Below are 60,948 nucleotides of genomic sequence, written 5' to 3' on the forward strand. Positions count from 1 at the left end.
TGAAAGTGAAAGTTAATTAGATATGATGACTGAACTCCCGGGATCGTAATTAGCTGAACTGCGTGACTGCTCTCCTGTAATTAAATGTCATTTTCTCTCAGTTCACTGAGCCTGAAAAAAGAAGAAGAGGAGGAACGAGAAGAAGAAGAAGGCTACTGCAGAAAATGTCAGTTACAACAAAATCACCTATGCCCTGTGGCCCGATCCCGGACATTTCTGGAACACGGGCAAGTCAGGATGACAAAAAGTGCTTTTAAGCTTGTTGTCAGTACCTCACAGTAAACCAATAAAAAATGAGCCTCTGCTTGGTGGTCTCTCTCGCTCTCGCCTAGTTTCATGGCTCACTTTGACATTTGAATTGTGTTTTGAGGGGTAGACTGCAGGTACTCAGAGGTCCCAAATGAGTGTAAACACTCAAGGTTAAAGTGTGAAGGTGAGAAGAGAGAAGAGGTCGCATCTGCAGGTGAGAATGAAATGCCAGATTCCTATTACGGTGCCGCCCTGGCAGGTGTCATGCGGATAAACCCCGGACGAGAAAAGAGGGTGCAGAGAGGGAGGCGAGCGAAGAAGGGAATGGGGCCGATCCTACAGAGTACACGGCAGGTCCCTCGTTGTGTGTTAGAGGAGAGGAGTCACATCCGCAGGTACCAAACTATTGACTGACATCAGAGGACACACTGTAAGGACAATCACAACAACAGCAAGCGCGACCTAAACAACAGGGCTCGTCTACATCATATGCAAGTACAGTGCCTCACACTGTTTTTGTACCCCATGCACTCAGAAGCGTAATTTTGTCTTTTTTAGATGCTCTGAAGACAAAACACATTTTATTGCGTGACCTCCTAACCTTCCTTTTAGAAACAAGTTATTTCGCCAAATAAATTGTATATGGTTTGAACGTGAAGTAATAATGTCATTTTTCTGTATATCTGTTTCCAAGTGCATTTGGGTGCATCTCCGAGGACACATTCATGAACACACATGAATGCATGGCTGGTGGCTGTCATTGGCAGGAACACCCACAGGCTATATTTTCTATAATAATCCCTCATTTTACTGTCTATATAGTGTGCTCTCTTTGATGAGATATCATCGACACTGAACGAGACAGTGTGAGTAGGGAACCTAATTACCTCTGCCCGATGGACAGAAAATGATCACTGTGAATGTAATAAGGCTGTTTGCCTGAGAAAACGACTTGGGACTCCCTGTCGCGTTTCGAATTAGAAAAACGACAGGTTAAAAACCCACCTGTGTCTTCAACTCAGACACTAATGTGGAGTCAGTGCACTTCTCATCTTTGCTCTGTTGCTATCTGTAAAATTGTCTGTATCGGTCACGGGCCTGGACCCGCCACGACACTGTTTTGCTTTGAGGAAGTTTTGTCCCCTTAAACTTTTTTTTCCCCCAACTTCTCGTCTACTTGAGCAGTGATATCATTGACATTCTAATAAGCCCATAAAACAACTATTACTGACTCGGACTGGGTTGGTGGCGGACTGCCTGTTGGGACCACTGGTCTGTTTCCCAGAAGCTAGGTCATTTTGGACACTATGAACAATCACCTTGAATAAAGATGATATGGTAATGACAAGCAGGGTTGAGTTGATAGAGCCCTTATTAAGCATGAGTCTCCTGCTCTCACCACCATGCTGATCATACTTGTGCAAACACCGCAAAGCATGAAACATCTGCCCACTATTCCACCACTAACATTTAAAATGACAGAAGAAAAGAGGAAGATCCAAATATGGTCAAAGGTCAAAAACACTGGTAAAAACACAGTGTTTTTGCTTATTCTCATTTTCAGTGAAAGTGATTGTGTGAGGGTTTTTTTTTTTTTAAATGTATTTGCTTAATAGCTTAGTAACACTAGGGTAGGACAGCGACTTCCTTGCAATTTGGATGGGCGATTACCAAATAATTCCATTAGTTTTTTATTTTTTATTTATTTTTTTGCTGTCAGAGGCTAATTGCAAGTAGTTGCAGTGACCAGCTAGTTGTCTAACGGTTGGGGATGCAACACCCTAAAAACTCTGGGTGAACTCCTCAAATCACAAGGCGATTGGACAAGTTTACCTGAGGTTACAATTACGGTCTAACTGCAATCACTCTGCTAGATTGACAAAGGTTTGCAAATAATTGCCGTCTAATTTATAAAATCAGACAGATTGACAATATGTTGCAATCAATAGGAGTCAGTCAGTGCTGATGACTGCAATTTGTCTGCGATGTATCTCTTTGCAGTAGGGGACTTGTTAGCTGGTTGTATTCTGCTTCTACTACTATATAAAAGCAAGGCTGCCGAGCCCGTTTCTCATTTTTTAGTTAAATTGCATGTGTGTCGCTATTTCTGGAGGAATTGCTGGTCAATAATCTGTGAATGTAAGTACTTAAAGTGAATTTCTGCTTAATGCAAATTTCTCTGCACATAACAATGCATCATCGATTGGCAGTTTTCAGTTAATGGCCCTATTATCACAAACAAATTGCGCGTAAATGCCAACATGACTCCATACACTTGCAACTGATAGCAGACTGACTCTATTTTACTGCCATTTTATTGTTGTCTTGATGCACCAAAGTTGCTTTTGAAGATGGCAACAGACTGTGAGTGGCTGCTGACTGGCTGACTCGTCTTTGAGGCAACCATTTCAAAGGCAACAAGATCCCATGATGACTGCAGACGGTTGCAATCATTTTGGTCATGCCATGGTCTCCATCCCACTGTTCTGTGAGTCACCAGCAGATATTCGGGACACATCATCAGTTGTGTTGCTCAGTATCATCCAGTGTTTTGTTTTTTTACTCACAAAACAAGTATGGCTTGTATTGAAGAGCTCTTCTCTCTGATATCAAACGATAGGACAAGATGGTAATAATCATGAACTCTGAAGGTCCTCTCCACAAGATTACTGTTCTATGAGTTGCCAGCACATGCTTAGAACATCTCAATATTACACTACATGCTAAGATTAATGTTAATATTAGTGAATTTTTGCATGCAGACCAACAAATATTTTAGGCTATATATTGTAAACTCAGTATTTATGCGTTCCAGTCATAAATAATCTGTGTATGGTACAGATGAGAGTTGTGATATTTAAAAATGTATTACTTATGTCATAATTGGGACTGCCACCATGTCTCCATCCTCTCCTACCCCCGTCAGATAGTTAAATGTTTAAGAAAAAGATAAACACATAAAAAACCAACACATGGGTTAATCTAATTATTAATTTTCATTGTTTCAGTCCACTCCTGGACTGGGCATTATGAACCAAATTCATGTCTCCGTATTTTTAGGCAATATAAGCTGGTGTGACATGTTCAGTTCAGTGTTGTGTGCAATGATCATGTTAAATTAATGGGAGATATTTTACACGCAGGCCTGGAAATATTCTGACAGTGACACACTTTTCATAGTTTTGGCTCCGCACGGCGTGTCATTAGATTTGAAACGAAATAATTAAGATGCAATGCCTTTCAAGCAGCATGTTTGTAATGCCTTTACCACCAAAGCTTGACAAGTGTGCTGTGGCAATTTGGCAAAATCGTGTCCATACTGATGCACACCAATGTCCATCACATTCCGATTTAGCCACCCAAGCTGGACGGGATCCAGTGATGCTGCATGATACGAGCCAGTGTGTGAGCGTGTATGTGTAGGTGAGTGTTATTGATCAACTGTCTATGACACCTTTTAATTATTGTCAGTTACTTTCCAATCTTACATATCTTCAATACAAACACACCAACATGTGATTTGTGTGTTAATACAAATGCCCTCGCACACTGTCCTCACAAAAATTGAGATTTAATGCAATCAAGTTGTTCTCATTTTCATTTTTTCTGATAATTGAATCAAAATGTGTTTTAAAGACAGCAGCAGTTCTGTAAAGATCAGCTACACTCAAATTAAAAGTGACTGCAGAGAGTAGATCACATCGTCCATTGCCCAACCTTTGTTAAAACCCTCACTAACTATAATCGTACCAATAAAACTGTCAGATTAATTGTTTGGTTCTTGAAGCTTGAGTGCATTTAATTGATTTATACTTAGACACCACAAGTATTACAAAATAAAACATTATCTATTAGCTAATTGCATAACTCCACATGATTATATTTGGAATTATGCCATTTATAATTTGCTTGCTGACCCATTATCCACATGAAACAAAGCCCACCCTCCGCTCTTCTATAAACACACCCAGACTCAGGCCTCCAAATTCAAACCAATGTTTTTATAACTTTTAGTTGTCATCAATAAAAATCTCTTTTCCCTCATCTCTGTTCAACAATTTCCTTCCCCTCCCACAATCACCATTATCTCAAATCATCTCACCATTTCTTATTCCATCTTTATTTTGTCCTCATCTTCTCCTCCATCACCATCTGTTACAGGGGTGGAGGTTCCTGCATGCTGTCCGTGTGGGGGTAAAAAAAAAAAAAATCACTTCGCTGAGGCAAGTCAACCATCAATCTTCCTCTCTGCCATTTCTTCACTATCACCTCCTCAGTGTCTGCTCTCTATCTTTGTCTGTCCATCTCCCCCCTTCTCCCTTTAATACCAAGCAGTCAAGGCTGGACATGTGTGATGGCCCTTCTTCCTCCTGCGTGTCATCCAGCCAGACCAATAACCCTCCTCTTAGCCCTCTCCTTATTACTCTTCTGTCTAGATATGATCTCCAGGACGCTTCAAGCCATTGTACGTCTCTCACTCTCTGTCCTTCGATGACCGTCTTTATAAAAAGGATCCGGATAGGAGGTGGCTTAGCTAAAGCCACAGTAGAAATCCTCAAATGATGGTTTCATAAGGGGGAGAAAGGCTATCCTAGCTTAGCTGCCACTTCATGCCTAATGTCCCTAAACCCATTTTGCAGACAAGACTTTCACTGTAGCCCAGATGTTGTTGGTTTAACTGTAAGCCAATCAATAATTATGCTGCTTTTCAACTCGTTCAACAGAAACCGATTCAAGATCCATAACGATAAAATTGTGGATTAGGTATAAACCTTGTTAAACACTCAGGGGTCTGAAGGAGGGAGACTGAGGTTATGGCCTCCCATTCAGTGGCTAATGTCCATGTATAGAGCCTGGGGATCACAGAGGGGTTTTAACCTACCCTGTCAGTCTAAATTAATGAGGTAATTAAGGGCTCAGGTGGAATTAGTAGTAGACACCTTAAGTGCCCTCAGGCAGCCAGATAGGCTGGCAGGATATAAAGCTGCAGTGTACATGTAGCTAGAGGACAGGCAGCATCACAAAAGACTGCGGTGACAAAAGAGGGGTCAACAGATAACCATTGTTTAGTAGGATGTGGGGTAGTCTGCATCGAGTTCTTTTAATTACAGTTAGTTTGGTCATCACAGTTTCATTCCCACTTCAGATCTGTGGTAATCAGGTGAGCATAAGGGGAATTTAGGAGGTTCTGTTAGGAGGTTTAATGTGATTATATTACATGGACTGCTGCAGTCATAAAATCACCCAATTTAAAGCATCCATAAAAGACTCCCCATGGAATAATATTTAGATGATAGAGCCTTAATACCTCCGCGGCTCTGCTGCTCTTCTGTCCTGCTTGGGTGTATTTCTCTCACACATTCAAAAATAGAAAATATGCAGTCAAAGCCAAAGTCTTTGAGAAGAAATGTTGAGATTTCACTCCTAAAAATAAGCGCCTGTGGATACAGACATTACCTTTGTTTGATATTTGGCCAGCACTTTTTCACGTTCCACAACAGATGAGCCACCGGACCATATTTACAGCACAGCCAGTCTAATTCTCATTGGTTAGTCGAGGATGCCATGTTATATGCAGAATGTGGAGTTTTCCACACAAAGAATTCCCTTGGTGTGAAGCAGCTCTTCCATCAGAAACTTCTCAGTGTGTGCTTCTCCTTCTTTCATTAGTCATAAATTAATCCACTAAATAATGCAAATGTTGGGTTTTTTTTAATTGTTTTGATAAACTAGCGCTAACTGCAGTGGCAAATGCTGCACATTGCATCTCCTGTGACTGTTTCACAATAAAAGTCTGTCAGTGATTTGCCAACTACGTGTATGGCATCAGTGCAAATAGGCATATGCAAAGTGTTAGCTACGGTGGTGTTAAGGTTCAAATATTGAGGAGGAATCCAAAAATAACCACTGACCCGGCCTGGTGCAATTAGACGGAGATTTTAATGTACACACGTGCGGAGTCCAACAGTTCAATGTTGAACTAACTTACAATAGTCAGAACAAAGACTTTATAGGGTTGGCAGTCTCAATACAGCATACGTCACCCCAAAACCACAAACGTTCAGTTAACTTTGAACACAGTTTTAAAAAAGAACATTGTCTTCGGCTCGAACCCATGGGCTTCCTGTCACCATCCTGCCCAGGCTTATCTTCTGGAACATCAGGTCCACGTTCTGCACAAACCGTCACTCATGCAGGCACAACTTTGCAGTCGCAAGCAAAGCATAATTAACCTCTTACCTATATAAATGAGTCTATCTAATATATGTGTGTGTGTGTATGTGTGTGCTGTCCTTTATTTCACTCTTGACTTCATCGGCTAAACCTTGTAACCTTTCCACCAGACAGAAGGCCAGCATGTACACAACTGAAACTGTGTGTGTGTATGTGTATATGTCTGTACATGTGTGATCCTCACGCTGCACCTTAATTGACCTCAGCTTAAGCCACCAGGCTAAGGCCATCCTGTGTGTACTGATCTTGACTTATATGTAAAATATATAAAACAAATGTTTCAATCTAATACAACTACTTAAAGCATAATCAAAGCTTAATCAAAGATTAAAATAACCTGCTCAAAATACTTGCACTCAGACTCTGCTTTCAGTTTCACTTCTGCAAAGCATGCAACTTCAAAAACATGTAACTTCCTGTCTTATTTTGGCACAGAGTATATTTCCTGTCCCTGCAGCTCCGTCTCTCCCCCGCTGAAGACTTCAGTGCAAAAATATAAAAACATTCAAAAGCCTTTAAAATTATAGATTCAACTCAACAGTTTAAAGTGGTTCTTCTTGGACCTGTAATAAAAGCTTAATTGAGTGCCAATATGTTTAAACATTTGAATGCAATATCAATATTAATAATTAATGGAATAATAATAATGATCATAAAAATAGCAGCAAATAACAGCAGTAAAATAGTCCTACTCTTTACAGTGGCCATGAAAGGTCAATTGTAATTTAAGAAAACACCAGCAAATACAAAAAAGCTGCAAAAGCAATAGTTAGCATAGTTCTACATATCTACAATAGTTAGGATTCTACATGCCAGTGGTGTAAAAGTATAAACCTGAATGAGTGTAGATCGCATGTATAGACCTCGTGTTTCTTGGCTTTTCAACCTTTTCCTTTGAAAATTCGCACTCATAATGAGCTAGATGTGGAAAAAAATGGTCATTCCTGAGCCATGTGTGTACAGGAAAGGGGTAAAATTGTAATAGATGCTTTACTTTAGCCATGCCATAAATGCAATAGAATTGAAATGTACAAAACCATAAATAGTATTTCTTTTTTTAAGTTGGGTCATACTCCTCTGTAAACACGGAGAAGCTCTGTGATCATCTGTTTACAACCACATGCTAATAGCGGATGCTGTTTTGTAAAAGCAAAGACAAATGCATTTAATTCCTTTTTTGGGGAATAATTTGATCTTTATTTCTGACTTTATAAGAGACTAAAGAGACCTCTATTCTAGACTTCGGTGTTTCAGCCACATTTGCTGGGAAATTTTTGAGTTATGAGAAAATCTGTCTAAGTCCTCTTCCCTATGATATGTCTACCTTAATACAAGAATATTGCTTTCATCTTGGTTCACCCTGGACTATTTCATGGAGAAAATGGATGGTCCTAAAATTGTGGCCAACTTTTGTGTGGATACATTTTATGAGTTTATACCTGTTTGAGTTTTGGGCACTCCCAGGGTCCTCGAGGGTGTTTCAGTATTCAAACTCTCAGTTGAACTCTCACTAGTAAAACTGGGCACTCTGGTGTTTCCAAGAAATGAGATATGGGGTGAGGCATTACTGTTTGTACTGATATAGGTTAATGTCACATTAAATAGTAAAGACACATTATTTATTCTGTAATTGCTGTGCCAGTTTTTGATTTTCTCTCACTACACTATCCTTTGTGCTAGAGTGTGGAGTGATGAGAGACACTCTCCCTCTACAGTAGCTCCAAGTCGGCTGACTCTCCTGCAGCATGCAGACACACAAACGCATCAATACTCCAGCAGTATTTTGAAATTATACTTTATGTTACAATTTCATATTTGGTCAGACTGTATGTCAGATATGTGAATCTTACAGTACCTCACTGAACATGGGAGCCGGTCTACAGCAGAGTGATTGATGTTTGAAGCGAGCTAATTAGTTAAGAATGTACTGCAAGGTAACACAACAGTTTCTGTTAATAGATTCTTAAAAGGGAACAATGTAACTGTTACAGTTAGGTACAGAGAAGTTTAAGAAGTGAAACGAATTTCATGAATTTGTTTCTTCCCATAATCCAAAGACATGCAGTTAGTGGGGTTAGGTTAATTGGTGAATCTAAATTGCCCATAGGTGTGAATGTGAGTGAGAGTGCTTGTCTGTCATAACATAAAGTGTACTTTAAAGTGTATCAGCCCTGTGACAGATTGGAGCCTATCCCAGCTACCACAGGTCACCAATGTGTCATGTATTTTATGACTGAGTACAAAAGAAAAGATAAAAGAAAGAGAGTAGATATCCTTGTGGTCCTCTCTGGCTCACAGTTCTGGCTCTAAACACTGCAGCTTCCACCCAGCTGCTCTTCAAAACTTCAGGAACAAATAAACCAATCAGGAAAAAGAAGCTGGATCAAAGAGAGGACAGTCCTAAAGAAAAATAAAGCAGCTTCTTTCAAACAGAGCTGGACTTGAGGGGTTGTACCTAGTCGTGGTGTGAGGAAAAAGCAGTGTTATTCTGAAACAGGAATCATGCTACGATACTGGTGGGGTCCAAAAATAAAAATGTGGAGTTGGAAATCGGTATAACAGATCATTTGTGCTTAAATGTTTTAAACACATTCACTGTAGACTTTCACTAATCTATGAATTGAATCATAGATTCAAAACAAGAAAACTAAAGGATGAAAATAAGTTTGATCATTGTCAGGAAATGCAGTTCTATGGTGTGCTGCTGACCGGTGTACATAATAATGCTGTGCTTTAAACAGCTGTTAATATAAGAAGGTTCTTCCTCTTTTTTTCTTCATTACAAAATATGTTTTGTAACACTGATAGTTTGAAAATTTTAACATTTAAGGAAAACAACAACATTTGAGCTTCGTCATGTTTATTTTCTGTGGAAAGTGTAAGATGGCGAGGTGGAGAACTCCTGTCAGTGAGAGGAAGCTTGTCCTGCCGACCACAAAACACAATGGCCAATAATGTCAGTGTCCCCACTGATAACTGCTTATATTGCCAGTGGGCATAGTAAGGAGCATGGGATATCATGTTACAGGGACAGATGGATCAAATTTGGAGACAGTCATTTCACAACCAGGTTTGTTGTGCTCAGAAAAAATGTCTTATATGTGTGTGCTGTAGTGTCCGTCATGTGATAAACCCAGAAGATGTAGTGTACCAGTCCATCCTTTAGCAGGTTTCTGTGTGTTGACTCAACTAAAGTGTTACAACGAATTTGTTTATTCTATCCGACACTCACTCGTTTTCTCCTGAAACCCCCAAAATGACTTTTTACAGTCCTAAAGTACTTGCATAATGAAACCATTTTTGTAATTTTGCTCATGTACACCACCTCAGGAGATATTAAATCAAACAATCGAGATGTGGCTGGAAAAACAGACTTTGATCTTTTATTCAAGGGGTTTGTATTCTATTATATGCTTAGGCATTTCTGTCATTTTAATACATTGCCTTTACATCCTTGTCGACCTAAATGTATTATCATAAGCAAAGGTTATTTATTTATTTATTGTACAGGGTGGGCCATTTATATGGATACACCGTAATAAAATGGGAATGGTTGGTGATATTAAAGTCCTGTTTGTGGCACATTAGTATATGTGAGGGGGCAAACTCCTCAAGATGGGTGGTGACCATGGTGGCCATTTAGAAGTCGGCCATCTTGGATACAACTTTTGTTTTTTCAATTGGAAGAGGGCCATGTGACACATCAAACTTATTGGTAATGTCACAAGAAAAACAATGGTGTGCTTGGTTTCAACGTAACTTTATTCTTTCATGAGTTATTTACAAGTTTCTCTTTGTTCACAGCCATTGACATGTCGAAGAGGTTAACACGTGAGGAGTTGATCGAAATTGTGTTGATATCTGGTGAACGCAGTAACCGTGTCATTGCAGCAGATTTCAATGCAAGACACCCTACGAGACCACCCATCTCCCATGCTACAGTCAGCAAACTGCTTGCTAAGTTTCGTGAAACTGGTTCAGTGTTGGATTTGCCAAAATGTGGACGCAAGAAAACTGTCACTAATGAAGAAACATCAGTGGTTGTCCTAGCTTCATTCAGCAAGAGCCCACAGCGTAGCACTCGCCGCATGTCACTGGAGAGTGGCATGAGTCGAACACCCCTTCAGCTGATATTAGCTACTCACAAATGGCACCCTTACAAACTCCAGCTACTGCAGCATCTCAACGAGGATGACCCAGATCGGCGCACAGAATTTGCAGAATGGGCAAAACAAAAATTGGAACAGGACCCTCAGTTCACGCAGAAGATTTTGTTCAGTGATGAGGCAAACTTTTATGTGAATGGTGAAGTTAACAAACAAAACCAGTGCTATTGGTCTGACACTAACCCACATTGGATAGATCCCTCCAAGACTGTTGGAACAACAAAAGTGATGGTTTGGTGTGGTATATGGGGTACAACGATAGTGGGTCCATTCTTCATCAATGGAAACCTCAAGGCCACTGGATATTTGAAATTGCTACATGATGATGTGTTTCCCTCTTTATGCACTGAAGCTGGCACATTCCCTGAGTTTTTCCAGCAAGATGGTGCACCACCACGTTATGGTGCCAGGTCCGAGCATTCCTAGATGAACAGTTTCCTGGAAAGTGGATTGGTCATCGTGGGCCAGTTGAATGGCCCCCAAGGTCTCCCGATCTGACCCCCTTAGACTTTTATCTTTGGGGTCATCTGAAGGCAATTGTCTATGGTGTGAAGATACGAGATGTGCAGCACCTGAAACTACGGATACTGGATGCCTGTGCTGGCATTTCTCCTGCGGTGTTGCTATCAGTGTGTGAAGAGTGGGAGAAGAGGGTTGCATTGACAATCCAACACAATGGGCAGCACATTGAACACATTTTATAAGTGGTCACAAACTTGTAAATAACTCATGAAAGAATAAAGTTACGTTGAAACCAAGCACACCATTGTTTTTCTTGTGACATTACCAATAAGTTTGATGTGTCACATGGCCCTCTTCCTATTGAAAAAACAAAAGTTGTATCCAAGATGGCCGACTTCTAAATGGCCACCATGGTCACCACCCATCATGAGAAGTTTGCCCCCTCACATATACTAATGTGCCACAAACAGGACTTTAATATCACCAACCATTCCCATTTTATTACGGTGTATCCATATAAATGGCCCACCCTGTACTATTCGTGTATGGGGCAGTCTGCAGCATGCAATTCTGTTGGTCATTCGGGCAGCTAGCATGACTGAAAAGGACACTGACCGAGCACAGAGTTAATACAGACAGGCAACACTCAGGCTTAGCCATAGTCTGGACAGTTGCTGTGCAGCTCCAAGCCACTTTGCAACCATGCTCCTCCTTTTAGGCTGTATCTGACCTAATGAGAATAATCTTTACAATCTGTTGTGTTTTACTCCAACGGCTAGCTTTATTAAGTTACTGGCAATTGCATGATCAAAATAATACATTAATCATTGTTACTGAGTGACATTAACATTACCTAACAAAGGAAACAAAGACATTGGTCGTGTCCAAATTCATGGGCTGCATCCTCCTGAGGACGCATTTGTAGGCTGTCCCGAATTCAAAAATATTGAGGATGAGAACAAAACAACAATGGTCCAGAAGAGTTTGGTCAAACGATGATTTTATTGAACACACGCGCGGGGAGATAATTACTGCACACAATCAGCATGGATCTCCGCCCAAAGATACACAAACAATTGCTTTTATGATGTCAGGGTTGACGCCCCTTCTCGCGTTATAAGAACATTATTTGCATCTTTTACAGTCAATAATCAATTTTAAGAGCTAAATGCAGGCACCAAAGTTCCTCTTTCTAGCATCTTCTTCCAAATATGACGATGATTTCAGGCCCTGAAGGTCCCCGTGGACTTGTCCTCCTCTTTTGCATATCTTCTGTCACCTGTTACTAAGCAAACTCAAATGCAACAAGAAGCTGAATACATTCAGACGGCCAAGTTTATTAAACTCCACCGAGACAGCGGCGACGCTAATCAGAAGGCTAGACCGTCCAGTTTCACAGCCGTTTACTTCCGGCCTACCCGACCTTCTGAGGACCCGGCCCACGTAGACCGCGAAGGCCAGGTCCTCAGGAGGATGCAGCCCATGAATTTGGACACGACAATTATTTCTTAGAAGAAGGAAGCAGTGTACTAAACTGCTACAGTCTGGTCTGCCAAAAAGACAAAGTAAGGAGCATTTGTGAAGGTTCTTTTTCTTTTTTCAACAATAAGGTAAGTTATTAACCTGGTAATAAATATGCATTTAAATTTGTTAGCACAGCTGATATTTTTTTAATGTTTGTTAAAGTTAGCTTACTAACGCTAATTTATTTAGCTAATATTTGCTACACAGCTAGACTCTTAATGAATAACATTTGACTGAATTAATGTGTTTACCACTGTCTGTCTAGTGTCCATAATTGTCTTCTATACCTCCAAAATGTTGGTAAGTGTTGTTAAATACATACTTGTGTTATTTTCAGAGAAGTTTAAACCAAAACAAGAAGATCTACTCTACTCCATCCCAAAGGAGCTCTACTGGATTCAGATCTGGTGACTGTGAACTCCTTGTCACGTTCAAGAAACCAGTTTGAGATGATCTGAGCTTTGTGACATGGTGCGTTACCCTGTCGGAAGTCAATGAGTGCACTGTGATAAAAAAGGGGTGTCCATGGTCAGCAACAAAGCTTACACACAGATAGGTTGTGGGATTTTACGAATAGTCTTAAGAACATGAAAAAACAAAGGCCACTGCACTTGTTTAAGTTTGTGAAGACATTTCACCTCTCATCCGAGAGACTTCTTCAGTACTTTAGTGGATATCTGGATATAAGAACTTTAATGTAATTGTTTCTGCAATGAAAAATGCCCATGGTGCATAATGCTACATAAAGTCAGTATTTAAATATGGATAGCTCTAAGCAGAATCTCTTGTGAGAGCTTCAAATGCAGTGCAATATGTTTATCATCAAACATTACCATAACCTCAGGCTACAAAGGCTACGGTCTGGATCAGCAAAGTCAACGGATCATAAACCATCTAAGATGCATTATGAAAGTTCTCTAATTTATTTTTTCTTTAAGCAAGTGTGTACTTTAAAATATGTTTTAAATACTTTTTAAATAAAATGCATCTCTAGCACAAGCACTGGATATAGATCCCACTCTCTCCAGTAATGTCAGGTCATTTGATTTTTGAGTTCAATGATTTTGCCACTTGAGTGAATCTGTCAATTCATTTTATTGTGCATACTGTAGTTTAGAAAATGTTAATTAATGAAGATAAAGCACAGAGAGCCCTTTAAAAAAAAAAAAAGTTATGACGAAATGTGAATAACAATAAAATGCAATGATTTGCAAATAAGTTGCATGGCCTCTCTACTGTTTAGTCCAGAGGATGCAACATGCATGTTTTCCAAAGAATTTCACATTTTGATTCTTTTGACCTCAGAAAAGTTCCATTTTGCCTCGGTTCATTTTAAATGAGCTTTTGCCCAGGAAAGGCAGCGTCATGTTTACATATGGCTTCTTTTTAACCTGCAGTTTTAAATGGCACAGCAAACTGTGTTCACATTCAGCCGTGATTACTGTAATCTTTTGACTCTTTTGAAGGTGTTATGTACTGGAGACGATGAGAAATTCAGTCTTCACAATATTACACTGACTAACATAATTATACAGTAATTATACAAAGTTTTTTTAGATTGCTGACCTCTGTGCATCTTTATTTCTGAGAAACTCTGCCTCTCTAAGATGCTCTTTTCATACTCAGTTGTGTTACTGACCTGTTGCCAGTGAACCTAATTAGATTTTCCTTCAGCTGTTTCTTTCTGGTTTTTTACTTTTCCAGCCTTTTGTTGTCATTTTTGCTTCGAGTTTTTAAATGTTCTGTTGTGAATCAAATGCCCCAACTACACAGTGTCCCAACTGTTTTCAAATTAGGCTGATATTTCATTGCAAAAACACAGTTCCGTATTATAAATATCATTATGGAAATAGAAATGATGTATTCTGCATTTGATATGTTCAATGAAAACAAAACATCAACCTCCTGTTACCAAACTCTATATTAGTTTCAATTCTACAATGACCTGTGTAAACGTGACCCTAAAAAAATTTTGTTTTAGAAACACTCTGAACAGAAAACACCCCAAGGCGACAGCAAATGCAATAAATACAAAAAGGTGATAAGAGTTATGAAAACTTTTCCCATACCACCTTTGCTAAACTGGGCCAAAACTAACACCAAGCAATAAATCACAGCAATTGCCAACAAATAATTTGATGTTTGAGTCAATGTTACTGTATGAAAGAGGCGATGAAGCCCTGCATGTCCTTCCCACACCTGTAGGCTCACTTCCCATCCTTTAAAAAGCTTTGAATAAACTATACTGGCAGCTTACAGGTCCATTAAATCAACTGAGATTGTGGCGGACAGCAGAGGGGAGAGGTATTACATTTGTATTATTGGTCAAATATTGCTGGCCTGTGAAGGAAAAAGGTGATATCCAGTATGGGTCGGGCAAATGGAGAAATGGATGGGGGGGGGGCGGGGGTCACAGCTATGTCCTTTCTGATAAGTGAGTTTTCACTTGCCTTCAGCCCCCTCCCCACTATAATAAGAGCTGACACCGATTTGTGACATATGACTGTATCTCTGATTGCCTGAGGTGTGATAGCATTCTGATGGCCCGCTCAGCTTGTGATGGAGGGATACCAGAGCGAGCGATGGAAAAATGGAGGTGTTTGCAGCTCAGATGTAACAGTCTCGGTGATACTATATCTGTGACAGATTCGGAGGCTGCGTGTGTCTGCTGGAGGGGTTTGGATTGGGGAATGTGTGCTGCTCATGTGCTGCTGGCTTGTAGACATGTTGGATAACATATGGGAGAAAATGGATGGGAAAGTGTCCATGTTTTTACACCTCCATTTGCTGGCTGCTGGTACTATTTAGTCTATGCAGGGCAACTTTCACCAACTGTGTTACCCCCCCAACTCCAGGTACTCCCCCTAAAGAAACCCCTGATTTCTTTATATTTTGGTTCCAAGGATCCACACTTTCTCATCACTATTAGTGAAAAACTTCGCACATCTTGGCAGAGTTTGCAGTGTGTCCTTAAAAAATTTGATCTGAAAATGTCTAAAGCAGCTGAACAGCATCTAAAAGCCATGTCCTATAATAAATAACATAGACCTGACACAAAACTTGCTGCCCTTTAGTCCATCTAGTGTTTTTGAAGCTGCACCAGAAATGACCTCAGTGGTAGGGTTGCTAGCAAGAAGCCATTCTTAAGAAAGGGAAACAGGGAGAAAAGGCTGAGGAATCCTAATGTCAATACAGTGGCTTGCAAAAGTATTCGCCCCCCTGAACTTTCCCACATTTTGTCACATTACAGCCACAAATATGAATTAATTTTATTAGAATTCCACGTGAAAGACCAACACAAAGTGGTGTACACGTGAGAAGTGGAACAAAAATCATACATGATTCCAAACATTTTTTACAAATAAATAACTGAAAAGTGGGGTGTGCGTAATTATTCAGCCCCCTTTGGTCTGAGTGCAGTCAGTTGCCCATAGACATTGCCTGATGAGTGCTAATGACTAAATAGAGTGCACCTGTGTGTAATCTAATGTCAGTACAAATACAGCTGCTCTGTGACGGCCTCAGAGGTTGTCTAAGAGAATATTGGGAGCAACAACACGATGAAGTCCAAAGAACACAGCAGACAGGTCAGGGATAAAGTTATTGAGAAATTTAAAGCAGGCTTAGGCTACAAAAAGATTTCCCAAGCCTTGAACATCCCACGGAGCACTGTTCAAGCCATCATTCAGAAATGGAAGGAGTATGGCACAACTGTAAACCTACCAAGACAAGGCCGTCCACCTAAACTCACAGGCCGAACAAGGAGAGCGCTGATCAGAAATGCAGCCAAGAGGCCCATGGTGACTCTGGACGAGCTGCTACAGCTCAGGTGGGGGAATCTGTCCATAGGACAAATATTAGTCGTGCGCTGCACAAAGTTGGCCTTTATGGAAGAGTGGCAAGAAGAAAGCCATTGTTAACAGAAAACCATAAGAAGTCCCGTTTGCAGTTTGCCACAAGCCATGTGGGGGACACAGCAAACATGTGGAAGAAGGTGCTCTGGTCAGATGAGACCAAAATGGAACTTTTTGGCCAAAATGCAAATATGTGTGGCGGAAAACTCGGCAGCACGGTGGCACGGTGGTTAGCACTGTTGCCGCACAGCAAGAAGGTCCTGAGTTCAATTCCACCATCAGGCCGGGGCCTTTCTGTGTGGAGTTTGCATGTTCTCCCCGTGTTTGCGTGGGTTCCCTCCGGGTACTCCGGCTTCCTCCCACCGTCCAAAGACATGCAGTTTGAGGGGATAGGTTAATTGGATAATCCAAATTGTCACTAGGTGTGAATGTGTGAGTGAATGTGAGCGTGAATGGTTGTCTGTCCCTGTGTGTTGGCCCTGCGACAGACTGGCGACCTGTCCAGGGTGTACCCCGCCTCTCGCCCTATGACAGCTGGGATAGGCTCCAGCGCCCCCCGCGACCCTGGAAAGGATAAGCGGAAGTGAATGGATGGATGGAAAACTAACACTGCACATCACTCTGAACACACCATCCCCACTGTCAAATATGGTGGTGGCAGCATCATGCTCTGGGGGTGCTTCTCTTCAGCAGGGACAGGGAAGCTGGTCAGAGTTGATGGGAAGATGGATGGAGCCAAATACAGGGCAATCTTGGAAGAAAACCTCTTGGAGTCTGCAAAAGACTTGAGACTGGGGCGGAGGTTCACCTTCCAGCAGGACAACGACCCTAAACATAAAGCCAGGGCAACAATGGAATGGTTTAAAACAAAACATATCCATGTGTTAGAATGGCCCAGTCAAAGTCCAGATCTAAATCCAATCGAGAATCTGTGGCAAGATCTGAAAACTGCTGTTCACAAACGCTGTCCATCTAATCTGACTGAGCTGGAGCTGTTTTGCAAAGAAGAATGGGCAAGGATTTCAGTCTCTAGATGTGCAAAGCTGGTAGAGACATACCCTAAAAGACTGGCAGCTGTAATTGCAGCAAAAGGTGGTTCTACAAAGTATTGACTCAGGGGACTGAATAATTACGCACACCCCACTTTGCAGTTATTTATTTGTAAAAAATGTTTGGAATCATGTATGATTTTCGTTCCTCTTCTCACTTGTACACCACTTTGTGTTGGTCTTTCACGTGGAATTCCAATAAAATTGATTCATGTTTGTGGCTGTAATGTGACAAAATGTGGAAAAGTTCAAGGGGGCCGAATACTTTTGCAAGCCACTGTATAAATGGGTGAGTTCAGGCGGAAGGTACAACAGTGGGTGTCGAAAGCCATCTGTAATACACGGTGGAGGCTGTCATGGTTTGAGTCTGCAGTTCAACCTCTGGTATTGGGGGTCGTCACAAAATTGATGGAATTATGAATGCAGAAAATTATACTGCCAATGCAAAAAAAACATACCTGGATTTAAAACACACACACACACACACACACACACACACACACACACACACACACACACACACAGGGACTCTATAAGTCATGGATTGGCCTCCCCAGAGCCCAGACCTCAACATTATTGAAAAAGTATGGGATCATCTTAACAGAAACCAGGACAAAAGGCAGCCAGCATCCAAAGAAGAGCTTGACCTGTCCTTCTCGAAGCCAGAAGAACTATTCCTGAAGACTAATTGTGGCATTGACTATGAGAGTTCAGGCTATGCGGAGGAGTAAAGATCGAATAAAGAATAAAGATAGAATAAAGATCAGAAGACCCGTATGAAAAGAACATCGAGGGAACAGTTTACCCTGCCCGGGATAGGGTTACCGGGGCCCCGCCCTGGAGCCAGGCCTGGGGAGGGTGCCCGAGGGCGAGCGTCTGGTGGCCGGGCCTTAGTCCATGGGGCCCGGCCGGGCACAGCCCGAAGAGGAGACATGGGCCATCCTCCCGCAGGCCCACCACCCGCAGGAGGCGCCATAGGGTCGGGTGCAATGTGTGTCGGGCGGCGGCCAGGAGCGGAGGCCCTGGCGGACCGATCCCCGGCTGCCAAGACTGGCAATAGGGACATGGAATGTCACCTCTCTGGTGGGGAAGGAGCCTGAGTTAGTGCGTGAGGTTGAGAAGTACCGGCTAGATATAGTCGGGCTCACCTCTACGCATGGCTTGGGCTCTGGAACTAGTCTCCTGGAGAGGGGCTGGACTCTGTCTCAGTCTGGAGTTGCCCCTGGTGAGAGGCGGCGGGCTGGGGCGGGTATTCTAATATCCCCCCGGCTTGCTGCTGGTACGTTGGGGTTTTTCCCGGTGGATGAGAGGGTTTGTTCCCTGCGCCTCAGGGTCGGGGAACGGGTCCTGACTGTCATCTGCGCTTATGCGCCGAGTGGCAGTTCAGAGTACCCAGCCTTCTTAGAGTCCCTGGGGGGGTGCTGGAAGGTGCCCCACCTGGAGACTCTGTTGTCCTACTGGGAGACTTCAATGCTCACGTGGGTAACGACAGCGAGACCTGGAGGGGCGTGATTGGGAGGAACGGCCTCCCTGATCTGAACCCGAGTGGTGTTTTGTTATTGGACTTCTGTGCAAACCACAGTTTGGCCATAACGAACACCTTGTTCGAACATAAGAGTGTCCATAAGTGCACGTGGCACCAGGATGCTCTAGGCCGCAGGTCGATGATCGATTTTGTAATCGTATCACCAGACCTGCGACCATATGTTCTGGACACTCGGGTAAAGAGAGGGGCTGAGCTGTCAACTGATCACCACCTGGTGGTGAGTTGGATCAGGTGGCGGGGGAGGACGCTGGACAGACCCGGTGCACCTAAACGCGTAGTGAGGGTGTGCTGGGAACGTCTAGCAGAGGCCCCAGTCCGCGAGATCTTCAACGCACACCTCCGGCAGAGCTTCAACAACATTCCGAGGGAGACTGGGGACATTGAGTCCGAATGGACCATGTTCAGCGTCTCCATTGCCGAAGCTGCTGCATTGAGCTGCGGCCGCAAGGTGGTTGGTGCCTGCCGTGGTGGTAATCCCCGAACCAAATGGTGGACACCAGAGGTGAAGGGAGCCACCAGGCTGAAGAAGGAGTCCTATCGGGCTTGGTTAGCCTGTGGGACTCCAGAGGCAGCTGACAGGTATCGACAGGCCAAGCGGAATGCGGCTCGGGCAGTGGCTGAAGCAAAAACTCGGGTGTGGGAGGAGTTCGGAGAGGCCATGGAAAAAGACTTTCGGACTGCCTCGAAGAGATTCTGGCAAACCGTCAGGCGTCTCAGGAGGGGAAAGCGGTGCTCTACCTGCACTGTGTATAGTGCTGGCGGTGCGCTGCTGACGTCGACTGAGAAAATTGTCAGACGGTGGAAGGAATACTTCGAGGACCTCCTTAATCCCACTGACACGTCTTCCGAGGAGGAAGCAGAGTCTGGGGATGAGGGGAATGACCCGCCAATTTCTGGGGTCGAGGTCACTGAGGCAGTTAAACAACTCCTCGGTGGCAGAGCCCCTGGTGTTGATGAGGTCCGCCCCGAGTTCCTGAAGGCTCTGGACGTTGTAGGGCTGTCCTGGTTGACACGCCTCTACAATGTTGCGTGGAGATCAGGGGCAGTACCCCTGGACTGGCAGACCGGGGTGGTGGTCCCCATCTTTAAGAAGGGAGACCGGAGGGTGTGTTCCAACTACAGGGGGATCACACTCCTCAGCCTCCCTGGGAAAGTCTATGCCAGGGTGCTGGAAAGGAGAGTTCGTCCGTTAGTCGAACCTCGGATACAGGAGGAACAATGCGGTTTTCGTCCTGGTCGCGGAACACTGGACCAGCTCTTTATCCTCTCGAGGATACTTGAGGGTGCATGGGAGTTTGCCCAACCAGTCTACATGTGTTTTGTGGACTTGGAGAAGGCATTCGACCATGTCCCTCGGGGTGTCCTGTGGGAGGTGTTGCGGGAGTATGGGGTGTCTGGCCCACTGCTACGGGCCATTCGATCCCTATACAACCGTTGTAAGAGTTTGGTTCGCATTGCCGGCAATAAGTCGGACTCGTTTCCGGTGGGTGATGGGCTCCGCCAGGGCTGCCCTTTATCACCGATTCTGTTCATAATTTTTATGGACAGGATTTCTAGGCGCAGCCGAGTGGCGGAGGGCTTTCACTTCGGTGGCCTCAGAATCTCATCTCTGCTTTTTGCGGATGATGTGGTTCTGATGGCTTCATCGGGTGGGGGCCTCCAGCTCGCACTGGAACGGTTCGCAGCCGAGTGTGAAGCAGCGGGAATGAGGATCAGCACCTCCAAATCTGAGGCCATGGTTCTCAGCCGGAAAAGGGTGGAATGCCCACTCCGGGTCGGGGATGAGTTCCTGCCCCAAGTGGAGGAGTTTAAGTATCTCGGGGTCTTGTTCACGAGTGATGGGAGAAGGGAGCCGGAGATCGACAGACGGATTGGTGCTGCGGCTGCAGTGATGCGGACGCTGCACCGGTCCGTCGTGGTGAAGAGGGAGCTGAGTGTAAAAGCGAAGCTCTCAATTTACCGGTCGATCTACGTCCCGACCCTCACCTATGGCCACGAGCTGTGGGTAGTGACCGAAAGAACGAGATCGCGGATACAAGCGGCAGAAATGAGCTTCCTCCGAAGGGTGGCTGGCCTCTCCCTTAGAGATAGGGTGAGAGGTTCGGCCATCCGGGAGGGGCTCAGAGTAGAGCCGCTGCTCCTCCACATCGAAAGGAGCCAGTTGAGGTGGTTCGGGCATCTGATAAGGATGCCCCCTGGGCGCCTCCTGGGTGAGGTGTTCCGGGCATGTCCCACCGGGAGGAGGCCCCGGGGCAGACCCAGGACGCGCTGGAGAGATTATATCTCTCGGCTGGCCTGGGAACGCCTTGGTGTTCCCCCGGATGAGCTGGAGGAGGTGGCTGGGGAGAGGGAGGTCTGGGCTTCTCTGCTTAGGCTGCTGCCCCCGCGACCCGACTTCGGATAAAGCGGATGAGGATGGATGGATGGATGGATGGATCTTCATACCAAATTTTGACTTTAAAGCTCTTGATTGAGAACTACTGATTTTGGTTACTTTGTGATGCAGTAAATATCGTTGTAAATTGCAGGCTTTTGTTGTTTGCCCTGTTGAAACCATGTGTAATATACGTAACACAAATTCAGCTACTAAATTTATTTAGTAAATTCATTTAAATGTTTAGGAATAAATATCAAGTGAAAAAATGTTTTTGATAACAAGTTTATTTTGTTTAAAAATTGTACTTAATCAGGATTAAGTATACTTAATCAACATTGTATTACAATGTACATAACAATGTCATGATAAAATACTGTGCCATTTAGAATTCCTATATATTATTCCCAATATTTAATACTAAAATAACATACTAACAAGAACATCATTATCACCTTGGCCTTTCATCTGAATCTTTTGATATTGAAGGTGAGATCAGAGATCAACTGTGACATGATATTTCAAATCCTTATGGTACTTTCTATAAGTTGACAACAAATTAGAAGCTTTTTTTAGGCTTTTTTGTTTTTCAACCAATAAATCATTAAGTTGACCTTTAAGACCTTTATGGATGCAAACCAAATTTTTATGAATTGTCAACATGACTCACTCCAGACAAACTTTTGTGATGACATAATGATGTCACAAATCCTACCAAAAACAACTTCCGTGGCAGAGTTAATAAATCACTACATCTACTTCACATTTTTCTATCAAAACACCAAGAAAAACACTACTGTTTTAATTTATCCTTCTTTTGGTCCTGTGTGATTTGTCACTGTGAGGTGAGCAAATAGCATCCTCACTGCTAATACTCCAATCTGTTGTGTCCTGTAGTGGGACAGCTCTGTATTCAGTGTTGTGAAATAAGTCCCACTTGGCACACAACAGGAAGATCACTATGTTAAGTATTGCATTTTTAGCGCTTTTTCATGGCAGCAAAATTTGATGTAGATGTTGCTTTTCTCCTAACATCTCTGTGGACTGCAGCCAGAGTCATGGTTTGCCAAAGGTCAACAGTCATGGCCAGAGATGGTGACACTATGCATGCATTGAATGCTGATTGGCTTAAAGTTTGTCAAGAACAGGGATAGAGCATCGAGAGCAGAGTTCACAACAAAGAGGAGGCAGTTCAAGAAAAGGGCACAGACAATGCGTACAGTGGACAGCTTTGTTTTTACCAGTCTCTTTCAACTCCATACAAAGTCTCTGTGTATAATTACTTCTGTCTCCTCCACTGCTGGGACTAAACTAAAGGACAACAACAGCACCAATGGGAACAAAGGAAGTCCATGTTATAAATTCTTGAGACTGCTCAAAGGTGACAACGGACAGCTACAACAAACAGACTTCTTGTCGTTGCAGGGAACTTAAACTGTGCTCTCATGTTACCAGCCCACTGAAAGGGGGTTAAGTGGCATTTCCACTACATACCAATATCTCAGTTGTTCTCAAACCTTTTCGTGACATGATTCACTTCAGAAGTCAAAAACAGCTTGCACTTCCTTAGACAATGTTTTAATTTATTTTAATCAGTTAGAAAAATTCAGGATGAATTGTGTGAAAATGAAAATCAGTATAGTAGTTTCACTTTATATTTTTCCACCTTGATATCCACACCCCACCTTCAGTTGTTCAGTATCCCACATTTTCAGAAACACTGCAGTAGGCAGTGATCACCTCATTTAGCCGTGGTCGTTCTGCCCTGCTGAACACAAGATTACAGAGTTTAGATCAGCCACAAAAGTCCGCATTAGGAGATTGGATGGCTTGCAGAGACACAAGCCATCCTATTTTCAACTGTGACACATGAGTTTGAAACCCCATCTTTTGGACTTCAGTCTCTACTGCTTTTGCTCACTGTTTACTCTTGTTTTCACATGCTGCGTTGTTAAGATTATGCACCAAAATCTCTTGGTCATGCTTTCACATCATAAAGCACTTGGAAAGCTCTGTTTGCTAACTTAGAACATTTGCCACTGGTGATTTTTCACATGGCCACTAGCAATCTCCTACATAATCTGGATTAATGCTGTTGTATCACTAAGTACAATGAATGATAATGGTCTTTTGGGCTTGCTGATAAGTGCAGAAGGTGACCTACTGGCAATGCAATTGATAACAACTGAAAGGACGCTCGCTGATGTTTGTTAGGCCCTGTTGCTACTGCTTTCAATCTCTTTCCCTCCCAGCCTTTCCTCATTTGATGGCTATACAACAAACCTTTTCTTCCCGTAACTCTAACTTTCCTTTATATTTGTAGAAATACATTTGCAACTGTGACTTTTAAGTGTACTTTAAAAGCTACAGGCTGGTCAGAAAACATATGAGTTGTAAGTAAGGAAGCTATCTGCAAGCCAAATATTCTCCAGGTCATGCCCACAAAAATCAGAAACAGGCCTGGAGAGAGTGGAAAAGCCAGTGAAAATCATGGTTATTTCATAAACACAGATTAATAGGGACTGAGAACTAACACTATGGGCCTTTTTACATTTCATCAAGCTCCACGCGCTGGCACAAGGGTGACAGGGTGAAAAAATTAAAACCACATTGGGCGCACTGCAAACAGGAGGGTTTGCCCAGTCCTTTTTGTTCATAGCAGAGCATATAGAAAGAAAGTGCAAGTTGTAAGTGTATAAGTTATTCAAACCTTTAGGATAAAAAAGTTTCCATTTCCTTTCAGACTTGCAGTCAGCGCACACTGCTCAAAAAGCAGAGCAGAAGTTTCACGTTGTGGTTTCACAGATCAATGGCTTCTCCTTTGCCAGTGTCTCCGGCATGATAAAACAGCCCTCTCTCTGTATGCGCTCCGAGTCTGAGCTACATCTAATGTGCCTGGCTAAAAAGGTCACCAAGTTTAAATAACAAACAAAAAATGTGTTCCCCATTTGTTGTTGTTTTTTAAATTCTCAATCAATAAATTCAGGGTTCAAGAACATACAAATGCAAGAGTGATATAGAAGACTGACATCTAATTCATGTATTTATGAAGAGGGGAAAATGGGGCAGGTGTATTTTTTTCCTCAACCTTAGATCCTCAGCTGGGGGCCTGGGAGTTTTACAGGCTCTGCACAGTATCTTTCCTGATCCCTCCTGGGACCACTTTGGACTTCACTTTCCTCATCTGCTCCAGTTGTTCCCTCAGCCCCTGGTACTTCACAGTCTTCTCATACTCCTTCTTTCTGATGTGACTGTCAGCTGGGATTGTCACACCTATCATAACTGCTGCCTTCTGCTCCTTGTCAACCACCACCATGAATGGTTGGTTGGCCAGCAGCTGCTTATCTGTCTGGAACTTAAAGTCCCACAGGAGCCTAGCTGTACTTTTCCCAACCCCTTATGGAGGTGTCTCACATCAGGACTTGGGGAGTTTTAATCCATACCTTGGCTATGGCTTTCACTGAACACTGTCCCAGCTTCCATTTTACAACCAGTTACAATTTGCTGAATTTTCTCCGGAGCATTTTTACTGCAACTAGGGTATTTTTTGCTGTGGTAGATTTCTGCCTCTGTGAATCTGATGCTTAGGGCCCGTTCTTGCACCTCTGTGCCTGAGGCACTATTGCAGCAGTTCATCTCAGGGGGCCATCTTCCTGATGTATTTGTGGATGCTCCTTGTTTCATCCTGGATCATGGCTCTGAGACGCAGTATATTCTTTATTATTGGGGAGAAAGGAAAGAAAAGGTACTGGTCCTATTGGGCCACAGGTGCTGCCAGACGTGTCAGACAGGAGCGATTCTTTGCTATATCTAGGACTCTTTACTTTATCAACATGAGACGGTGTTGCATCTGTTTTTGATGTGTTGTTTATTTCCCCAAAGGGTCTAACTTGTCAGTTTGAAAATAAAATTTATAAAAAACCTCTTACAGGAAATGTAAATTAATGTTTAAGATGGTCCAATACCATTTCTCAGATCATGGAGATAAACTTTTGATGGCGCTAATTCTTCAGGACACAGTGCAGTTCAGAGTATTTACAATAGTGTGTTTATTGTGAGATAAAAGACCTTACAATATGGACATGCACTTGGCTTCAGTGGGGAGGGGAAAACCCTTTTAGAGGAAGAGATCTCTTATAAAACAGCAAGGAATGTGCACCATGTTACAGCCTTATTCTAAAATGAATTAAGTTTATTTTCACCTCAAAATTCGACACACACTACCCCATGATGACAAAGTGAAAAAAGTTTGCTTAAAATTCTTGCAAAATTATTAAAAATGAAAAACAACATTATAACATGTACATAAGTATTTGCTGCCTTTTCCATGACTCAGGTACATCCTGTTTCCACCAATCATCTGAGAGATGTTTTACAACTTGATTGGACTCCACCTGTGCTGAAGTTGGTTAGACATGATTTGGAAAGGCACAAACCAGTCTATTAAAGGTCCCATAGTTGACAGTGCATGTCAGAGCACAAACAAAGCCTTTAAATCCAAGGAATTGTAGACCCCTGGCTGTAGAGTGTATCAAGGCAGAGATCTGTGGAAGGTCCCAATTAGCACAGCAGTCTCCATCATCAGTAAATGGAAAAAGTCTGGAACCACCAGGACTCTTCATTGAATTGGCCACCTGGCCAATCTGATTTTATTTTTCTTTCAAATCTTTCTTCATATCAACTTTGATTTACATTTCAAAATATTCAGCATCCCCTGTTATTTTAGCCCCAGTTGTCACCATGTTCTGGCTTCCTCCTTGGACCTCAGAGACTCTTAATCAAGTTTCTCCATTTGGACTGTCCTTTTTTGCCTTACCATTACAGCCTTCTCTCTTACAACATTGTCACTGATCTCTGCACTTCAACTCCAGGTAAAAGTATTTCCTTATATAGAAAAAAAAAATGGGGGTATTTCTATATGCAGATAGTATGCAGTTTGCAGACAGCGGACACAAATCCCTTGATTTACACTAAGTCAGATTTACTAACATATGCACGCCAATAAGAACAAAATTGTAAATCTGAAATGATTTTATGGGCAAACTCATTTTTTGTTCAGGAGGAAAACATTTCCGAGCACATATTAGTAAAATAGGCTGATTGATAAGAAGCCTTGGGGTTTGTTGAGATGTGACGTTGCAAACCTAAGCCATGCTGCCATGTTCTTTTTAGAAGAGGCTTTCTCCTGGTAACTCCTTTGAACAAGCCATACTTGTTCAGTCTTTTTGGAATTGTACTGTGATGGACTTTACCATTTAACATGCTAACTGAGGTCTGTAGAATCTAAGACGTAGCTCTTGGGTTTTTTACAGTTTCTCTTAGTATTGCACAATCTGACTTTTCTGACTTGGCCAGAACATCCACTTCTGTGGAGACTGTAGCATTATCTTAACATACACCTGAATCTTCCAGTCCTACTGCCAAAGCCTCAGACATGCTGTTGATCACTTAATTATGTGGATTTAATTAGCAGCACCTGGCTGCTACTTACCATCTTATTCCTGTGGAAGCAGTTAGGGTGGACTTGCAGTGTACTTAGTTTTTGCCTTGAGGTCATTTGTGTTGTGATTTGATGCTATGTAAGTGAAATTGAAAAATGCACACTTTTTTCCCTTTGATAAACAAACTTAAAAAAAAAAAAAAAAAAAAAAGAAAAAGATGTTAAATTCCAAGTCCTCAAAGAGAAGCACCACTCATCAGCCTGCTATTTGGTTTTTAAGCCAAGATCAAGTTCTTGATTTAGGCTGGGGAAGTGTGCTTCAGTCCATTCTGAGCCATAGTTAATTAATGACCATTTGCAGAGACATATTAAAACCTCTGTGGCAACTTTTTAAAATTATAGGTTACTGTAATATGTCTCAAGACTGTTGAAATTGTCACAGTTCTGATCGAGATTCATCAAAAGCTTCTCAATTAGGAGACATCTCAGTTGACACCAGAGAGCTTTTCTATCTAATGAAGTACCTCACATTATGGCCCTGCTAGTAAATTATTCAACTAAACTCCTAACGGGGGGTGGATCGGAAGACAGACAGAGAAAAAAAAAAAAAATGAAAATGAAAGAAGTCTCCTCATCATTTTCAATTCATCACCTTTCTTCCATATTGCCCTGCAGATCACAGAGAATATTCACCTAATCAGATTTATGATTTATCCCATTTAAATTCAGTCGACTTTCTCAAACGCTGAGAGATGGTGGGTGGAGAAGAGGCTGAGAAAGAAAGGTGCAATTTATAATCTACAAAAGAAAGACAATATGTGGGTGACCTCTATTTGAATGAATAAAGATTGGCTTTTTAAAATGTTTCACTATTGCACTATTTCTAATGAGCTTAAATTATCAACAGATAAGTGTCTCAGACTCAGAAATCACAAGGCAGTTTCTTCTGATATGTACTATTAAAGGAAGACTATGGGATTTCAAAATCAGCAATCTTGGTACAAAAAGTAAAGCTATCATGCCATTACGTTATCACTGCTATCTTATACCACTGAGAATTTTATCATAGTGTAAATTCATGTTATCTCACAAAATGACTCAAGGACAACCTTCTACTTATTTTAGATTTACTTCCTTCTAAATGACTGATTATGTTACAAAACTGTAACCCAGACAAGTGTCTGGGTTACACAATCCTTTCGCCAAATTCAAATAGAAACAACAATACATGAATGTGTATTGTTGCATGGTGTTTTTCCAAGTCACTTTTATTAAATGTCAAATAATACAAACTTGACACAGAAGAAAAATGAGTGTAATTTGACAAACTGAATGCACATCCATTACTTTGTGTACACGGCAGCACTTAATGTCTCGCGCACGTGCATGTTTTTATTGATTTCTAAATATCTGAACCATTTATTCAGCATGTGCATGAAATTCTAAAAAGAATATGTAATCTCAGCCGCCCGCTGTAATTAATTTGTTTTGGACAAATTACTTCATCATGTTTGTGTGAAAGTGAAAAAGGAATGAATGTCAAAAACTTTACTCCATAGTACCGCAAGTGGTTGAAAACTTCCCAAGGTAACTTTAAAAGCAGAATTCACCCAAAAAGGTTTATTTAATCATCAAGATTAATGTGGTCCGAGGAGCTTTCTTAGGCCCCAGTCATGGCAACCACATGGCTACCACTGGCCACTAGGGAATATTTGGGCAAGTTGTTGCTGGAAGTCACTGTGAAGTTAAAGACCAGTCAGTCGCCCCCTGGTAACCAACTGTTGCTAGGTAAAAAATTATGTACTGTTGGTGAGTGGCTGTTGGTTGTTGCAGGACATGCAGTGGGTTTAAAAAAAAAAAAAAAGAAGATGTATATGATGCTGCAAAAAACAACAACAACAAAAAAAGCTCTTTGGCTGCTAGCAAGTTGCACCAGTCTCCCATAGTTTGCATGGAAGATGCCAACTTGTCTGCAAACATTAGCAAACTGCTCACCAAGCAGTAGCGAAACTGCAAAAAGCATGACATAAATGTGAACTGGGGATTGTTCGACTTTAAAGTAAAAATTGTACATCACCACTGAAACAGACATGTTAGAAAAGCCACGACTTTTACTTCAAAGTTGACCGTTTTCTGTTTCCATTTGGCATCTCACTTTTTACAAGTGTCACTGCCTCTTGGTGGTTAGTTTGCTAGTGTTTGGCGACAAATCTGGATCTTCCATGCAAACTACAGTTGATCATGCCAACCTGATAGCAACCGAAGCAATCACAAGCAGGTTTGTGATGCAGCAACCGTTTTGCAACCGGTTTCACGCAGCAACAGCCTCATGCATCATGTTACCTTTAACTGCTCAAACTGAGGAATTGAAGAACTAGCACAAAACTTTACAGGCACAGGCTTCCCAAATCTTTCTAAAAAGAATCAGCTCTTTATATGAATTCTTTTAAGAGCTGGTTTTTGAGCCTGATCGACAGCAAACACAAATTAACCAACTGGAACAGCTTTTTGTCTGCATTTGGGATCTACATCTGTGGATATCTGCCAGCTCATCACTGGCCTACCATCCACACACAATGGTTTGTTTGCATGTGTGAGACAGAATACCTGGATAATCAGCAGTAAAACACAGTGGAGGATTACCCCATGGATCATCATGGTGCAAGTCACCAATTTGTTAATTTGTTATTCATTGTAACTTGAGTACACAGACAAAAAAAAGCATAGGCAGAAATACAACAAGAGCATCCAAAGGACAACACACCTCTGGGACACTGGTGCTGTTGCTGCATTCACGGCTCAATTTTTTAAATAGGTGGCACAGAGAGGGAATCACAATATTTAATCAGAAATAAGATGAGTGCAGAAAATTGGAGTAGAAAACGTTTGGGCACGATTTTCAAACAGGCATTGCAGCATAGCATAATATAGTGTAATATTGAGTTTGGTAATTACAGAAAATCGGAAAAAAGTATTTCAACTGTATGCAAGTAAAAGTTGCAATTCTACTCAAGTATTAATAGTGCATGGGTTGTATAATCAATATATATTTAAAGTACCTGAAGTAACCGTATTCATTATGTAGAATGACAGTTTTCATTATTGTATAAATGATATTACTGGCTCATAATAACCGATTCATTAATCTGTATAGGACTTTAATGTTGCAGCTGTTAATGATTTAGTGGTAGCTTGAGCTATAATACTGCAATTTACCAATAAAATGATGAGTAACTAAAAATTTAAAATAAATGACATGGAGCAGAAACGTCAAAATTTGCATCCAAATAATAATATAATAGAGTATAGGCTGAAAGTAATCTAACACAAAGTGACTTAAATACATTTAAATATATATATTTATACGTATTTATAAATCTAAAATACCTATTTTCGATATATTAGTCTGTACTTCAGTACTTGGATAAATGTTAGAGGTGGGCAAACTGATTAAAGTATGGATACTATCAATACTAACACTGGTTCAGTATGTAACTCATTAAATTATGTTACATAAATAATTTTTTGTAAATAACAAAATATACTTATAACATGCACAATTTAAAAAAAAATGACTGAACCTTTTTGTGTAGCTGGATAGTGTAGTGGTAAGACTACACACCTCTGTAGCTGGAGTTGCAAGTTCGACTCCTGGCTTAGACACCCCATGCTAAAAACCAAGCCCTGGAATGGCGTGGCTACGTCTGCAGCCTGTCTTCAGCTCGGACACAAGCATTTCACTACATCTTGTACTGTGTATGTGACAAATTAAATTGAAAACTGTCACATATTTGTATAGCCGTAGGTCACATTTAAACAGAATTTGCTCCACAGTGCTTTAGAGGTAGGCACATTTACATTCCTGGTCTCCAGAAATCCCAGTCTCAAATTACATGAAAAACTGGAAGATGTGAATTGATGTATTAACTAATTATTATGGAAAGTAGAGCACTCAGTGATTTAGTGTTTTTCTAAATTTGGCAAATTGATGATGATTCCTATAAATCACAACACACTGCCCTCCGCTACATATACTGCCTTTACCAGTCAAAATATTCATATCTGCATTGATATTAGCAATACTGGCCCTGTATTTACTTCGTGTTGAATCTATACCCAAATTTCTAATATTGCACAGCACTAGTAAATATACCAAGTTGCTTTCCTGCTGGAAGGCAACAAATCCATGCCCTTATTCAATGTTGTTGAACATTGTAAGCTTAACAGTATTACTGTCCAATGCTATTGGTCATGGGGCACCAGGGGAGCCAATCATTTTTCAGGGTTAGCCATCCTCTGCCCTTTGGACTTGCCCATGCTACTGAATGTGGAGTAAATGAGTGGGAACAAAAATAGTGTAAAAGTATCTTCAAACATGAAAAAAGCCAATAAATGAACCAAACCACACAGCAGCAAAAACATCCTGTTTCACTTTGAGAGAAATGATAGATTATGTATCAGAGATATGTGACACGTCACCATCAGATTCTCTTTTTTTATGGACTAGTGATATCATTGAAGAGTGTAACTGAGACACTGTGCTTATGTATGTGCATATATTCCCTTTTTAATGATACAAAACTACCCTCTGAGCTTTATGATTATAAAAGACGCACTATAGAAAGACCGTGTTTCTTCAGTGGCACTGCATGACAGAAATCTGTTTTCCTAGTTCTAAATTGGATTAGTGAGACGTTCTCCCACCGAGTGTGGAGAGAGAAGCAGGCATGTGGAAAACACTCCTCACTAAGAGGAATCGTCTGTGCGACACAAATCATGCTGAAAGGCATAGCTGCTTTTATTGTGGGCCACCGTGCGAGGATGACAAAACTAAACCCAGACACAAATTCATATACAAAAAGGAATACATGGGGACATGTGCGCTCTCCACGCAAGGAAAAAGGCAAACGGATACGGGGAGAGAAAAAAGAGTGAGCGTCTACAAACTCAATCACACAGAAATATCCCAAACTTAAATGTACACAAGCGCAGCTGGGCTCCTTCACAATAGAAAGGGTGTGAAATTAGTCCAGGGCGTGTTGCACTGTGGGAAGGCTTTTAACACATGCCTGGACACCGGCGAGAGGTCACAACCCCTTCCTGTGAGCTGGTCATCGCTGCTCAAAAGGCCAGTTGAAAACAATTAGCTTGGTCATCTCTCGCTCAGAACCACATCCCACAGGAGCTTCAGTTCTGCTGGCAGAATCTTTGAGCCCAGGGGGGAGCCGAACTTGGGTTCAGTTGAGTTAACGTTCACGTCAAGCACCAGAACGGGGGAAGAATGTGTATCGGTGTTGGCGCCAGATGGGCCTATGTGAGTATTTCTGAAACTGCTGGAATTTTCAAGCACCACAGTCAGAAGCCACCTTGCTGATAAGAGGTCAGAAAGACTACAGGAACTCAGACGGTGGTAGTGGTGATGGTGTGAAGGTGTTGGGAATGGTTTCTTGGCACTGTTTGGGTTTCACAAGTTGTCATCTCCAGATGGCTACTTCCAGTTTGACAACACACCGTGTCACACATCTCAAAGGGGTTTTATGACAATGACAGTGAAGCAGACTTCAGTGGTCTTTACAATCACTACAACTGAATCTGTTCCATGTGGCAGAATGGGAGATTGGCAGAATTCCTCAGAGATTTTGATCCATATTGACATGATAATATTTCATAGTTTTTTCAGCTGTCCTAGATATGCTCTAATGGAGTGAGATCTGGTGTATGTTGAGGCCATTTCAGTAAAGCAAACCCGTTGTCATGTTGAAGAAGCCAGTTAAAGATGATTTGAGCTTTGTTGCATGGCACACACTCCAGCTGGAAGCAGCCATCATTGGATGGTACACTGTGGCCATGAAGGGACATGGTTAGCAGCAATACTCAGGTAGGCTGTAGAGTTTAATTTATGCTCGTTTTGTACTGAGGAGATTAAAGTGTGCCAACAAAATCTCTCTCACACTATCATGTGAAAGCTGCATCACACTCATCAGACCAGGCAACAGTTTTCCTGCCTTCTATTGTAGCTTCAGTTCCCTGTTCTTAACTGACAGGAGTGGTACTCAAGTGACGTGTGGTCTTCTGCAGCTGTAGCCCATCTGCTTCAAGGTTTGACATGTTGTCCATTCTGAGAAGCTCTTCTGCATACCTCGGCTATAACAACTGATTATTTCAGTTATTGTCATTTTCCTATGAGCTTGTAGCATTCTGACTTGACATTTCCTCATTTTGAATCATTCTCTGTAAACCCTAGAAATATCTGTGTGGGAGAATCATACTAGATCACCAGTTTGTGGTGACCCCTACTACATTCAAAGTGACTTAAATCACCTTTCTTCCCCATTTTGATGCTTAATTTGAACTTCAACACATCATCTTGACCTCTACATGGCCTTAATGCATTGAGTTGATGCCCCAGTTGAGTGAACATAGCAGTTAAACAAGTATACCTAATAAAGTGGCCCTTGAGAGTATTTGCACAATATATGCATTGTTTGCATACACTGTGAATTTTTAACATATTGCAGATACAGTCTGTCGCTTATGAATAATTGGAAATATTATTTGATATATAAACTATTATAATGGTTATAAACAAATGATGTAATGGTAATGTAAGACAATGTAATTCACTGCCACTGAAGATTCTGAGCATGATATGAACATCATGTCATTTTTGTTCTGCTCCTCTCCTGTTAGCCATTGTAATTTGTAAAATGCCACAACAAAGCAATGACAGCCATCAGCCCCTCTAGCTACACAAATTTTATTAAAATCTAATCACTGGCGTCCAAGTTATTGTGGGTGACATTTGGGTGAAAAGACAAGGGTCGATCCGTAGCGTCTCTCCTGATTTCATTGTGGGGGACAATTATGAAGTTGATCTAATCCCATTTCGTGTCTCGCCTAGATGCATGACTGCTAGATTTAGCAAATGCTAGGTGTCCTTGAGGAAGGTTTTGAGCATCTACTTTAGGAATTCTCCAGAAGCTAAAACCCCAGTATAGACAAAATAAAGTCACATGGTTTCCTCTTGACCCAAAAAACACCTGCTACATGTTTGAAACCAAATACTCAGCACACACCTTTGAAGCTTAGACAATTCCAAATCACCTTCATTGAGTGAAGGTTATCTACTCAATCTCAAAGCGTAGAGTAGGGTTTTTTTCTGCACGAAAAAAAAACGTCCTGTCCTATTATGCATTTAGCAGAGGTTTTGGCTTGTAACTGCTGAACTGCTACAAAGGAGCAGATTTAAGGTTCAGATAAAAAACAGCAAAGGTGAACTTTGAAAACTAAAGTGCATAAAGAGAATATTTCATGCAAAGCTATCAAAGAGTTGCCTTCTTACAGTTCATTTGTGAGGTTTAAAAGAGTTACAGTGAGAAGTCACAAAGTTCTATAAACATTTGGTTTTGGCTCAATAGCTTTTCCATTAGATTTAACACAAAGACTTAACATGATATGAGGCACTGTCAGCTGCAATACCAATCATGTAGTCTTAGTATTGTGTTTGGTACACCGTTTACAGGGAGTTAATGAAACTTTTGAAAAGGGGCATTGAGGTGCATTCCTTTTTTGGGGGTAAATAGTGTTTCAGCATAAATGTGGCTTTTTAATATTGATAATTTAGTTTTAGTTGCTTTTATTTTTGGAGTTTAAAGTTTTAATACTGGCTGTTGTTTAGAAGAGTAAATTCTCCTGCTTCTAGGTTAAATCTGAAGCTTCAGCCAGCCACCAGGTTAATGCAAAGACATTACAGTGCCTGGCATAGGACACCCTGCTTTAAGACTAATTGCTGTTGTTACATTTCAGGTTATGTATGGCTCAAACAAACCAGCTATAATGTGGTCATTTGTGTTGTTTAACAAATGGATTTTGTTTTTACCACTGGGCATAGCCAGGGTATTTTCTGCTTTTACCATCTCTAGAGCTAACCAAGCAATTCTAACCACATACCACCTGCAGCTTCATGTTTAATATTTTATGATTTTATGGAAAAGCAGATTTTCTAAAGTACCATGCTATTTCTTTACATTCATAAAAGGTTAAATGCTTGGCGCTGCGATACTATAAATGCAGCAGATAAGTAATAGTAATGCCTGCAGTTCACAAGCAGTATCAGACTCCCCCAGTGTTACCCACAATTGCCTGTTTGAAGTATGTATCTGCCAGCTATAAAGAATATAGTGCACATTTTGGGATTAAGAAGACAAGTCAAGTAAAAGTCTTGAGTTGATAGTCAAATCTCATTCAGCACATTGCATCAGACTTGGCATGAAACAACTTTCACTATTTTTCTATATCTCAGAAATGGAGATGTGTCTTTAAAATGGGATATCTTAAGATAACTTATTGTTCAAAAGCTTAAAGTTCAACACTAAAGCTGCTTGAGCCTCTGTAGAAGCCATGCCTCTTATATTTCAACACAATTGAAGAGAGACATAAGCTACAGATATCTTAAACTAAGGCTATAAGATTGCATGAGACAGGAAACGTCTCATCGTCACGCTCGCAGGAGATCGCGATTAGAAACTATTGATGGGACTGATAACTTTAACAACAATATTCTCATTCACAATTGTGCAGAAATATATACACAATGTCTTGCATTGCTAAACAAATGCATTTAGTCTAAAGCCTACAGTTCAGTTTTAATTTGAAAACACTTATAATAAAATGCACCAGGACACATTTGGACATTGACAAAAAAAAAATAAAAAATAAAAATAAATCATAAAAACAACAAAAACATGCAACGTGAGCAGAATAAGAAATGTAAACCAGTCTAGCATTGACAAAAGCTGGATGGATAGTGGTTTGAATGGGAGGAGCATTGCACATGAGATGCTGGTGCAATTATGCTTTGTTTTTGACATAATTGCTTTGAAGACAGAAACCAGGTCTGCAGCCGCTCGCTGTCAGTTGCTGTCCTCAAACTGACTTTGTTGACTATCTGCCATCACCTATTCAAAAGATATTTTGTTTTACCCAAATCTACACTTGTATTTTTTTATTTGTCTGGTATTTTCTTTACTGTTAAATGTCTTCCACAATAAGAGTCTTCAAATCCTATTTATTATTTGAGAGAATTACCAATACTTGCACTTGAATATCTTAAAAGATATTCTCTTCCATTCCAAGAGCTGTCTGCCTGAGTCTATTAAACTCCAGACTTAGCAGGGCCTGTCTGACAGTGGAGGGCAGGTGGATTTTAAACCTCTCTATAACCCTGTCAATGAAGGAACTTCACTTTCCCTGTGTGTGTGCATGCGTGCATGTGTGTGTGAGGTTGTGTAGGCATAGGTGGTGTGTGCGCATTAGTTCCCATGTGCCAAGCGTGTGAGTGAATGACTCACCTCCAGTGACGGTCTGGGATTGCAGAAAAAGAAAGACAGGGCTGGAGGTTAATCTGAGGTTGGTACAGTTCATCAGATTCCTGAAGTGATGTGTGGCAGCTGCGGGAGCAGCAAGCGGAGCCTGGAGAGGTGAATACAGAACTGCAGAATCAACAACACTGACTAATAATAGCCATCCTCACTTTGCACAGAGGTAAACAACAAACCTAAGACATATCTGACAACTGGAGACACCGTTAACGGTGCACTAACTACTCTGTTTCTATTTAAAAGGCAGAGAAAGCACACAGGTTATCCACGTTTTCTCTGCCACGTCAGCCTTTTGCAGGCAAGTACATGACAGGGAATACAGTGATTACAACAGTAATTTGACAGTTTCTGCCCAAACATTAATGCCATCAGTGACACTCAGCAATATACTGGCTATGGTATGCAGCAGCTTTTTTCTTTTGGCAGTGTGTTTCCCTGAGGATCTTCAGGAAACAAAAGCAAGCAAAAGTTGAATTGCTTTTTAAATCCATGAAATATTTTACAATTCAAAATCTACTTACATTTCTTGTAGGAGGTTCCAGTTTTTCATTATAAGCTAATGACTTGTACATCCATTTGGCTTGCACAGTTTTCATTGAAATAATGCAATATGCATTACATTACATTTATCATATATTATATAATAGCACTAATAAACCTAATGTTATTAGATTTTTTTTAAAAAAAGTGTATATATTATTTTTTGTCTCTTTTACAGTATGTGATTGACAGATACACACTTTAAAATTATTACTATGTTTATAAAAAAAAAATAGATGGAACATTTCTGTGCAATTAAAACTGAAATAATCATGCAGCTCCCTGGGTAAGATGGCTCATTCCTTAAAATCTTTGTTGGAATTATTTTTAAAAAGTAAATCATATTGCTATTAAAAACATAGTCCTGTAAACACTTTTTAAATATACAGCTTTCTGTTCTCTTTCTCTTTATATAGTGAAATCAATTTTACTCTCTACTTACCCACCTCGAGAGAGGGGAGGTAAGGAAAGCAAGAAGAGGCATTGAACTAGCTGTTTCTAAAAGAGGAGACAAAAAGGGAAAGACCTAGCCTTTATGGGGGCTGTGCTGGAGAGGCTAGCTGTGTCAGAGAGAAGTAGAAGGAGGCAGAAAAAAGTGTTTGCCCCAGAGTCAGAGCAGCAGCAGATAAACAACCTGCAAGCATAAAAGTCGGGAAAACAGGAGATCTCCAGCATCACTGACATAGATCTTGTAAGCAGGGTGGGAGCTTGTCCTCACTTGTACTTTGTGTTTAATGCTAATTATCAATGCTGGCATGTAACCCCACTAAATACAGCACGTAATGTGATAAACAGTATACAGTACCTTTTTTTAACTAGCCTTTAGCTCAGAGTGAATCTGTTTTTAAGTGCTCACAGAGCTGTTAGCGCTGTTGTTCCTAATCTTATTAACTGAATACTTACCAGCTAAACAACAAAAGTAAAAATCAATTATTAAGCTGTAATATCAGGAGCGCTCTTTAAGCCGAAAACCTCTTTTCACCATTAACCTGTAACTACAAAAAAAAAAAAAAAAGCAGGAATGCTGTTTGAACACTGTGAGCTTTTTGTTAAGCGTGTGTGCAGCACTGATGGCAACAGCAGAAAATGAGCAAATGCAAAAAGCCATTCACAATAAGACTACTAAGCCTCCAGAGGCACAGCCTCTTTAGCCTCAATATGAAAAGACCCACAGACAGACCTGGTATGTGCTCTTTGGATTACAGAAAAATCCTAGGAAAAGAAAAAAAAAAAAAGATTACTGCACCTCTTAGCCAACGTACATGCAATGAGGAAGCTGAATGAATGAATAATTATGGCAAGGAGGGCCTGAAGGAAGGTGAAGAGAATAATGGAGGGAGAAAGGGGGAGGTTGAAGGGGTGGTAGGAGTGCAAAATTGGAATTTAAAGTGCAAACAACAGAGCATTTGTGAACTGTATGGTGAGATATGAGTTTGTCTCGCTGATGCATGCAGCTATCGAAACATTTCCCTTTCATATTTACTCAAAAGAGCCTTTGAAAAATCTGAAGAGGGAAGCTCAGTAAATAAGTTTTACAAGAACAGCACTTGTGAGTGGGGAAAAAAAACCCTCTCTTTATGACAAAGAATGAACACGCTGAAGTCTGTTTACAGTGAGATCAATGGAGCGTTCAAATAATTGACTAAAAGTTTGTGAAATAAATAGATGAACAAGGCTCATATTGAATTAAGATTTTTCTTCATTTTAATGCTTTGTTTACTTTTGGGCAGAAATGCTGCAGTGAAATCCTCGAGTTACAGTGCAATTCAGATTCCGCAGGGAGCTCAATTATATTGATTTTACTGTGAGCAAAATGAAGAGTACTCCAAACACATGGTGGCATTCATGTTCTGTGTATTCCAAAAGTAAATGTGGGAATAATACATAAGAGCATTTGTTTGTTTTTTTTCTGTCATATGTGTACTGTGACAGTGGTCAGTGCTCACATTAAACATGGCTAGCCCCGCCCACCTGATTTTAAACCTTCTGTTTACTGGGACCAGCCAATTAGAAGAAAGTTGGCTTAACAGGAGGGGGAAGGGCGCTAAAGTGGGTCGTCTCAGACAATGGATGAACTGAATGGTTGCACAAAGGCTCTGTACAAGATTGTTTTGAACTGCAAAGAGCCACACTAGTGAAGTCTAAGAATAAAAATAATGAGGAGCTGGGAAAGAGCATAATAACTCCCCTTCAGCAGCAGCTGTGACTGTCCAATTCAGCTGCCATTGCATATAAGTCATGAGAAGCAAGAATTTGGTATATCACTTCTACACCTTGTTTTGCAGACTTTATTACTTTTTTCATTTTGATCAGATGTTTTCACTGATTTTATAAAATTAGCTTTTTTTCCGACCATAAAATGATCTCCCTTATGAAAACTTCAGAGCTGAGCTGTCAATCAAAGTTATCTCAACAGGTGAAAAACAATGAGTGCACATTCCAACAGGAAATGTTCAGACTTGGCTCTGTAATTACAAGCTTGTGAAAAATATACAGTCATGTGCAAAACTCTTAAGCCATCCCTTATTCCTTAATATTTCGCTTCCAACTACCCAGACTTGATGTGTTGTCTAAGCTCACAGAAGGTCTTTCAAAGTTTCTTGGCTGTTTGTTCATTCATTTGCAGTTCAGTCTTTGTTAAGTGTCTTAACACTGACCTATGAATCATCCAGGCATACAAAAGACGCTTAACTCCAGGGATAAATCAGTATTGTGTGTACACATAGCACACAAGGTAGCAAAAGCATATCAGTTTGTTCTTCAGTTTGATCCAAGTAAGACACAGTTTTGCAAGAATACATTAATATTATTACTCCAGCAAGATTGTCAAAGTGCTATTAGTAAAAAAAAAAAAAAAAAAAAAAAAAAAAAGGCATGATGTGCAGTATAAATGGTCTCAGTGGCTGTTAAGAAGCCTATTTTAAAGAAGGTAAACTGAGAGAAAAGGCTGAGGTATCCCACCTGAATGCAAAACACGCTCACAAAATGAGTGGCAACAGGTCTTATGAATCTAAATTTGAAATTTGGTTGAAATCAATATGTACAGATGAGGTAGAGAGAGAGGCGAAACAGCGAGTGTCTACAGCCATTTGTAAAATAGGGTGGAGACTTTCAGCCAGTGGCAGAGGAGATCTTGTCAAAGTTGATAGAATTATGAACACAGAAAAGTACCTTCAGATTTTTACCCACCATGCAATACCACATGTGAAGCATCTGATTGGGCAGCATCTTCATTTTTCATGACAATGATCCCAAACAGTAAAAGCATACCTGAATAGAAAAACACACAATGGAACGCTTTCAGTCATGGATCGTTCTCCCAGGAGCCCAAATTTCAACATTATTCAAGCAGAGAGCAAGTGGAACAAAAGGCAGCCAATATTTAAAGAAGAGCTTTGAATGTCTTTCAAGAAGCCTGGAGGACTATTCCTGAAGACTACTTAAAGAAATGACGATAAAGGTTGGCTAAAAGAGTTCATGGCTTGTTAAAGAATAAAGGTGGTCACCCCAGGTCTTTGCTTTCAAGCTTGTTAAAATTGTACAAACTCTGTTTTTGCCTTTTATACTGTGGTTTTATGTATGATTGCACATTTCTATCAATCTTTGCACCCGTTTCCTATCTAACCAAATATAAAGAAAGATGGGTGGCTCAAGACTTTTGCAGCCCTGTATACTATATGAATAAGGGTATATATGGATGTAAATATTTGTTACCTATGCAGAGTTTGTACAGTGTTGGCTCAATTCAAATGATCACTTCTAACACAATAGCTATCAGTGCACTTCCTGCAATATCAGCACAGCACGCTGGATAATCTACTAAATGTGCAAAGTGCATCTTAAATGACAGGAAGTGTGCTTCCAGGCAGCCATGACTAACAAATAACGTGCACAGTGCCAGACTCAGAAAGCGTGTCACATTATATTCCAAATGCTCAGTAAATCTGGCTCTGCGAGCTTACGTCAAGCAATTGTAGATTTTTAACAGCAGCGTTATAAATCAATGACAGGGGCAGATCAGAGTGTTACCTTGAAGACAAAGGTCAAAATTAAAAACTGTTGAATGAATGAATCTATAGTGCCAAATGGCAAACAATACAAGCGCCCAGTGCCAACCTCTCTATTTGGTTTGCCATAAGTGAGAGCATAAATGAGTAATTGAGTTAGTTCAAGAGCTTTCGGTGCACTTCATATATAAACAAAAAAAAACTTTTTGAAGAGTCCACCCTTCACAGCTGGTAGCCTTATCTTCAAAAGAGTGCCAGCACTGGGGCGCCACTCTGCGGGGCAAGAAAACACCAGAACATCTTACACCCTCCACATCAAAATGCAACAAATGAAAGGCATGAAATTCTCTCTGAGAGTCCCAACCCTCACAGACCACACCATCAGGTGAGGGTGCAGCCAGGCTGTCTGGTAAATACAGCTCTGCTTCTCCTAGCGATCCCAGTCTTTCTGCCAAGAATCTTGTTCTTCGTTATTTTAATTCTGTTCCCTCTCCAGGATACACACCTCTTTCACACAAACAATCTTCACTTTTTTTCCTCACATTCACTACCTCCTACACATGCCCCTCCTCTTTGCTTTAAAAAAAAAAAAGAAAATCAATCTCACGTTCCCTCCTCCTTTCTCGTCTGTTTCTCTCTGCTGTGCATGCCGTAGTGTTTTGCCATGGCTCTTACCTTTTCCCCTGTAGGGCTGTGTGTCTGCTGTAATGAATTGTACTTAATTGCCAACTGGGACCCACAGCCTTAAATATAATTCTCAGGACACTTAACCCAGGTCACAATGAATGATAAACACACCTTAATAAATGGGCTTGGGCTCGGAGCGGAGAAGAAAACCATTTTTCTCTCAAGGCCCAACCACAGGTAGGCAGACACACAGAGTGTATTGTAAATAATTGCAGAAATAATTGGTACTTTTAAACACATAATCCAATTTTCACACTTTGAGGGCATATTCACATAACACTGCCATGCCTATTCACCTGAAATAGAACTGAAAATAAAGTGAACAAAGCTTAATTTAGCCCTCTGCATTAAATCTATGTGGCATCTACAACAAGAGTGGCTAACACTGTTGCCAACATATGCAGGTGCATGGTGTACCTGGGTTGCTAGGTGATTTTGCTGAGCTGGTGGTGGAGTTCCTATCTTTGAGGTCACACCTTTCCTTCCAGTCAACTCAAAAAATAGTGGCCGAAGATGTTCTACCAGTCATCACCCAAAGAATCTGGAGTGTTTGTCATGAACTGTGTGTGGAGCAGGCAGATAGGACCCAAATGCAGACTTTCAGAGACAAAACATGAACTCAAAAAACTCAGCTTTATTGCTGGCACAAGTCAATGCAGAAACTAAACTAGGAACATAACACACAACCAGGTATGAGGGAGATCGCAACACTAGACAGAAGAAAACAAAGGGCTTAAATACACAGGGAATGACGAGGGAACAGGAGACACATAGAGAACACAGCTGGGGCAAATTACACACAACGAGACAGAGGACGGAAAGCTAAACATAACACATGAGACAAGGTTCCTTCAAAGTAAGAGAAGCAAAACAAAACATGGTGCACACAGACAGGAGACCACCAAAGTAAAACAGGAAATAACCGGAACGCACACACAGAGACGCAGACAGACACACAGAGACATGACTGGGGAAACATGGATAAACATGACAGGCAGGGGGAAACAGAATGAAACACGAAAAGGGAAGCAAGACACAAAACTCACAAATACAAACACAGACACACAGAAAGAGACACAGAGGGCAGACACACAAGAGGGAATCTAATAAACAAAAGCTAAACAGAACAATCTTGGCACTGCAGAATAAACTCAAGACTAACAAAGTGGACTTAAGCATAAATCATAACACAAAATGAGAAAACCACAAGAAAACTCTAAACGCTGGGTGAAATGACCCAGGACCACGACAGTGTACAGCCATCTCTAGAGTTCAAAAAGAATGGTCCAAAAAAATAGAAAATAGCCCGTGAGCAGCAGTTCTCTGGGTGAAAACGCCTTGTTAATGCCAAATTTAAGAGGAGAATAGCCAGACTGCTTTAAGCTGATAGAAAGGCAACAATGACTCAAATAACCAGTTGTTTTAACAGAGATATGCAGAAGAGCATTTTTCAATGCACAACACATTGAACCTTGAAGCAGACTGGCTACAGCAGCAAAAGACCAAACCATGTCCTATTCCTGTGACCTAGGAACAGGACACTGAGGCTACAATTCACAAAACCGCACCAGAATTAGACAACAAAAGATTTGAAAAACATTGCCTGCTCTGATGAATCTTTCAGAATCATTCTGAATAATCATTCAGATGGTAGAGTCAGAATCTGGAGTATTGTTTATACACCACAGACTACCTAGCTATCGTTGCTGACCTTGTTATTGTTTGTCCATCCCTTTGTGACCACAGTGTACCCATCTTCTGATGGCTGCTTCAGGCAGGATAACACACAATATCACAAAGGTCAGATAATCTCAATCTGGTTCTTTGGACATGGCAATGAGTTTTTACTTAAATGGCCTCCACAGTCACCAGAGCTCAAGCCAATGGAGCAACTTTGGGATGTGGTGAAACATGAGATTCACATCATTTCTCAAGTAACATGGATACATATGGATTCAATGTACAAACAACAGAGCATCAATGTAGAATGTCTTAGAATGATAATTTAATATTAGGAATAACTGTCTCTGTCCTAAAATAGAGATAATCCCTGTAGCCTGTATTCACTACCCACTATCTATCCACTATCCTGTGATGTCATGCACTGATTTGTTTTAAAGCCTCCAGTTTAGCATTAGTTGCCCATCAGCATTTTATTTCATAACCAGATGAGGGGTGAGTCTGACTGAAAAACCAAGGGCTTGCCCATCATAATGTAGCCAGACCCTGAAGCATACTTTGGTTTATTAGCTATTTTATTAGAAACGGGACCATAATTTACATTAATGAGCATCATGCTCTATTGAAGTAGATGTGAATGTTTTCTGAAGTATGGAGCAGTTGGTTTCTTTTTTCATCAGAAGTCTCATTGTAACCAGAAGAGATGCCACCTGCTGGCCATTAAAAGAGATGTAGGTTCATCTCACCTTCCAGAGCTCAACATTATGTCCACCTTTGACATACAGTCTGTGTTATTCCAGTTTTCCTTCAGCGCTTAAAGCTATATGACACCAAGCACCAGTTATATTTCAGAAATGCGCAACCCTGGCTTATGCTTTGAGTAGTTATCAAATCACATTAACATTAAGATATCTCATCTTTCATGAATCAGATGACGACATGAATAGAAAAAGTAAAACAGAAGTAAGCTGGAAACGGAGATGTCAACAGTTCTCTCTCAAGGCTGTTATTTGAGTCTGCAAAAGCAAAGGCGGCTGACTGGAAATGAGAAGAACTGCTCTGCTTTTTGTCTTAAATGAAAGAAATACAAAAAGTCACCATGGATTATTTTAATGTAGCCTCCACTGTCATCTTGAACGGCGCACCACAATGCCAAATGACCACGACAACCGTAACAAAGGGGGGCAAGGTTTAGTGTGGTAATTATGAACATTCAGGAATTCAAAATCCTGTTGCTTCAAGTTGGCTTTTGTCCCTACTGTTAAAATAAGCCCGGTCAATCCTATGTGTTTGCTTTTCATTCATGAACACCCCCCTCAAACACACACAGACACACACTGCTTTGGTGAGGGTTGTGTCCACTCTGTATCTGTTGCCAGCACATAGATGTACTGGTTTTGACACTCATGCATAATAGAAAGCACACTAGCCCAGAGGAACTGAGGAACATAGAAAAGAGGCACAGGGAGCAGTTAGGATGTGTGGCCAGTAGGACAAGCTACCTCTGCTCTTCAGCCGCCCCACTCTTTTCCCCTCCCGCCATCTCGTTCTGACACATGCCGCAAATGCAAAGCCAGATCAAAGTTAGTGTAGCCCTTATGAATAAAAGAGCACACCCCATCTGTGCAAGCTGCAGAAAGAGAGAGGTTCAACAGTGTGTCTGAAAGAAAAGCAAAACAAACTACACATGGGGTAGCGGGTACAGCCAATGCACTGCTGTGGCCCTGCATCCACATTGGATGACCAAACCCTGAGAACCTGCCTTTTCTCTCTCTCACTCTATCTCTCTGCAGCCGGTGGCAGAATCAATTTGATTGTGAAAATACATGAAAAACATCTTCCTGATTTAATGAAGATAATAATGGTGCTATTTAAAAACTGGACATTCAGTGGATGAGCAGTGCAGATTGATTAGTGAAGTTTTATGGTTCAATGAAGGCAGAATCAGTGACAAGGCATCTCCATTTAACCATATAGAAAAGAAACTGACTTTTATGTTTTATATATAGTTGTTGCACTCTTTAGGAGGATTTTCAGGTTTTTTTCCCACACACTACCCTAAATGGCCTTATATGTGTCTTCTATAAGCACTGTAATCTGCTGTAGCACCTTTAACACATGGGTTTCAGGATGGTAGTGCAATGATCTTCATGTTATATCCTGTAATGACAAGTCACAGCCAAGTATGCATTGATCAGTCAATATTCACATGCTGTACTAGGTTTGCTGCTGTTCTCCACATCAAACTTTGCTTGCGCCTCACATACTTCTTGAAACCAGTATCTTTGAAATCTTCACTGTAGGAACATGAGTTGGCTTCATGTTCGAATACCTCAAGTCCTTCTCCAAAGACAGGCCAGCTAATACTCTGTCCAGTTCTTGTTTTGTAAGCACTATATTTAAAAAAAAAAAAAGCATAGAAAAGCAAGATTTATGATGGAAAGCTTAAAGCCACAAATCTCACACCAGGCATATTTCCCAAAAAGCTCTAAAAACTAAGCTCGACTAGACTTTGCCTGATTCAGCCTTGGCAGGAAATTCTCACGGTTGGCACAAATATGCCTCAGCATCAAAGATATATTATCATTGCACGCCAACTGCTGAGGACACAGCAAGTGCTGGACCTGGGGAAGTTGTGTGAAGAATAACAAGCGAGACTGATGAAAGTATTATCAGTAGCAGCAGAGTTGTACACTAGAGTTAGCCTAATGATAAGGCTGGTAATCCTTAATTTGTTTCTTGCTGCGTTCAAACAGATTCAACTAGTACTTTAGTTATATCTAAAATATTAGATGTAATTACTACTTTGCTCGTTGCAATTTAGATCCATGACAATCCGGACTTAGATATGGAACGTAATCATATGATCAGTTTTATCCTATTAGGCATTTGTATGAACTGTTCCTGAATTTTTGAATTCTTCAGTCCAAGTTGACATTAAGAAGTGGGTAAATCATGGCAGTAACTTAGAAATATGTAGTAATAAAAGAACCTTTTATTGCAGCTGATTGCTCTAATAAATACTGCTGCCTGTAAGCTGCAAACAGAATGAAGGGCATTTCCCATCCTTCTTTTCCAGTGTGCTACTGTCATTGATGATGCTCAGCCAAACTTACTGTGTTCATTTCAATAACAAGAACTAAAGTCACTTAACATTTAGGAGTCTGCACAATATTATTATATAATAAAACTGAACTTAAAATATTTTTTATCTGGGATGCTGTATCTTGCTTTGAGCTTTTTAATCGGTAGCGTAAATCCGTCTGTTTCCTCTGTGTAACCACATCAGTAATTTCTGTCCACTGTTTGGTCTCCCTTGTCATATGGAGCGAAGCTTGCGAGTGCTCCAGCGATGCCCAGTTTACTCATCGTTTACTTTTTGAAAACATATTACTGCTAGGACTTCCTGTTCGTGTGCTGCCACAACCTGATGATACGACAGAAGGGGGGGTGTTGCATTAACTGGTGAAACAGGTTTGTTGCAGTGGTTGCTTCAAAGTCAGTGACAACTCACAAGTCATTGGCTGTCTTCAAAGCGACTTTGATGCGTCAAGATGGAGTCAGTCTGCTATCAGTTTGTGGTTAAACGGGGTCAACTTGTCAATTACATACATTGTTTGCCATAACAATGCGATGATAAACTGTAATAAATTAGCAACAAGAGTACTTAAGGGTAGGGGTTATACTAAAAACTTTGATTTTTTATGATGTTTTTATTACAACGTGCTGATGTCTGACTTTTGACCTATGAACTTGAATCATTGAATGGTAAACTGGTGTATTTTATTATCTATACCCATTTGACTGGAGCAAAATTGGCTGTCTTTGGCATCTATAAGCTGTAAAAACTTGAGATTTTAAGATGTATTCATGCAGTGTGTGATTTTGTAAAACTTTTTGCCGTCATAGTAAAGTTGTAGATTGCCATATTGAAAAAATAAAATGTGTGTTGTACAGCTCTCTTCATGCCTTTTCATATGATATATTACTCGATAAAGTTTCTTAAAAAAAAGGTCAACTTTGACTTTCGGTGCTAACAATGAAGGTCAAGGCAAAATGCTTAGCCAGCACAGGTACTCATGTCCCCATAAGGCCTAGTATACTGTTGTGAAGACAATATACTAGGCCATGAAAAAATCTGGGTAATATAAAGTTTTTACTGATTTTCACATTTGGCATGTCCTTCACCAAAAGAATTAAATGCAACTTCCAGACAACCACCATTTTTTCCTAGTCACAAGGATGCTGGTAACCGACTTTTATTCTATTTGACTGAGCCATCAGCAGGACTGAGCCATCAGCAGGAACAGTGTTCTTCCATATTTTAAACAGTATAACGCTTTGTTGGAGGTCTGGCCCAACACACTGCTCTCACTCTCAGACATATTTGGGCTTGTTTCATTGTTATGCACTCTAGGGAACATAAATGCATGGCATCACTATATATCACAGTATTGTGAAATGACATAAAATCAATATTATTAAAAACAATTGTTCCAGTACCATTGTGGATGGTATGATATAGCATAGCCCTGCTTGACATTTAAGTTAGATGTATCAAAGTTCCTCAAAGGCTTTTCTCTTATATATTGTTCACAAGAATGAGACAAATGTGAGGCAGTAGTGACCTTTCACCACCAAAATCTAATCAGTTCATCATTGATTCTAAGGAAGTGTTTTTGCTGAAATCTTAGAATGTACAGTGTAAGAGAAATGCGAGCCATTAAAGTGCGAGAGATTGTATGTTGGTTGGGATATTTAATGTTGTACTTCAATTTACACTGTATTGTACCTTTATATCTGTTATATCAAACTATATTAGGTATACTTGTTTTATAGATCAGGATCAGTAAATTGTAGGGCAACTTTTTTTAAAACTTTATTTGTAACTTCATTTTCTAATCCTACCTTGTATGAAGCTAAAACACAAATGGACAAACCTCAAACCACCACAAGCTCATACTCTTGTGGTGTCTTTACTTAACGTCTTCAGTTAATTAAGATGACAGAAAGTTATTTTTAAAAGCATTAACAAACAAAAATAAATAAACAAAGTAGCCAACACCCCAACCTTTTGTGATATTACAGGATTTCTGGTACTTCTAAACTAAACTTCAGAATCTCAATTTCTACAAGTAGCATGGGTACATCTGTACAAACAAAAACCATTTGTTCTTGTTTCAGTGTTCTATTCAACGGTGCTTCCTCCAGATAAACACCATTACCACAGCTTTATTCTCTTAGTCTTACCCTGAGGAAACGGGCCGAGGCAACGAAACACTCTCTGATGTAATATGCCCGGCACAGATGCGTTTACAGTGTGTTATTAATCACAGGAAGATCATTTGCTCCTCCGGGCCGCCCAGGAGCTTAATTTCATTTGTTCCCATCGATTTAACGGCCATTTCAGAAACGGGAGGGGGGGGTTGTTGTGGTGAGCGTAGGCTCAATACAAACTATTGATCACAAACTGAATGACCTTGTGTACACAGTGACCGTGGTAACCAACCAGGGGACGCAGAAGGAAAACGCATCATTCAGAGGTCTCGGAAGGTTTATCGTGGCAGTGTTGACAAGAAGCCCGTCGGTCAAAAGGTCTGCTTCTTTACACATTTTGTTAGCCGAGACGGACCAATGCTGGCCACATACAAATGAGCAACAGACTACATAAACACTTGCCCACACAAGTACTCAGCCCTCCCCTTCTAATTCCTGTTAACATTCACTCTCGGCATCACTTCACCCCCAAGGAGCGCCGTGATCACAACCGCTTCCAGGCCAGCGAGTTAGTTTCCATGCTCATTTCTGTTTGGCACAGGGACTCAATTACGAACACCTTGTGACCTTTGACCCTTTTGCACACGAAGTACTATTCCCAGGTACAGCGCCACATCATACCTAACTAGAGCCTAGGGGGGGCCCCGCGCTCTCTTGGAGCACAAACAAACATTGTTTACACGAATTACATGCTATAGGAGATGATTAACTACCCAGCTGAACCCGGGCTCCGCTTTGGCAGCAGTCCCACAACACAATTTATGAGCTTTTGTGCATTTCTGTGTGTGTTTGTGTATGTGTGAGGGTGTGGTGGGGGGAGGTTGGGTGGTTAATAGAATAATGAGACTGCTATTCTGTGAAGCCACCAAGCAAGAATAAGTGGCACTAAATGAACTGCTCTTTTGTTTGAGGCCATTTGATTACTTGTGTGGCAGCAGAGGGTGTGATTTCATTCACATTTCTAATCCTAATCTTGTTATAACCCACACACACACACTCACACCCTCATAGGTAAGCATGTGTGCACCTGAGTGTGCGCGTGTTAAGTAGGTGAATGATGGATATATCTCGTTGCCTGGCTTACCTTATCAGCAGAAGGGCCAGTATGGGTTTCATCAGGAGGTTGATGAAGCTGGAGATACAGGTAAGCCAGGCAGCTTTTGAGGAAGAGAACACACACACAAAACAAGATTGGCTTGTCTTCACTGCAAAATAAATGGTGTTGCTGAAGCTGAGATAGTTAAAGGAGAAAAGGAGAGACTGCTTTAAAGCGCGGCCCACTTGATAAGAGCTGCGGCGTGATTAAAAAAGGGAAAAGCGAAGCTTAATGCAGTTCTCCCTGATGGAAAACTGTCAAGAACTTTCTTAAGTTTGTATTCTTGGTAATTAAACATGTCAACAAACGTTGATACCCAGATGGAGGTGTGTTGTACAGAAAAAGAAAAAGAAGCCATCTTAGCGCAAATGCCCCTTCTTCACTTCTAGACACAGTATATGAGTTTATATGAGTTTTTTCATTTATTAATCACCCCATTATTTTCCTGATGCCCTGCCCTCAGACTATTCTGCAATCTTCTCCTGCTTTAATGTCTGTACTTAAAACAAAGTGCTTGCCCCCACCCTACTGGTTTGACTGCAATATATGGTATGATCTACGAGGAAAGCAAAACGCAGCAGATTCCTGAAGAAAGACCAGGTAGGTGTAGGTGTTTTAGGCAGGAAAAGGATTATGGCCTGTCAACACATAAAGCAATTTATTTGTACTTCCAAGTCATGGATGACCTGCAGCTCTGTCTGAAATCCTTCTCTGTGGACACACGCAGAGTATCAGAGCTGCTGCTGCTGCTCTGCTTATGTGCTGTGAAGACAGGGCTTACAGCGGCATGCTTTTTGCCCCGCTTTCTAATACTGCAACAGTCAAGATGACCGACACAGAGCCGAGTGCTTTGTTTTAGACAAGCATGTAACATCTTTATTATTTTTTTTTTTTTTACAATTGTTCCAGGTGATTAAAGATATACTTTGGTAAGCCTTTGCATAAGAATGTGAGAGTATGTATTGTAATGTATTGACTAGACCAGGGGCTTATCCTGACGGTAGGGCATAGGGTGGTACCGCCCCCACTGGAATATTATTAGCTTCCTCTGGTGAACCACAAAAATGATAAAAACCCATTCAATGGCAATTTGAGCGTAAAAAGCATTCTGTAAAAGTCACAAAATAACAATCTTTTTAATGAGCGTAATAAGTAATTGAGACCAGCAAGAATTTGCATCAGTTATACTATGCAACAATAGTTTAATTGGCAGCAACTTAAAGATTAACAGTAAACAAGCTAGCAACCACAAAGACATCTTTCTAGGACATGCTTCAGAAAGGCATACCACTTTAACGAATGGTATGCCTGATCACCTAAGCTGTCTGTATCTCCAACCTCACCACCATTTGAAAGACCAAATATTTGTCTCAGGACATCAGGGACAAGAAAGCTGCCCTGCACACGGCTGGAATTGGCTAAGAGAACATCAGCAAGCAGCTTGGTGAGAAAATGTTGAGAAAATGTTGGTGTGATTACTGAAAGAAAGACAAAAATCACTGCCAGTCACACTCAGTCTAGGATGCCGTGCAAAATCATTTTTGTTGTTTTGTGCAACATTAGTGAGAGTAAAAGCTACATGGAAAAATCACAAAAATAAATGGGAGGAGCTTTCTAATGACCTCAAAGCAGCTGGGAATACAGTCACCAAGAAAGCCATGGGCGATATGTTACATCATAAAGGTTTGAAGTCTTATAGTGCTTGCAATGCTTCAGGAAGGTCCTTGTTCAGGCTTTTCTGATGTTTGGCAGTGAACACCTGTACGATTCGGATGAGAGTATCTAATGTGATTACATGAACCTGAAACTGAACTCAGTCCGCTCCTCCTATGTGGAGTGTGAAAGAATTATGTTTGCTGGGTGGGTCTTTTGGGTCAGAAGAGTGTGAGTCTAAGCAGAGATGCCCAGACTCACATGGCCACCTCTTTAAGCTCATCAGGGGGGACACCGAGTCATTCCCAAATCAATAAATACTCTCCAGCAAGTCCTGGGTCTGTCCTGGGGTCTCCTCCTAGTACAACATGCCCAAAACATTTTGCCTAGGAGGCGTCCAGGAGGTATCCTAGTCAGATACCTGAACCACCTCAAGTGGCTGTTTTCAATGCAGACGAACAACAGCTCTACTCTGAGTCCCTATCGAATGACAAAGCTACTACCCATCTCTAAGGTAGCCAGTCACACTTTGGAGGAAACAAATTTCTGTTGCTTGTATCTTTGACCTCATCCTTTCGGTCACTACGCAGAGATCATGTCCATAGGTGAGGGTAGGAATGTAGATAAATCAGCGGTTTTATGCTCAGCTCTCTCTTTGCCAGACTAGTACAGCGTCGACATCACTACGGACGCAACCCCAATCTGTTTGTCAATCTCACGCTCCACTCTCCCCTTATTTGTGAACAAGACCCTGAGATACTTAAACTCCTACACTTAGGGCAGCATTGTTCCAGACTCGGAGTCAACACGCCACCTTTTACCAGATGGATGGATGTTTTTTCTGGTTTGACTGCAATGACTTGGGGGAAAGATACAGATAGAAAAATCTTGTACAAGAACCTCCTTCATACAGCCATAGCGTTAAAAGTGTACCGTGGGCAAGTCTCCTGGCATTAAGGACAATGACCAAGTGGAAAGGAGGGGCTCAAAAAAAGCGCATTGAGATCAGGGATTGAGCTAACCCTAATCCAACAGAAAACTAGTAAAAATAGCTGAAATGTTGTGTATCCCAGTAACATTCTGGGAACCTTTAATTTGGAGATGACTTGCAAAAATGGCAGGTCAAAATTCCCTTCTGAGATATGTCAAAACCTGGCGATCGACTGCACAAAACATCTGACAACAGCTACTCCACATAACACCAAATCAAAGGGATCAAATAGATATTTCCCCTAATTAAATGCCTATTTGTTACAGAATGCTTCTAACTTTATTTTTTTTAATAACAAAGGTAGAGACAGTATTTATTATATTTTTCCAATTAAACATATCACTTAAGATGAATGTTTGAAAATGAGATTATGGGAAAAAATTAACTTTACAGTCACAAAAGCAAAGTTTGAAAATAATAATATGAATTTTCTCTACCTTTGACGACTTGGCTGTCAGGAAAAGGCAAATATTACCCAGGAACAAGAAAAAAATGTTACTTAGTTACTTTATCTGTGTTTTTCTTGTTGTAAATATCTTATGAAGTGACCAGTTGTTGGAATTATTTATCATATCACCCAACCTACTCACCACCAAGCATAAAAACCCTTCTTTTTACCTTTACACATAGATTCAACAAAAAGGTGCCACCTGAGAACCTCTAGAGCTGTCATGACCCAGAGTTAATGCTGAAATCCAAGGTGTAGACAGTGAAAAGGAAAGGTGACAGCACTGCTCCGCAGGGTGTCCTCTGCCTTTCTGAAGCATGTCCTAAAACGGTGTCTTTGATGCAGACAAATGGTGGCTTATCAAAGAGATGGTCCATAATCTGGGAAACCAGGCAGGTGTTGACCACCTGCTCTATTTTTGTGCCAGCCACTTCAGAGCTGCCATTCCAAGGACTGAAGAAAGAGCACCGTATGAAAGGACGGACAGGAGGGGGAGGGAGGATGAAACAGAGGAGAGGTGACAAAGAGCAAATCAGTAAGCAAAAAGACAAGAGCGATGGGTGGAAAAGAGAGAGAGGAGAGGGAAATAAGGTGTAAAAATGGGAAGAAAGGTACATAAAACTTGAGCAAAAAGGTTGGCTTAAGAGGCAAAGAATGAGTGAGTGAATTTGTGAGAGTAAGACTGTCGCACTTGAGCTGACACGACGTCTCCTCATCTTGTCACGGGGATAGAAAGGCCTGGCTGGGGGAATTGGGAGGAGTGGTAGATGCGGGATACCAGGCCCACCGTGCCCATCACTGTCACTCATGTCTGGCAGTACAACGCATTCTGGTGACATACACAGATCCCCTGAGTCTGAAATGGGACAAGAGACCCTTTCTTTTCTTCCCCTTCCTTCACAATACTTCCAGTCACCCTCATCCTTTTCTAAGTCCTCCGTCTCACATTCCTCTCCTACATATATTCAACTTGATTTAACCCCTTTTTCTTATGCACCTGCTCACTTCAACACTTACAATACCAGCACCGTTAGGCAGAACCTCTTTAACTCAGCTTTAGTTCTTAGGTGCACTAAAAGTTCTTAGGTGCACTTACTACAGATTGGGAATTTCTGTTCAAAGTTTAGTTTTAGTCAGGACCACTTTAGTCAAAAGAAGATTATTATTTCCATCTGGAGCTGCACCTTATATTTCAATAGGGAGAGATCATTTGGAAAAACTGCACATGATTTATGGATATACAGAATTCATTTCAAGCTGCTCGGTGATTAGATTTCGATGACCCAACATAGCAGAACGGAATTTCAACAGGGTTAGGACAGCACGCCCTGAAGTCTAGATGCTAGTGATAATGAAGATGAAGACAGAGCCTTGAATGAGGCTCTGAGTGACCAGGGTGAGGAGAAGATGGGGAGGGTGAGGGTTGCACGATTGAAAGTGTGAAAGATCAAATGAAGTCTGGCAAGAAAATGACTAGACCAGAGAAATTATGTCAGGACTGAGTTTGACAGCATCGGAAAATGTAAGTGATGTGAAGAACAGACTAGCGCCTGAACACCCAGGAAGCAGGCAGATGAGTGATTACAGATCTTTTTTATTGAGCTTACGTATAGGCTTCATTTGGCAGCATATCTAGGATGTCCTGGAAAGCCTGAAGCAGGAATCACTACTGAATAGCACAGGCATCAGTGGCAATAGATATGGCATCGAATGAGTCAGACAATAGCTCAACAGGGAGGACCTGGGGTAGAGGTGGGTTGCAAGGTAGCTTGCAGGTGCAAATGTAGGTAGGCTAAAACGCCTTAAACAGTATGGCTGTATGAGATTTCCTAACTGGATGCATATGGGAATATGGGATGGTACTGGGTTCAACTGTTGTCAGCTGATCTACCAGGATTCAAAAAAGTCAATACAACAAAAGTTCGTATTATATAACAAGGAGTATATGATGAAATTAGAATTAAATTTAACAGTCTAAAGTAAAAACTGACTGTTTTTTGTACTGTAGCTACGTAATGGCTTCTGAAATAAGATGAGCTCACAACTCAGTGGTTATTGTACGGTGGCCGGGAGAGGTCAAACTTAAGAAAACAATAGCATAGAAAACAATAGCATAGAAAAAGGCTCCAAAAGCAGAAAAAAACAGAAGTTAATAAAACACAATGAAAGTAGGAAAAAAAAATCACACAACAGCCTTTCTTGGGGAAACAATAATGAGACGGATTAGCAGGAACCAAAAAATGCAAACAACTGCGACACGCAAAGGAAAAGGAGGATTCATCCATGTTGTAAGGGAGAAAAACATGCAGACTGTGCAGATCAGTAGGACTAATAAACTTTTATGCATTTTTGACAGCTTGCATTAAATTGTGCTTATCATTGCACCATTTTATCATTATCTTCACATCGAAAAAAGAAAGTTAACTATCAAATAAACAAGGCAGTTCCAGTTAAATTTAGAGAAAATAAATATAGTCAGTGATGCGTTAAACAGCAGGTGCTGAAACGTTGAGCATGAATTTACTAGTTTCTCTTGCTGCGTTCTCATATCGTGCATGGACGTGAAAATACTCGTAAGCATTAGGCGGCCCTCCTACATCCACAGACATCACGGTTCGGGCTGCTGTGCTACTCATGCAGGCCGACCAGTGGCTCCAGCCTTATTAGAAGCCCACTAGATTGAAGAACCCAGACCTGACCCTGGAGAGTGGGAAAAGATGGCGAGAGAGGATGGCAAGTGCAGTTAGAGTAAGAGCAGAGTGAACAGCCACATTATCACATTTCCTGCCGCTATTTTCCAATTAGCTCGGTATCGATCAGCTCGCAAGCCCCTTGACGCACTGTGCCTTTCACTGACTGGGCTCGAAGCCACTTTCTATCCAACTTGTGGGTGGATTTCACCACACAGTGAAGGTGAACAGGCAAGCTCGCTCGGGAAACTGTCCAGGTTATGCCAGGATAACGTGGAGAAGCTCTGACATTGCTTTCATCCATTTCTACCTGCCTTTATAGTGAAAGTTGGGCAGAGCAAGCAATCATTTTACCAAAAAAATCATATGCGGGCAAAAAAAAATCAGCTCTTTAAAAATAATCCCAGATGTACTTTTCCTGGAAATAATAACAAGGTTACTCAAGGTTGAACACGCTGCATGATGTGAGGATGCTTCTTTATATAAAGTATTCAGTGAGTAAATATATGTAGGGCAGCACATGCTTTTTATCATTTGCATCTGAGGAGCCATTTCTAATAGTTAAAATAACTGAGTATTTCATCATAACTGTCCAGCACAATTACTGATCGGCTCCCAAAATGATTGTGTATATGTGACTCTGAGCCCATGAGTGATATGTAAGAGGGAGGGAGGGTTAAAGTCCTAGTGATCAAAAACAAAAATATGACAGTGCTGGAGATATCTCTCTTTAATCTGCTGCCTTTCTCTATCTGCACAGTCCATTACCCAGCAGCAGAGAGATTATTCACTGTTGATAAACAACTTTATATAGAACTCAGCATCAGTTACATTTCTGGCCATCTTGTTGCTTTGGCACAAGCTGTGAACCCCTCAGAAAGTGCATACTGTGGTGTTATAAACAGGAAATATGTTAGCCAGCAACATTTACTGATCACACACAGCAACATGAGCAATAATTTGGAGTTTCAAGTGTTTCTGGACAGCTGACAAACTCTAGTTCAGTTTTCAATCTACTTCAGGCTTCAATCTCCACCAAATCTGGCAGAAATACCTGACGCGTCAGCCTCAAAAAAACACAAATCTTTCCTCACCGGCCAGACACTAATTCTGTCTATCTGACATTTAGCACTGGGTAAAAAGTGTAAAATGAGTTTATCAGCATATTTGCAGTGAATGAAAACGGGGCTTGAGAGAGAGCCGCGTGAACCAAAACCGTAAAACCAAAACAAATGAAAGACAATATGAAATTATGAAGATTATAAAGCTCGGGGTGACAGCAGAGTCTGGTGATAATTCTCTGTGGTTCATCAGTGTTTGTTTTTGCTTTTTTGTTTTAATTTCTCAAAACCATAAACCACTTTCCAAACTGCATTCACAAAACTTCAGTCTCTCCTGGCAAAATCAAACAATCACATCAAACCAGCTCTATCAAAACCAAACAACATTTTCAGGCCAAACACGGAAGCGGTACAAGTGACAACACTGCTGGGAATTCATCACACACACTGCATCAAAAATAGAAAAAAGCCTTCAAGTCCAGAAAAAAATAGTCAACTTGTAAATCTACAAAATTAAAAACAGTGACTGATAGAAGTTATTTTTCACAGCCTGGCGTCTGTATATGGCCAAAGTGATTTATTGCAACATTTGTAACCCAGCTGGTCTGAGGCTTGCTCACATTGTTGTGTGTCCCATGTACCTCATTCCCAGCAGCCTTTACTGTCAAAAAAAAGGAATTTCTTATCACTATGGAAGCAACAAAACATACTTGACCCTATATTGAATCTTTTAGCAGGCAAATCCCTGCAGTGTCCTGTATATGACTGTGTAATTTTCATTACAGTGATACATGTTTTTGGTGAGATTATATTGTATGACTACTTTAATTTTTAAATTAGTTTATATACACTAAAAAGGCAACATTTACCAAAAAATATTCGCTTGTGTAGGACTACATTAAAACTGAACAGCTACGAAGGTATCCAGGCCACTATGACAGTATCACAGCTCCAAACTACATCAGCTGGAGAACATGTGAGTTTCAATATTCTACTTTTTTTTTTTTTTGCAAATGAATCTTCTGTCAACAGATCAATTTGCATAAATGAATCTATTTGCCAGGTAACATCTAACAGCTTTAAAAATAGTAGAAGAAAAAAGCATTTGCTGTAATTTTGGCTAAAGACCAGCTGCAGGTCGAGCACACCAATGAGGTATTAGTGTTTGAGGCAAACAAATCTGCCTGCATACAGTTAAATTCTACATTTCCTTTACGTGTCCTGTTTTTGGGCTGTGGAACTGGAGCATTTTCCATCAGGGTTCCAGGGAAACAGGTTATTAATAAAGGCTGACTGAATATGGCGATTTGTGAAGGTGAATGGTTAAGAGTCTCTGAGGCCTTATTCACTAGAGTGGATGATGATTGCATTGGAGGGGTTGCAGGTGGGCAGGCAGGCTTCCAGGAAACTTGAGGTGTGATCAGTGGAGAGTGGGCAGGCAGGTAAACAACTGGTAAGTGTTTGTTTCCACAACAGCAAGCTGACTCTGATGGAGGCACAAGGAAGTGGCCGGCTGTGAACGTCTGACTTCTTACATCGACAAGGTGAGGACTTGGAGGTACAGGCAGTGCACTTGGAAAAATTTCACTTTTATAAGTGGAGAAATCCAGGAATTACTTAAAGCATTGATAAAAATTAAAGTCTTAATAGGCAAAGAGATTTTCAACCGTCAGGGATCTACAAACTTTAGTGTTAGAGCTTCATTTGGCTCTTTTGACCAAGAAATTGTTGTTATGTGGTAGATGCAAGTCTCATGAGACTGTGTTTTCATTTTCTCAAGCAAAAGAATTATAAATGATTAACTAGAAATTAAACACGCATGTTATATAAGTAAAAGCCAAAAAAAAAAAACACACTTTATGAGACATGAAGGTTTTTTTAAGCCTTCTAAATAAAATGTAAACATTTATTCAATTCAGATATTTTCAATATTTGTTTTCTACATAGGCTGTGATGGCTGTAATGGTCACAGTTTCTTAAAAGTTTTCGTCCTGCACTCACCCTTTTGTTTTATTATAACTTTAAAACATTCTGAAAATGAGGTAATAACTGCTTAAAGGAAAAGTGTGTAAAATCTTACCACTCAGTAGATTGGAGATTACAGTCAACTGTACTGACTGTTTCTTACCCCTCCCAAATCAAGTGCGTAATCCTAGCTACGGTAGCTGCTGTAGGACAAAAAACACTGGCTGCCGTTCATCTGTTGTGAGTGTAGGCTGTCAGTCCACTGCCTACCTCAGCTGGCATCCACGTCTATTTACTCTGCAGGAGGCTAAAAGCCTTTTGGCAGGATGCCAATATAAGCCAATGAGTCAGTAAAGGTCACTTCTGTTGGTAGACAGCGATACTCAGGAGTAGGGATGGGTATCGTTTAGGTTTTATCCAATACCGGTGCCAAACCAGTACTTTTGAAACGGTGCCGGTGCTTAAATGGTGCTCGAACCGGTGCTCTTTGGTCATTTTAGCCTTTTTGGCCAGGGTGAAGGGAGTATCTGCCATCAAACAAGAAGACAGCCGCATGTAACTACGATGGTGTTTGCTAGTTCACCTTACATGCATTCATTTAATAACGTGGTTAGCCTACTCAACGTAAATTACTCACAAACAACATTAAGCTACTCACGCAGAGAAGAACGGCTGCTGCTGCCATCATCATTTCTGCTACACTGGCAGGGCTAGGGCCAGGACTCTAACAGGCACCACACCCACAGTAGATGTGCTCGGTGTGAGGTCTTGCAGCAAGCTATCAAATACGGTGCATTTCTCGGCTTTTAAAAAAACGCTATGCGTCGCCAGGTGTTTCATCAGATTCGAGGAGTTACCTCCTTTGCACAGTATCAGCTTAAAGCACTTGTTGCAGGCTGCTGAGTTTGCATCTTTTGCTGTGAAGTACAGCCAGACTTTTGACCGCTTCACCTTGGGCATTTTTAATCTGTAGCTCTGCTCTAAAAGAACGTACGTACCTGGGCCCGCCTACTATCCTTGCAAAGGTAAAATGATTGGCTAGAATCCAAAGTGTATGACATCTCAGGGAAAAAAAAGCACCGAAATGTGCGCTGCTTTTCGGTCTGGTTACTACCGTTTATGTCAGAACAGGTGCCATAATGGCACTGGATATCGGTACCCATCCCTACTCAGGGGAGCTGTTGAGTATGTGCTGAACTTTTCTGTTGATAAGCGTTGCTGGGGGTTTTTTCGCTCTTAGCTGCTGTTAGTCTCTTTTAGCTACTGTTAGTGAAACTTTCTTTAAGTGGATCAAACATTGTTGGATTTGAACATGTAGTAAATAAACTCTCACATGATGTGAGAATGTAATTAAGCAGTTTATCAGTGGGATTTTTGGAGACTTGAGCCTAACATTAGCTGGCAAACGGCTTTTCTTGCTATTTAGCCAACTCATGATCGGAGGGTCACGTGTCTAATATGCTGACAACAAGGAATAAGGAAAACTCAGGAATAAATACGCATGTTTAAGGATGTTTTTGTGTGTTAGAGCTCTGACTTTAATTTGGGAGGTGGAGGATGAGGAGAGGAGGATGAGAGAGGAGATAGAAGGCAATGGTAAGAGATGAAATGAGAAAATATGCATTTACAAATGATGAATGGTAATATATAGTTTGTATGTATGTAAACTATGTATGTGGATGGTCTTTAGCCCCCGTACTCTATTCAAGATGGTGGGGCCCCATCGGCTTTCACAAACAGGTGCATTTTTTCTATGTATATTTTAACGGATTAAGTTCATGAGAATGCATAAATGTTTTGGAAGACTTTGTATGTTTATATTCATGAGCACAATATTAGTTTTTCCTACTAAATAAACTAATGTAAGAGTTCAGTTCACTGACACAGTACATTGGTTCAGGACAGAAATTGGGTCATTGGACTGTAATTAGGTGTTTAACAATTTAGTGAAATTTTAGCAGCTCTCCTCACATTACACAATCACTTTATGTCACTGCTGATATCAAAAGGTTTAACTTTATTTGATTTAAATGATACTATAAGGAACAGTTTCACTGTTGATTTTCAGTGCTTAGGTTTTTACTACCACTGCTTTGTCTTTGATTTCATTCCAGCAGGAAAAGGTACCTAGCTGCAATACCCATCTGTAATGCAAATGAAATTACAAGGTTTATTTCAAGGCACAGTTACTTGAAAAATTCTCCTAACAAATGCATTTGCATTTGAAAGTGGTAAAAAAAAAAAAGACAATAGCAAACACTCAGGTGTTTGCACTGTTTTCCAATATATTAAATCAATGCCTGCACTATTACTGTGATGGACAGACAAACAAAGGCATGAATGGAGTCCAATCAATGCTCCCTCCCAAATACACTTACACACACACACACACACACACACACACACACACAATTTGATTATGGAGAGGGCATTCATCACACCACATTAACACATTTTCTGTTATTTTTTTCTACATCTGTAGAAGAGAGTACAGGATTTGGAAGACAGGGCTTAAATAAACAAATCTATCAGATGCTATCTTTCTTTTTGTGTACTGCACCTTATTTTTCCTTTG

The 60,948-nt window shown here is 40.9% G+C and overlaps 1 long non-coding RNA gene across 1 annotated transcript; it reads right to left on the bottom strand.

Annotated features, from left to right (window-relative positions):
- Positions 1-22,023: 22,023 nt before the first annotated feature.
- LOC106098239 (uncharacterized) lies at positions 22,024-42,208 on the bottom strand. Its single transcript, XR_001224389.3, has 5 exons — positions 41,930-42,208; positions 40,008-40,088; positions 36,249-36,369; positions 30,521-30,650; positions 22,024-23,226 (listed from the first exon to the last, which is right to left on the bottom strand). It is a non-coding gene; the product is annotated as an uncharacterized LOC106098239 (long non-coding RNA).
- Between the last annotated feature and the right edge of the window lie 18,740 nt (positions 42,209-60,948).

Source organism: Oreochromis niloticus, linkage group LG17 (assembly GCF_001858045.2).
Source record: "Oreochromis niloticus isolate F11D_XX linkage group LG17, O_niloticus_UMD_NMBU, whole genome shotgun sequence".
Taxonomy (NCBI): domain Eukaryota; kingdom Metazoa; phylum Chordata; class Actinopteri; order Cichliformes; family Cichlidae; genus Oreochromis; species Oreochromis niloticus.